Source organism: Gossypium arboreum, chromosome 4, assembly GCF_025698485.1.
Source record: "Gossypium arboreum isolate Shixiya-1 chromosome 4, ASM2569848v2, whole genome shotgun sequence".
NCBI lineage: Eukaryota > Viridiplantae > Streptophyta > Magnoliopsida > Malvales > Malvaceae > Gossypium > Gossypium arboreum.
Genome location: NC_069073.1, coordinates 99,684,921 through 99,757,009, shown reverse-complemented (window position 1 = coordinate 99,757,009; position 72,089 = coordinate 99,684,921). Strand labels below are relative to the sequence as shown.

At 33.7% G+C, this 72,089-nt stretch overlaps 1 protein-coding gene and 3 long non-coding RNA genes across 4 annotated transcripts; 1 reads left to right on the top strand and 3 right to left on the bottom strand.

The window, feature by feature from the left end:
- Positions 1-35,266: 35,266 nt before the first annotated feature.
- LOC108458295 (uncharacterized) lies at positions 35,267-36,681 on the bottom strand. The gene is made up of 3 exons (XR_008281649.1): positions 36,194-36,681; positions 35,967-36,095; positions 35,267-35,533 (listed from the first exon to the last, which is right to left on the bottom strand). It is a non-coding gene; the product is annotated as an uncharacterized LOC108458295 (long non-coding RNA).
- Positions 36,682-37,349: 668 nt separating this feature from the next.
- LOC108458250 (uncharacterized) lies at positions 37,350-40,999 on the top strand. The gene is made up of 2 exons (XR_001867264.2): positions 37,350-37,725; positions 38,200-40,999. It is a non-coding gene; the product is annotated as an uncharacterized LOC108458250 (long non-coding RNA).
- A 1,621-nt stretch (positions 41,000-42,620) lies between these two features.
- Positions 42,621-45,040, bottom strand: LOC108460849 (29 kDa ribonucleoprotein A, chloroplastic-like). The gene is made up of 5 exons (XM_017760527.2): positions 44,568-45,040; positions 44,087-44,188; positions 43,320-43,616; positions 42,999-43,100; positions 42,621-42,819 (listed from the first exon to the last, which is right to left on the bottom strand). Exons 1-4 carry the CDS (start codon positions 44,943-44,945, stop codon positions 43,038-43,040), a joined length of 840 nt encoding a protein of 279 aa, XP_017616016.1. The 5' UTR covers positions 44,946-45,040; the 3' UTR covers positions 42,621-42,819; positions 42,999-43,037.
- A 1,751-nt stretch (positions 45,041-46,791) lies between these two features.
- LOC108459923 (uncharacterized) lies at positions 46,792-51,301 on the bottom strand. Its single transcript, XR_001867435.2, has 4 exons — positions 51,086-51,301; positions 50,263-50,361; positions 47,914-48,971; positions 46,792-46,970 (listed from the first exon to the last, which is right to left on the bottom strand). It is a non-coding gene; the product is annotated as an uncharacterized LOC108459923 (long non-coding RNA).
- Between the last annotated feature and the right edge of the window lie 20,788 nt (positions 51,302-72,089).

Here is a 72,089-nt window from a genome sequence, read left to right as displayed (position 1 = left end):
ATGATATGTTTATATGATTGTGTAAAATTTTCATGAACAAATTATATGTGAGAAGTGTTTAATTTGGCTTTAAGGACTATATCGCGTAAAGTGCGAAAGTTGCATTCTAATAGCTAAATGTATTAAATAGCTATAGAATTTTTAGTGGAAGCCTTTATGTGGAAATTAGCCCATTAATAAGTTAGTGGAAGATATTTGTTTGGTATTATTGAAATTAGTTAGAAATTAAAAGGTTAAATGGGTAATTAAGTTAAAAAGGTATAATAAGACAAAAATGCAAAAAAGCTATCATCTTTTTTTTATTTCTCTTTCTTATCCACCTATTTTTAAAATGGCCGAAGCTTGAAAATTTCAGCAACTTCTAGCCCTCACAAGTAAGTGATTTTGATGGTCATTTTTGATGATTTTGTATTTTTGAAACATTTGTAGCTTGATTTAGCTAATGAGGGGACTATTTTGCAAAATGATTGAAAGTCTAAGGTTTTTCCATGAGAATATTCATGTTTTTTGCTTCATTTTTATGGAAGAAAATGAATCTTCGTTGTTAAATTAACAACTTTTGTTAAGTGATTTTCATGAAAACACCTAAAATGGACCATTTTGTAAAAGTGGTAAAATAGATGGTAAAGGTGTGAAATAATGAAATATGTGGGTTGCTGTAAGTAAGATAAATATTCGGCTAGGCTTGGGTTGGGATAAAATTGAATGAATTTTATTTTTCAAACTTAGGGACTAATTTGCAAATAAGTAAAAGTTTAGGGGAAAAATTATAAATTATCCAAAGTATGATTTTTGGGTCAATTTGAATATTGTGGGTAATAAATAAGCTATATTTGAAATGTTAGATCAAGAAAATTGAGATTTGGGCTTAAATCGAGAAAGTACGTGGTTAAGGACAAAAATGGTATAATTAGCCGTTTTTGTATTCGAGGTAAGTTCGTGTGATAATAATAATGCAATGTCTTATTTGAATTGAAATGCCTAATTTTTATTATATAATTTGTATGATTTGTTACGAACATACTCGACGAAGAATCAACAAACGAGTCGTATGATAAAATTGGTAAAACAATAATGTTATTGTGATTTGTGATTGCAATCTGAATTGATATGAAAATGCGGATGTGTTGAATTATATGTTTTTGGTACTATGTACGTGATGGTGTTATGCTTCACAAAATTATATTGTAAGCTATGTATATGCAATGACCTAAAACATATGTCTATGATGTTTGATGACATTGTAATGAATGGTAACTTGGTGTTAAAGAGTGATATTACATGGAATATGTATGACAAGATTTGTTGTAGTAAAACTCCCGGTTGAACCTTAGGAATAGATTGGATATCCATGCCAAGACATTTGGTTGATATGTGTGCTAGCATAAGACCATTTTTGGGACATGGCATCGGCCACATTATGAGAGTGTAACACCCCTTACCCGTGTTTGACGCCGGAACAGGGTACGAGGTATTACCGGAATTAATCACTAATCATCATATAAAAACCAATTCATAATTAATAACATAATCAAGACTATCTACATTAAATGACTTTATATAATAGAGACCTTCAAATAGCATAGGTCAGTATTTTAAGCCAATTCCTAGCAACTTAATAACAATTAAACGAGTCTCTATACATGCCAAAGACTTAAAATACTTTAAAACTTTTATATATCGATCAATAGTTTGATAGTGTGATTTAACCTCCGGCGACCTCCAACTCGAGCCAACATCTGCGACACTAAAGGAAAAAGGAAAGGAAGGGAGTAAGCATTATAGCTTAGTAAGTAAGTATGTAAATATTAATAAAAAATACATTATCATACTTTAAACAAAGTCGCAATATGTTCCCGGAATATTACCATCACAAACACAAATACTTTCACTATTACAATCATAAACAGGTTCAAAATAAGCTGTCTAGCAGAGTACCAGAAACTAAATTATTTATTTCTGGAGCTACATAACTCAAAATTACAAACCATTAATTTTCCTTGAAACTAGATTCACATATATTCTTACCATATAATTTTCAAAATTTTTGGTCTATCCAATTAGTACAGTTTATTCATTTAACTTACCCCTGTTTCACTGCTCAACTATTCTGACCACTCTTATCTACAAATCAATTTTATCCTCATATAGAATTCAAAGGATGTTATCGTTTATTTCATTTGAAACTAGACTCATTAAGGATTTCAATCATATAAACTATATCATTTTTATACAATTTTTAATGATTTTTTTCACGTTAGAACAGGGGATCACGTAGTCATTCTCAACCAGTCTCTCAAAAACTTAAATATCTCATAATATAGAATTCCTTTGCTTGCTCTGTTTTTGTTATATGAAAATAGACTCATTAAGCTCTAATTTGATATCTCATTCAGTCTCTGATTCAATTTCTACTATTTTTAGTAAATTTTAGATTCACGCCAACGCAACTATCCGAAACAGTTTTATTGTCAATTTTGATCTTTCACACTTCAATTGTATTCATCACTTTCCCTAACAATCTTTCCAATTTCCAATCACATATCGAGCATATTGCTCATAAGTTACACACGTATATACTTACACTTATCATCATAAAGTCATACACAATTTCATTTAATCAATTTCCCAGTTGAACGCTTCGGAATAATAACAGATACGCGATGGTATCGCATACAGCCCACCTTTCAAATCAAAGCTCTCTTGTATACATAGTGGCCTTCACTTAGCACCACTCATATGACCTAGCTTGATTGTACACATAATTTTGGCTCTCTTGTACACATGGTGAACACTTAGTACCACCCATGTGACCTAGCCAATTTATCTCGTAGCTCTCTTGTCTACATGGTGTCCTTCACCTAGAACCACGATGCGACCTAGCTACATATATCCCGTAGCTCTCTTGTCTATATGGTGTACACATAGTATCACCCATGCGACCTAGCTACATCATAATGTCTCGTAGCTCTCTTGTGCACATGATGTGTACTTAGCACCATACATGTGACCTAGCTACATACCATCTGTATCATCCAATCTTTCCGAAGGTTCAACCGGGATTTCTCTCACTTTGTAATACTTGATTCCATACTTCCAATAGTCAATTATGATTCAAAAATCAGCTACAATACATAAATTATGCTGAAATACAAAAACATAATAAAGATAATGTATTATTTACATACAAACTTACATACTTTCTCATTTCCATGTCGAATTAATATTGAACATTTAAATCATCATAATTATACTTACTTTCAACACCTCAGCAATCATAGTAAATATATCAATTTTACATTGAAACATGAATAAATTAATGCTTATTATACATATGAACTTACCTCGATACTAAAACGGTCATTTTACCAACTTTCCTGATTTTTGATTTTTTCCCATTCTAGATTCAAATCTCGTTTTTCGGGATCTAAAACATCATATTTTACTTATTTAATTAATTTAATATTCAAAACAGTCCTTAACTCAAACTTTGGGAAAATTACAATTTTGCCCCTAAACTTTTGCATATTTACACTTTTTCCCCTAGGCTCGGGAATTAAACTGCATCCCTTATTCTTATGTTTTATGACATGCTGATCATTTTTCCCTTCTATGGCAACATCAAATTCTCACTCTAACACATAGTTATGAACAATAACAACTTTTACCGATTAAGCCGTTTTACTCATTTTTGCTTAAAACTGCTTAGCAAAAGTTGTTTAACATAATTTTAGCCTTCATATTCTACCATAAAACATCAAAATAAACACATTTAACCTATGGGTATTTTTCCAAATATGAACCCTAGCTTAAATTATTGCTAGAATAAGCTTAATCAAGTTACCGGGATTCCAAAATCGTAAAGAACTTGAAAAATGGGGCTAGAACGGACTTACTATTGAGCTTGGAAAGCTTGAAAACCCTAGCCATGGCTTCCCCCATGCTAATTTTGGCCTCCATGAAAAAGATGAGTCAATTTTGGCTTTATTTTCCCTTTTTATTTCTTTTAATTACCAAATGACTAAAATGCCCTTAAGGCCTTTCTTTAAAATTTTGTCCTATTCATGCCCATTTTTGTCCAAACAAAATATAATGGTCTAATTACCATTTAAGGACATCCTATTTAAACCCCCATTTCAATCAAGTACTTATGAATTAGAACACATATTTTGTAACTTTTGCAATTTAGTCCTAAAAGTCCAATTAAGCACTTTATCAGTAAAATTACTTAACGATATTTTTACACAATATTTTAATCAATAAATAAACCTTAAAACTTAATCAGAATAAATTTTTTGACTTCGAATTCGTGGTTCTAAAACCATCGTTCCATTTAGGCCCTAAATCGGGCTGTTACAGCAACTTCTGCAAATAAGCCCTAATAGGCAAACTAAACATGCAATCTATACAATTTCTTATCAATACTCTAACACATGCATCTAATCACCCGGTAAATCATAAAAATTAATCGAAATAAAATTTTCTATCTCAGAAGTGGTTTCGCAACCACTATTCCATTTAGGCCCTATTTTGAGATGTTACAGAGAGCCAGTGTAAGACCATGTCTGGGACATGGCATCGGTGTTGATATGTGTGCTAGTGTAATACCATGTCTGGGACATGGCATCGGCCACATTATGAGATCTAATGTAAGACCATGTCTGGGACATGGCATCGGTATTGATATGTGTGCTCGTATAAGACCATGTCTGGGACATGGCATCGGCCACATTATGAGAGCCAGTGTAAGACCATGTCTGAGACATGGCATCAGCCTCAATATGCGAGCTAGTGTAAGACCATGTTTGGAACATGGCATCGACATTGTTATATGTGTCAGTGTAAGACCATTTTTGGGACATGGCATCGGTACCAATGTATGAGAGCCACTGTAAGACCATGTCCGGGACATGGCATCGACATTTTACCCTTTTGTATGAGGCTTATCGGGTATCCTTTAGTATTTCAACTGGTTCAACGGGTGATTTAAATATTGTGTCATGATTGAGAAAACTTATGATGATGTTGCTAGTGGTGCGGGTATGTGTGCAAAACTCATGAGAAATTATCTCGGTTTAGGATACACCTTTGGTAAGGATGCAAATAAGTAAGTCATGCCCATGAGAATGATTTTGTGATAACCTTGTGATTATGGTTCTATGCTTATGATGTATAAGTATGTATTTTTACCATAAAGGTTGAAATGATTTGTAAAGGTGTTATAAACTTAGTTATCATTATTTTACACTAAAACAGTTTTGGACAACAACAGTAGCTCGACTTTGAAAATCCACCAAAAATTGTGGAAATTGAGTTAGAGGTTGAATAAAATATTAAATTAAAGCTTATCGAGTTTAGTTTTACGTAGAAGAAACTATGTAAGCAATAGAATTTCATGTTATGAGAGCAATAGAATTTCATGTTATGAGATATTTCAATTTCTGTTATACAGGGCTAGCGTGATTTCGGGTTCCCTTGTCTTAACTTTGGAAAATCATTAAAATTGTATGAAAATAATTATGGGTTGGAATTCATATGAATAAATTCTTAATGAGTCTATTTTCAATAGAAATAGATGGGAACATTATCCGAATTCCTTACTGTGTGATAATTATTTTTTAGTGAACAAGGGTTGAAACTGTCAAATAGCAGAATAGGGGAGAATTTAAAGAATAAAATGTAGTTATTGGCTAGACAAAAAATTTTAAAAATTTTATGGTAAGAAGATATGTGAGTCTAGTTTCAGGAAAAATTAGTGGATCTTAATTTGGAGTTCTGTAGCTCAAGATATAAATAATTTAGTAACTGTGAGTCAAGTAGATAGCTTAAGATGAACAGGAGTAAATAGTAGAGTTTTGTGCAATTATGATTGTATTAACTTGTGAACTTGTTGTGAGAATTGTTAAAAACATGTTAATAAATTGCTTATTATTTTCATATGGACTTACTAAGCTATATAGCTTACCCCTTTCCTTTCCTTTCTCTCATAGTGTCACAGATGCTAGCTCGGGTTGGAGATCGTAGGAGATTCTATCACACTATCCAGCTATTGAAGGGTATAAATGATTTCAAGCACTTTAAGTCTATGGCATGTATAGGAACTTAGTCAATTCGATATGTGTCATTTGATTTGGCCAAATGCATTGGCTCATAATGGGAATATGATTCGTTTTGTATATGGCCATGTGATGTGGCTCATATTGGTTATTGGGTTGTAAACTTATCCATATATGCATGCATGTACTAAAAGGTTTCATAGGGTGTGGTCATGTGTGTTTGGTATGGATGAATTGTGAATGTGCCCTAGATTACTTGATGGTTTAAAAGTGACTAAATTGGTTTATGGATAGACCTTAGCATAAGTATGAAATGAAAGAATGTGTTAACGATAATTATGGCATGAAGTTGATAAATTTAAACTAGGTAAAGTATGGTGCCTTATGCATGAATAAATCGATATGAAATTGCCTCAAAAAGTGTCATTGAAGTCATGTTTAAGTAAGTGCTAGCGAGGGTGCCAAGTGGCTTGGTAAATTGTCATTTTTTGGGCTACTTGGGCAGAGACACGGCCGTGTGTCTCATCCGTGTGGAGGACACGGTCTAGCATACGGGCGTGTGACTTGGCCATGTGATCCTATATTGATGCTGACGTCATAAACAAAGAGTGACACGGTTGGAGGACACGGGCGTGTGTGATCACAGGGTTGCCCACACGGGCGTGTGTGATCACAGGGTTGCCTACACGGGCATGTGACTCTCCAAAATATGAAAATTTTCTAAGTGTTGTAAAAAGTTCATAAGTTCTCGGTTTAGTCTCAAACCACCTTCAATGTATATTTTGGGCCTCGTAAGCCCATATAAGAGACATTATGAATATGAATGAATGTTTTTAATTTGAATGAAATTTTATGGCTTGGTTTTACATAGTTGTGTACGTTTAAGTCCGGTAATGCCTCGTACCCTGTCCCGGTCTCGGATTCAGGTAAGGGGTGTTACATTTAGTGGTATTAAAATTATGGTTTAGTCGGTTCTTGGACTAACCTAGCATGTGTGAAGGTTTAGCTATACATGCCATAGATTTGTGATAGTGTGATGTCTCCCAATGCGAATGAGAACCATCTTGTTTAGACAAAGGTACTCTCCAACCGAGTTACACCCGACCATGTTGATAGTGGTACTAAGGTAATTGAGTAAATTGCAATTATGATGAGTTAAAACTCAAAAAGGTACGAATAAGAATTCATGATATATATATATGTATGTACATATATGAGACATGAGAAACATGAAATAGAATGTGTAAGCGGCATAATGAGCTTATCTACGATTGATCTATAATTCCATGATGTATAAGACTAATTTGCTCGAGTGAATGTATTTGTTCAGGTAACTTACCAAAAATATTAGTGGAATGAATGTCCATGTACACTTATTTGAATAATTATGATTGGCAAACTCATATAGTTTTAGTAAATGTGTTAAATCGATTGGATTGATTTATATGATTGTAATGATATGTATATAATGATGTGCGAGATGAAAGTTTTGATTGTGATACATTTATTCATATTTCTTGGCCCTCACATGATATTATGTGTTTGATATGTTTGATTAAGTGAATGTGATGAGAAAAGACATTCGAAATTCATAGAATGTATGCATAAGTGAACTAAATTGAATAAAATAATCAAAAAATATGTGAAATACAAATGTGAACGATAGTTTGCCTGAAATGAATGATATAATTGTGACGACATTACTTTGATGATGAAAGTTATGTCATATGTATATGTATATGAGAGACGAGTTAGGAACCTTACGACCTTACCCTTCCCCCTTACCAGAGTGGTCTTTTGTAATAGAATTTTGTGAGAAATGTATTGAATAAACTCACAAGTGTGAACCTAAAGAGTTTAGTGATAGAATAGCTATGAATATGATCAAAGATTGAGAACAGGTTGATAAGTGAAGCCAGAATTAGTAAAGTATCAGATTGTCCCGGAAAAATTTTGTGATTCACGCAATATCACAGTTGGTGAAGAAGTTAACTTCAGGTAAAAAGGTCTATTCTGATACGATGTCGAGAAATGTATTAATCAAAATTTCTTCAAAACTGATCTCTTTTAGTGAAAAGAATAATATGAAATTCGTAATGGCTGAACAGATTATGACAGTCTCTTCTGTGGTGTTCTATATGTTTATTTGTTCTCAGAAATATTTCTATGGCTATTGATCCTCTGATGAAATTCTTGTTATGTGAGGATGTTTTATAATCGTGAAATTAGACGAAAGCATTATCAGCATGACTAGTTTATAATCTATGTTGCTGTATTTCCCTCTGGCATTTTAATACATTTCATCTGTTGCGAATGGATGGGAAAATGTGTATGAAGCTATGATTCTGTTTCTTCTAAATATTGATTTATCTGATTTATATATGGGAAGGTACATTGTTATTGTTACATCTAATCCAGTGGGTCTGAGTGATGTTTTTCTAGACTTCTTTTATTTGGGGGATTATTAAAATCTTTCACACTTTCTTGTGAGCTATGTTTTCGATATTTCGATACGGTATCGCATCTTGGATTTCTTTATTTTGGAATTTTCCAACTTAGATTTCTTCCTCTTGGTTTTCATGTCATCTTTATTTCATAAATTGTCAATCTTGACTCATGTCTAAAATGTGTTCTTTGGCTTATGAAGACTATGTTGACTATGATTATGCTTTTGGTTTGATTATTGGTAATGTGGTGACCTTAGTATTTGGATTTCTCAAATTTTCGCATAAGGATTTGGCATCAACAAAGACTTCTTAATTTCAGTAATGTGTTGTTGAATGAATTGTGAAGTGTTTTAAGACCATAAGGCAACTTGATAGCTTAGAGTGTCTAAAGGTACAAAAAGATCTAAGTTTGATATAGTGAAGATGACTTGGGTATTAAAAGATGATGAGATAGTATCGAATGATCTTAGAGAAAGCAAATTGTGATTACAAGTGTTTGGATAGAAAAATCCAAAACTTATATAGAGATTTTGCAAGTAAACTCACGGAAATAGTGTGTTAGTGATCGAGTTTGGAACTCGATATTTCTGATATTTGTGTATGAGTAATTAAAATGTTGATGGAGTTAAAGCCGAACAATAGGTTTTACCAGAACTACCTCCATCAGTATTGATATTAGAATGGAAATAAGAAAGGTATCATTCTCGAGGCCATACCAAGAATTTCCCCTGTCTTGTAAAAAGGAAAAAAAATGTTATGTGGCTTGTTGATTAAATGTTTGATGAGATCTGTAAAATTTTGTCAGTATGTACAGAAAAATTTTCGCTCATCAGATTAATGGGATTTCGTGTCTCTATGATTGTTGGAATTCTTGGAGTGCTAAGTCTTCATTACTCGAATTGAAATCTGGGTTTTATATTGTGATTTCTTGAGGAAGCTAAAAGAGACTCTGAAATTTAAGAGCAACTGAGAGTTGAGTCTGCAAGCTATCGGGCCGTATTAAATTATTAAGAGTATAAGGTCGAGATGAACTAGCTAGTTTCACTATTTGAATTCGAAAAGATTCAAGTACGTGTGTATATGTGTTACGATGACATGGATCTGACCTTTGATGTGTATAAACTCATCAATAGAAGTGAGATTCAGTCGATGTGTTGTATAGTGAAAGAATCGCTCATGATTCGAGTATAAGAAAATAAGGAGATAAGTATTGAAGGTATAGCCGAGTGGGAGTTCTGTGACAATGATTATGTGAAGAGAAGTTTTTGCAAAAACCAAACCACTTTTCTGGTAAGATTTTCGGGGACGAAAATCCCTAAAGGGGGGAGAGTTGTAAAATCCCAAATTAAGGCCTAGTTAGAACAGTGGTTTTGAGACCACAAATCCAAATTATAAATAATTATTTTATAATTATTATAAGGTCTATGATATGTTTATATGATGGTGTAAAATTTTCATGAAGAAATTATATGTGAGAAGTGTTTAATTTGGCTTTAAAGACTAAATCGTGTAAAGTGCGAAAGTTGCATTCTAATAGCTAAATGTATTAAATAGCTACAGAATTTTTAGTGGAAGCCCTTATGTGGAAATTAGCCCATTAATAAGTTAGTGGAAGATATTTGTTTGGTATTATTGAAATTAGTTAGAAATTAAAATGGTAAATAGGTAATTAAGTTAAAAAGGTATAATAAGACCAAAATGCAAAAAGCTATCATCTTTTTTTATTTCTCTTTCTTCTCCACCTATTTTTACCCAAGGAAATGACCATGGAAGCTTGAAAATTTCAGCAACTTCTAACCCTTACAAGTAAGTGATTTTGATGGTCATTTCTGATAATTTTTGTATTTTTGGAACCCTTGTAGCTTAATTTAGCTAATGAGGGGACTATTTTGCAAAATTATTGAAAGTCTAGGGTTTTTCCATGAGAATATTCATGTTGTTTGCTACATTTTTATGGAAGAAAATGAATCTTCGTTTTTAAATAAACAACTTTTGTTAAATGATTTTCATGAAAACACCTAAAATGGACCATTTTGTAAAAGTTGTAAAATAGATGGTAAAGGTGTAAAATAATGAAATATGTGGGTTGTTGTAAGTAAGATAAATATTCGGCTAGGCCTGGGTTAGGATAAAATTGAATGAATTTTATTTTTCGAGCCTAGAAACTAATTTGCAAATAAATGAAAGTTTAAGGGCAAAATTGTAAATTTGCCAAAGTATGATTTTTGAGTCAATTTGAATATTGTGAGTAATAAATAAGCTATATTTGAAATGTTAGATCAAGAAAATCGAGACTCGGGCTTAAATCGAGAAAATGCGTTGTTAAGGACAAAAAGGGAATAATTAGCCATTTTTGTATTTGAGGTAAGTTCGTGTGATAATAATAATGCAATGTCTTATTTGAATTGAAATGCCTAATTTTTATTATATAATTTGTATGATTTGTTACGGACATACTCGACGAGGAATCAACAAACGAGTCGTATGATAAAACTGGTAAGACAATAATGTTACTGTGATTTGTGATTGTAATCTAAATTGATATGAAAATGCGGATTCGTTGAATTATATGTTTGTGGTATTATGTACATGATGGTGTTATGCTTCACAAAATTATATTGTAAGCTATGTATATACAATGACCTAAAACATATGTCTATGATGTTTGATGACATTGTAATGAATGGTAACTTGGTGTTAAAGAGTGATATTACATGGAATATGTATGATGAGATTTGTTATGGTAAAACTCCCGGTTGAACTTTAGAAATAGATTGGATATCCATGCCAAGACATTCAGTTGATATGTGTGCTAGTGTAAGACTATGTCTGGGACATGGCATCGGTGTTGATATATGTGCTAGTGTAAGACCATGTCTGGGACATGGCATTGGCCACTGATAGTCGCTAAACTAATTAAAAATTCAACTTAAGGCAAGCGCACCTATTGAACAGTAGTATAGTTATGGTGAGACTGGAAATATCATATCCATGAGGACTAAAAGTACTAGTAATTACTATCTTTTTATTATCTAGCCTAAAAATTTAGGGAATTTTTTATCTAAGACTAATTATCTAATTAACTAAAGTAGCGACAGAGATCAAAGTTGAAAAAGACTTTTGAAAAACCGATTGAGAAGACAATACCCAAGAAAGAATCCACCTAGACTTCACTTATTACCTTTGAATTAGATGATTTATTTACTTGACTTATTCCGTAAAAATCCCTGATTTATGTTAATATCCCTTTCGAGACTAAAAACAACTGACTCTACGTTGATTAATCGAAATCTCTTTCTAATTAAAACCCCTATTGTCGCATTAACTCTATCTATGGATTCCCTTATTAGATTTGACTCTAATCCGATAGATTTATGTCGTCCTATCTCTAGGATTGCATGCAACTCCGCTTAATTATGAATGATATACTCTTAAACAGGGACTTTTGCTCCACTGAATAAGCACATCAAAAACCTGAGTTATTATCCTGGAATATTAAAGCAAGAATTAAAACTCACAATTAAGAATAAGAACAAGTATTTATCATATAAATCAAAAAGTAATAGGATTCGTCTTAGGTTTCATCTCCCTTAGGTATTTAGGGAGTTTAGTTCATAATAATAATGGAAAACATCTCAAAGTATAGAAAACAACAAAACATAAAGAAACCTAAAGAACTTCTAGGAAATTGGATGGAAATCTTCAGTCTTGATGTAGATCCTGTTTCTGAGGTGATTCCAATGGTTGTCCTTGAGTATTTTCTACCTTAATGTTTCCTGTCCCTTTAATCCTCTTCTAGGGTGTTTATATAGACTTTGGAATGCCCAGAATAGCCCAAAATTAGCCTTTTCCAAGTAGAATTAGACTTGGGCCCGACAGGGACACGGTCGTGTGCCACGCCCGTGTGCAAGTGCTCAGGCCGTGTGCAATTCTGACTTGGAATAATGTCGACACGGCCATGACACACGGGCGTGTGGTCTACCCGTGTGTCACACACGGGCGTGTGGTCTACCCGCGTGTCACACACGGGCGTGTGGGTCACCCGTGTGGAAGTGCCTAGGCCATGTGAAACACTGATTTAGGCCCACTTTGTCATTTTTGGCCCGTTTCTTGCTTTTTCGCCATCCTAAGCTCTCCTGAGTATAAAACATGAAATTAAAGGATTAGAAGCATCAAATTCAATGAAACCAAGGAAAAATCATCCATAAATATGCCAAGCATGGGGTAAAAATATGTATATATTATGGTTTGTCAAATATCCCCACACTTAAGCATTTGTTTATCCTCAAGCAAAGTTCTCAACTTACAATTAAAATAAATTTTTCTCAACTTATAATTCTCATTAATAATGTTTCGAAGTAATCCCTAGCAATCATAGATTGAAAGCTTAACTAAAAGAACATTAAAGTATCCAACAATCTATATTGAAAATTTCAATCATAAAATTATAGGTATCCCCCTTTAGCTAAGTAATTACCTTTAATTCCAAATCGACAAGGGCTAACATTCCTTACTAAAGACTCACTCAAATCACTCAAAGTGTTTAAACTTCGATAATTAAGCACTCAATAGTCAAACATGAAAAGTTATTACCATAGGCTTGCACGAAAATCAAATCTCCACCACTATAATGAGATGATACACAAATCAAAAGGTCTTTAACAGGGTTGTAATGGGGCTTGGTTTAAAGGTGTGGATAAAGGCTGAAAACGAGGGTTGGAATTGAGATTAATTTAAATAAATTACCAAACTTAGACAAATAAAGCTAATTGCTGAATTACAAAAAAGTGCCAGACTTCGAACTATCCGAAACTAATAATGTGAGCTTTTTCTCAATAAAACAACTTTAACTTATCCAAGCTCTTTAGACAAATATGTGACTGGATGAAAATAAATATACTATTTTTTTAAGAATAAGAACAAGTATAATAATGGAACATACATAATAATAAATAACTCAGCAACTAGAATGAACGAACATAGTTAGGTAACTAATCAAATCAAATCTCGATAAAAAGGGAGTCAATGAGAAGGGAGAAATTCTTAACAAATTAAAAAGGGTTAAATTGAGGGTTGCTATTAAGGGGAAAAATCAAGAAATAATAGTTAAGGCTCAAAGGGGTTCACTAGGGGTCAATTATGTGGGTAGGCTTTTTATGGGGTAAATGGGTTAAAACCTAAGTGCCTTTATCATTTCAGTATATCAAATCAAAGGTATGGTCTCGACATGTATTATTGATGGAAGTTCTAGAATAGCAAATCAATGTTGACACACTAATAAAAAATTAGTGAGCAAGAAAGATATATGCTCTAAACGGCTCAAAATCTCACGAAAGTCATGGGTGTTTGATGTTAATCCTGTAAACTCAAAACTTTAAGATAATACCTCAATTCTGGGAAATAACCTAACAATTTTAATTCTCAAAAGTCAACTTATCATTCTTGAGCCTCTAATGTCTAAAAGTTTAAACAATCAATGCACAGTTACCTATGATTTAATTCAAAACATATCAGTAAAAATCATAAATTAATCAAATTCATTCTAATAGTAATATGAGAGATTTATTTGAGAACAAGATAAAAATTCAGGGATTTTCTGATAATCATAAATAACCTCCCCACACTTAAGATGTACATTTATTTGGTAAGGTTGCACCTTTGGTAAGGAGACAAATAAGTAAGTCATGCCCATGAGAATGATTTTGTGATGACCTTGTGATTATGGGTCTATACTTGTGATGTATAAATATGTATTTTTACCATGAATGTTGAAATGATTTGTAAAGGTGCTATAAACTTAGTTATCATTATTCTACACTAAAAGAGTTTTGGACAGCACCAGTAGTCCGACTTTGAAAATCCATAAAAACATTGTGTAAATTGAGTTAGAGATTGAATAAATTATGATATTAAATCTTATTGAGTCTAGTTTCACATAGAAGAAACGGTGTAAGCAAAAGAATTTCATGTCATGAGATTTTAAGATTTCTGTGAGATAGGGCTACAGTGATTTTGGGTTCCCTTATCTTAACTTTGGGAAATAATTAAAAATTTTAGGAAAACAATTACGAGTTAGAATTCATATGAATAAATCTTTAATGAGTCTATTTTCAATATAAATAGACAAGAACATTATCCAAATTCCTTACTGTGAGATAATTAATTTTTAGTGAAGAAGGGTTGAAACTATCAAACAGTAGAACATGGGAGACTTTAAAGAATAAAATGTATTTATTGGATGGACCACAAGTTCTAAAAATTTTATGGTAAGAATATATGTGAGTCTAGTTTCAAGATAAATTAGTGGATCTTAATTTTGAGTTCTTTAGCTCAAGATATAAATAATTTAGTAACTGTGACTTGAGTAGATAGCTTGAGATGAACATGAGTAAATAGTAGAATTTTGTGCAATTATGATTGTATTAACTTGTGAACATGTTGTGAGAATTGTTAAAAACATGTTAATAAATTGCTTATTGTTTTCAAATGGACTTACTAAGCTATATAGCTTACCCCTTTCCTTTCCTTTCTCTCATAGTGTCACAGATGCTAGCTCGGGTTGGAGATCGTCGGAGATTCTATCACACTATCCAGCTATTGAAGGGTATAAATGATTTCAAGCACTTTAAGTCTATGGAATATATAGGAACTTAGTCAATTCAATATGTGTCATTTGATTTAGCAAATGTATTGGCTCATAATAGGAATGTGATTCGTTTTGTATATGGTCATGTGATGTGGCTCATATTGGTTATTGGGTTGTAAACCTATCCATATATGCATGCAAGTGCTAAAAGGTTTCATAGGGTGTGGCCATATGTGTTTGGTATGGATGAATTGTGAATGTGCCTTAGATTACTTGATGGTTTAAAAGTGACTAAATTGGTCATGGATAGACCTTAGCATAAGTATGAAGTGTAAAAATGTGTTAACGATAATTATGGCATGAAGTTGATAAGTTTAAACTAGGTAAAGTATGGTGTTTTATGCACGAATAAATCGATATGAAATTACCTCAAAAACTGCCATTGAAGTTATGTTTAAGTAAGTGCTAACAAGGGTGCCAAGTGGCTTGGTAAATAGCCATTTTCTAGGCCACACGGGCAGAGACACAGCCGTGTGTCTCATCCATGTAAAGGACACGGTCTAGCACATGGGCGTGTGACTTGGCTGTGTGACCCTATATTGTTGCTGATGTCATAAACAAAGAGTTACACGGGTGGAGGACACGGGCGTGTGTGATCATACAGCTTGCCCACACGGGTGTGTGACTCTCCAAAATATGAAAATTTTCTAAGTATTGCAAAAAGTTCGTAAGTTCTCAGTTTAGTCCCAAACCACCCCCGATGTATGTTTTGGGCCTCGAAAGCCCATATACGGGACATTATGAATATGAATTAGTGTTTTTAATTTGAACAAAATTTTATGGCTCGATTTTACATAGCTGTGTACGTTTAAGACCGGTACTGCCTTGTACCCTATCCCGGCCTCGAATTCGGGTAAGGGGTGTTTCACTACTGATAGTAGCAGTCGTAAGGCTTTCCCTATTTCTTTTAATTTTAGGGTTTTGAGTCAAAGAAAAAAAGAAAAGCGACTGAGACGGCAGCTTTATATGCAAGACAATAGAGGAAACATTGACGAATTTAAACATTGCCGATGAAAAGAGGACCCAGTTCGTGATCAAGAAGACAAAGAGGATAGCGATGATGAATTTAATATGTGCTTGATAGGCAAGGTTCTAAAAAATAGTGCCATCCACTTCCCATCTATGAGAACTGTCCTCGCAGAACTATGGCATTCAATTGAAGGAGTTTCAATGACAGAAATCGAAGATAAAAAAAATCCTCTTTCAATTTTATAACAAGTAGGATCTAAGGAGGGTAACGGATGGTATTTTGTGGTTTTTTAACAAACATCTAATTATCTTCCATCTCTTGGAATAGAGAGGATCCAGTTCATGCTCCCTTGATCTACTTGAACTTTTGGATACAAATTCACAATCTGCCTTTTGGCTCGATGTTAGAAGGGATGGTAAGACAATTGGGAAATTTCACTGGACGCTTTCTAGAATATGACGCAACAGTAATAACAAGAGGTGTGAAGAAATATATGCGAATAAAGGTATGCTTGGATATGTAAAGTCATTTGAAAAGGAAAAAGCGCATAATTTATAGACAGGACAAATCTATCTATGCAACCTTCCAATATAAAAAGTTATCATTATTTTGTTTTTATGTGGAAGGTTAGGGCATGGAGAAAGTTTTTCCATTTACGGTTAATGATAGGGATACAAAAGTCAAATCTGAGATGGGATCTTTCTTTAAGGGTACCATTTAGAAGGACAGTGCAATTTGAGGGCAGGTGGTGGCAGGAAGAACCTAGGAACATGGTTAAAAGCGGAATAAGTATCGATGAAAGAAGGGAAGGAGAACTAATGGATAGTACATTGGACGCTCAAACATATAGAACAGGAGAGAAAGAAATAGTAACAAGGTCAAATGGAAGAGGCAGCTTCGAGGGTTACCGAAAAGAGGTCTTTGGACATGGTTTGGACATTAGGTTAGAACATAACATTCTAAAGGGGGAAGACAAAGACCACAAAGAGTATCCAATCAGCATCTTAAGAGGGAAGAAAAGGCAAATGATGATCCATCTAGGGTACACACATAACATGTATGGAAACTGATCTAGACAACAATTTATTGACAATCATTAGTAAGTAGGCCGGCCAGTCACAATGAAAACCCTAAGTCAGAATGTCCGTGGTCTGGGGCAACCGCAGACAATAAGACATCTTAAAAATCTTTTAAGACAATATCAGACATAGATTTTGTTTCTTATAGAAACAAAAGTTAACTAAAAAAGATTGGAAAAATACGGAGAAAGTGAGGCTACGAAAACGGAATAGATATAAGTACAGTGGGATCTAGGGGGCCTTTCGTTAGGGTGGAAAGAAAGCTTATCAATAAATCTAAAAAGCTTTTCTAATTCTCACATTGGTGTGGAAGTCAAAGAAGAAAGTGGAGAGGCTGAATGAAGGTTGACAGGGTTTTAAGGATCCCTAGCAGAGTATCTCAAGAGGGGCTCATAGAATAAGTTAAGGCAATTAAAGGAGGATTGCCAACTCCCATGGTTAATTATGGGTGATTTCAATGAAATAATGTTTTCATTTGATAAAATAGGGGAGATGTAATAGCCTAAATTTTGAGTGCTGTCGGAACAGTGATTCGAGATCACTAAATCCGAAAAATGAATAGAAAACATTATTAATTTAGTGAATATAAGTTAAATGTGAAGTTAGGAAAAAAATTTGAAATAGCGAATAGTGGACTAGAAATAAATATTAAAATAATTAGAATCGAAAACGAGGTATCGAGACTTTGAAAATTTTAAATCGAGCCATAAATATTTTTATAAATATTTATACAGTGTTAATAAGTTAGTATTAAAGTTTCGTCAAGAAATTTTAAAGTTTCGATAGTTAATTAAATAAAAGGGACTAAATTGTAATAAATGTAAAATTAGGGGAAATGATTAAATAGATTAAATGATAAAAGAAAGAGGGTTTAAAAGGCAAATAGACCCAAGGTCTATTTGGGGTGAAATCAGCAAGAAAATAAGGAGAAATAAGGGTAAAATTGGAATATTGTAAAATTTACTTAATAAAGCTAGGACTAAAGTGGAATTATCTAGATTTCTCTTTATTTTTTTGCATTCTCATCAGCAAAAACACCATAGAAGGGTTTTCTTAAGCTATTTTTTCTTATTTTTATTGCAAATCAAGAACCCGAAGCAAGTCGAGGAAAAGAAAAAGCAGCTGATTAGTCTCGAAACTTTCACAAATTTTGCAAATCGACCCAGGTAAGTTCATATGGTTTAAATTTAATGATTATGTGTTAATTTTATGAATGATATAATGTATGATGAGATATATTTATTAATGAATTGAGAATAAAATAACAATACAAAAACCGAATAAATGATCAAATTGAGCAGAATGTTTGATTTGAGTACTTCTGATCAGTGACAAGTGATAAGTGGTAATCTCAACTACACTTATCTGATCAGTGACAAGTGATAAGTGGTAGCTTTAGCTACACTTATCAGATAAGTGACAAGTGACAAGTGATAAGTGGTAGCTTTAGTTACACTTATCTGATCAGTGATAAGTGACAAGTGATAAATCTGATCTGTGTAAGACCGTGGCAGGGCTACGGCTTCGGAAAATGATAAGTGATCATACGTAAGACCATAGTTATATTATGGCAAAGTGGAAGAAAAGTACTCAATTTTCCGAAACCGTCCCCTAATTTGATTAAGAATGGTATGTGACCAATAAGCCCAAAAAAATTAAAGAAAATGGATAAGTGGTAGTGAGTTTATACAAGGGAATTCACCAATGATTGTGGTTGACAGGTGAAATTAATATTTGTTTATATTATATAAATGTATGAATATTTGGTAAGTATTATGTTTTATGCTTATGAACTTACTAAGCTTCTATAAGCTTACTTGAGTGTATTCAATGTCTCTTGTAGATTGACGTGGAAGTATACGGAGGATCGGATCAACACAGAGGATCACACTATCCAGATTATCTCCGGTAGCTTTTGTAAATTTTCTTTTTGATTTATATGGCATGTATAAGGTTTGATGATTATATAAATGCTAAGACTTGTTGAATGAATATGCATTAAAGTAAAGAGTGTTGAATATGTTAAATGGTATAATTATAATAGAAGTATAATTTGGTATCAAATTGGTTGAAATGGATTGGTTGGTTGGATTGATCTCAGTTTTAAAATTTGCGGGGAAGGTTAGATATTTATAAAGGGTTTATATTAAGCTTATTATTTTTTTTTTGAGATTTTATGAAAAATTCCTTATGGTTTCATTTAATTCCGATTTGGTTCCAAGTATGTTTTGGACTTTGGAAGCCCATTTAAAGGACGACATGACATGTTTCGGTAAATGAATAGTATTTAACTTGTAATAACGAAAAATTAATTTGGTAAACTTTGGTAATGCCTCGTACCCTATTCCGACAACGAATACGGGTAGAGGTGTTACATTTAGTGGTATCAGAGCCTGATTTAGTCGATTCTCGGAACATGTGTGATGTATAAAGTGTTTAGAAATACATGCCATATAAATCTATGATAGTGTGATGTGTATGATCCGATCTAATTCTTGTTATTTTTATATATTATAAAGATGTCGGGTAGATCTGAACGTGCTGAGTAGGAAGAAGCTAATAGTAGAGTACAGACTTTTGAGTAAGGAACGAGTAGTGATGTTCCAATTTCTTTGATGCGAGAACGAGAACTTAAAAATATGATTTATAGAGTTATGAATCAGTGGTATAAGGAGATGATACAAGAAAAAAGTCAGGCTCAACCACCTCTTCCCCCTACTGCAGCACCGGTGGTACCTCCGGTTGCTCCTCCACCTCCTCCGACAACTGAAACTAGTAAACGTTCTCCAATTGAAAAGCTTAAGAAGTTTGGGGCTAAAGAATTTCGAGGTAGATCGGAGGATGATTCTGTAAAAGCTGAATATTGGTTACAAAGTCTGGTAAGAATTTTTAAACAAATAGGTTGTTCTCAGGATGATTATCTGATATGTGTTGTTTCACTATTAAAAGAAGAAGTGTACAATTGGTGGGAATCTATGGAAGCGATAGTACATGAAGAAAAGCTTACTTGGGAATTTTTCCAAAACGAGTTTAAAAATAAATGTGGGGAAAAGATATCTAGATAAGAAAAAGAGAGAATTTCTTGATCTACGGCAGGGAAATAAGTCAGTGGCTGAATACAAAAGGGAATTTTTCTACCTCAACAAATATGCTCGAAACATTGTACCTACTGAAGAAGAAATGTGTATCAGATTTGAAGAAGGTTTAAATGATGAGATTAGAATGATGATTGGGGGTAATGAAATACGAGAGTTTGTTGTTCTGTCAGACCGTGCTCAAAAGCTTGAAGAAGTATATAACAGAAAAATGCAGCGGGATCAAAAAAATAAAGAGTCATTTCAAAGAGGTGCTTCTAAGTCATTTTCAGATTTTTCGGTGAAGAAATCTAGAGAAGAAATTAGTCGAACTACATCAGTGCCAGAAAGATTGGGCAGAGGTAGATCAAGACAATCTGGTTTCAGGGTATTTGATAGACCTGCAGCATGTGTGAGCAGTGTTCAGAATACTCCTCGGCCTAAGTGTCAATATTGTGGAAGACATCATTTCGGTGAATGCAGGACTAAGATGGGGGCTTTTTATAAATATGGGGCTACTGATCATCTTATTCGAGATTATCCCCAGCTGCTAAAAGATGAAGTTGAACAAAAAGAGATACAGAGAACCACTCCCCAAAGAAGTAGACGTTCGGGTCAAAGCAGTGCTATAGGCGCTATCCGTTAGGGTATGAGAGAACCAGTTAGTCAATCAGAGAATAGAGCACCAGCACGTACCTATGCCATTCGAGCAAGGGAAGAGGCTGCGGCTCCTAATGTAATTGTTGGTACTTTCTATCTTTATGATGTTACTGTTTATGCATTAATAGACCTTGGGTCTACTCATTCATATATTTGCACTATGCTAGAATCTGAAAAAAAATTATCTGTTGAGTCCACTGATTATGATATACAAGTCACTAATCCATTAGGTAAAAGTGTGATAATTAATTTGATATGTCGTAATTGTCCACTGAAAGTGAAAGGCTGTGAATTCCCCACTGATTTGATGTTGTTACCCTTTCGGGAATTTGATATTATTCTGGGGATGGATTGGTTAACAAAACATGATGCTGTAGTGAACTGTCGAGAGAAACAGATTGATTTGAAAAATCAGGTAGGAGAAGTGATTTCGACTGAGTTTGGAAATATAAAAGATAATGTCAGAATTATTTCAGCCTTTTCAGCTCAGAAGCTAATACGGAAAGGCAATGAAGCATATTTAGCTTATATTCTTCATACCCGGGATTCTGAATCAAAGTTGGAACAGTTGTCAATTGTTAATGAATTTGCTGATGTGTTTCCTGAGGAATTGTCGGGTTTATCGCCAGATCGTGAAGTTGAGTTTGTGATTGATGTGATCCCGGGAACAGCTCCAATATCTATAACACCGTACAAAATGGCACCAACGGAATTAAAAAAGTTAAAGACTCAGTTGCAAGAATTGTTAGATAAGGGGTTTATTAAACCGAGTACGTCTCCTTAGGGTGCACCTGTTTTGTTTGTGAAAAAGAAATATGGCTCGTTGAGATTGTGTATAGATTACAGACAGTTAAATAAGGTTACGATCAAGAAAAAATATCCTTTGCCCCGCATTGATGATTTGTTCGATCAATTGAAAGGTGTTGCTGTGTTTTCAAAAATAGATCTTCGATCTGGGTATTATCAGTTGAAAGTTAAAGAATGCGATGTGCCGAAAACTGCTTTCAGAACTCGGTATGGTCATTACAAGTTTCTGGTAATGCCATTTGGTTTAACTAATGCTCCTGCTGCATTTATGGACTTGATGAATCGAATTTTTCAACCTTATTTGGATAGATTCGTGGTTGTATTTATTGATGATATACTAATCTATTCGAAGACTGAGCCCGATCATGCACAACACTTGAGAATTATGTTACAGACTTTGAGAGAGAAGCAGTTGTATGCAAAGTTCAGCAAGTGTGATTTTGGCTACATAAGGTTGGATTTCTGGGTCATATTATTTTAGCTGAAGGAATTCGAGTAGAGGTGTTATAGGAGAAGTTGAGAGAAGAAAGAAAAATGGCAACATTCAAGGAAGTTTTGGAGGAATGTGAATTAAGCGATCTTGACTTCTCGAGCCAATGGTTTACCTGGAAAAGAGGACGACTAGCAGAAAAAAATATAAGAGAAAGATTCAATAGAGTAGTTGCAAACCTGGAATGGTGGGGTCACTTTCCTAGTTACTCTTTATGCCATTTAACGTATAGCTTCTCGAACCACTCTCAATACTACTGAACACATTGGGGCACCAATGTGACAAAACAATAAGGAGAGATTTTCCCTTTTGGTTTAGCGTAGAATGGGTACTTGAAAAGGACTTTGAGGAACAAGTAAAGATCACATGGAATTCAACTAATGATGAACTCCCAAGAAAACTCGCAATGTTGGGCAACTCGTTAAAAGAATGAGCCAGGATCAATAAAGGGAACCGACAAAAAAAAAGAAAAGCATTAAACCAAAGGCTCATCGAGCTTAATGAAGATGATCATGAAGAAGAACGATTAGCAAGGGCAAGCTGGCTTGGAATAGGTGATCGAAATATAGCTTTTTTCAACAATTTTGCATCCTATCGCAAAAAGAGAAACACAGTAAAGGGGCTTGAAGACGAAAGTGGTAGGTGAATGGAAAGGGATAAGGATTACTTGAGTTAGTGACAAAATATTTCAAATATCTTTTCTCCTTAAAACCCTTACAAGATTGGGAGAATTTATGGATGGAAATTCAACCCTACATATTTGGATACCTTAATTGTAACAGCCCATTTTCAGTGAGGTCGGAACAGTGGTTTCAGAACCACAAATTCGAGCCAAAAATAAAAATTTATTTTATTTTAATTTATTTTATTGTTTGCATCATGATAGAAAGGTCACATGAAAATTTTGGTACGAAAATTTTACCGATTGTGTGTTTAATTAGGGAAAGGACTAAATTGCATAAAATGCAAAAGTTAGGTTCTAGTAGCTATAGATATCAAATAGATATGGAATTCAAAACTTAGGTCCTTATATGATAATTAGACTATAGAAGATTAGTTAGTAGATATTTTAATGACTCATCCATGAAAAAATTAGAAAAGGGTAGGAACTATATTGGAAACCAATAAAATTAATAGATGATAATTAATTAAAAAGAAAAAAATCATCTAATTTAATATCATTTTCCCAATTTTTTATAGAAACCCTAAGAGAGAGGAAGAAAACTTTTCAAGCTCAATAAGGTATGAAATCAAGTCTCGTTTTTAGTAATTTCTATATTTTTGGAATCAGGATAGCCTAATCTTTCTATTTAGGGGATTTATTTGAAAAGTTATCAAGGTATGAAATTTGGGTCATGGATGAATATGCTGAAAATTAGAAATTTATGGTAGAAAATGAAAAGTTACCCATAGATAAACAACTTTTACAAAGCAATTTTTGATGAAAACTTGATTTAGGGACAAAAATGAAAAAGTGGTAAAACCCATGGAAAATTTTGAAATTTGTGAAATGTATGTGCTGTAATTGTAATATATAAATTTCAGCTAGGCTTGGAAAAAGGGTTAAATTTCAGGAATTTCATTTTCCGAGCCTAGGGGCAAAATCGAAATTTTTAAAAAAGATAGGGACAAAATGGTAATTTTGCCTAGGATGTAATAAGATGAAAATGTATATGAAATGTGATAGATTAATAGTTAAATTTAGCCATATAGATCCAGAAAGACCAACCACGGAACTAGATCGAGGAAAACAAAAGGTTTTGGATTTGTTGAAATTCAAATACGAACAATTTTCAAGGTAAGTTCATGTAACTTAAAAATGTATGTTAATATGCTTGAATTGAATTGTATGATTTTGTGTTGATATGTGTGAGATGATATATACATAATGAAATAGTCTTAAATTGTGTAAAATGGACAAATTAACTTGTTCCGGTTGAATGTTGAATTTCGATGGGTTAAGAATAATAGTGCATATGTTGCAGATAGAATTTAGCTTGGACGAGTAATTCTAATGTAATTCCTCTTGAGCTTAGGTTATAAATTGGATTTAGCCCATACGAGTAATGTAACAGTCCAGTTTTGACCCTAGTCAGAACAGTGGTTTTGAGACCACGCAGCCGATTATAAAAAAATATTTTAATATTATTTTCTGTGTCTGTGATGTGTGAATTTATATCTGTGAAGTTTCTGTGATTTAATTTGTCTGTTTCTGTGATTAATTTTGATAAATGACTAAATTGCGTAAAATGCAAAAGTTGCATGCTAATTGTTAATAGGGTTATTTGGCCTTGGCATTTAAATTAAGGGTCCTTGCATTTCAAATTTACCATTTTCTTTAATGGTGGACAAATATGGACAATAGTTGGTGGATTTTGAAATGAAATAAGGTTAAAATATTCATTTGTGTAATAATATGTTTTATAATAAAAGAAATCATAAAAATAGCCATTATCATGTTGTTCTTTCCGAAAATCAAAGAAAAAGAAGAAAGAAAAAGAGTTTTAAGTTTCAGCACTTGTTTCAGTTGATTAAGGTATGTGCTTTGGTCCGTTTTTTATAATTTTTACGTTTCTATGATCGTCGCTTTGTGTTCTTCAAAACCCATGTCTGAATTTCTGTTTTTGTTGAAGATTATGAAATGTGCCATTGATGATTATATGAGCATAGTGATATTTTTATATGGATTGTGAAAGATATATGTGAGATTATCATGCTTTGTTCTTGAATTTTTGATGGAATAGAGCTATTTGGGCTAATTTGTGAAAATGAGGTTTTGAGGGACTAAATTGTAAATTAAATATGTTAATTGGGCTTGTATGGAAGCTATGTATATTCGGCCAAGCTATAGTCTTGGTGAATTTTGCATAATTGTGATTTTGTGAAAAATAGACTAAATTGTCAAAGTGTGAAAATGTAAGGGCTAAAATGTAAAGTGCCCTAAATATGTGCTCATGGATTATTTTGAATGAGATGAATGATTGAATGGTTGAATTTGAATTGTATTAGATCAAGAACAAAGAAAATCGGACTTAGATCGAGGGAAGTCCAAAATAGTTGAATAGTCGACTCGTTCCGTCCGAAATCCGTACGAGTTATCGTAGCTACTAAAGGCTCAGGGATAGTCGAGGATTGTCATCACATTATCGAACTCATTTTGGTACTTTTGAAAGTGTAAATATTTTTTTTAGTATGGCATGTATAGGCTAGAATGTCTATGTATTAAACTTTGATATATATATATATGTTATGCCATGAGCGTTGGCTAACAAATAGTACGTTTGTGCTTAGTTTTGGTAAATGGTTTGTGATGCCAAATTGTGTATGATTGTAACAGTTATATGGCCTTATATGTGATGATCATTCTGAAATATGCCACGTTAAAGAAATGGTAAGTTTAAGCATGAGTTAAAAGGTGCCATAATTGAGTTATGAAATGAGCATTTTGGCATGTTGTTGTAATAAGATTTTTAATGTGTTTTGGTATGGATTTGAATAGGTTGTTAAATGATGATGATTTAGTTATATTGAAGCATGTTATGTGATGTCTGTGATTCTGAATTGGTCTGAAATGTTCTGTCTGTCTGGTAATACCTCGTAACCCTAATCTGATGACAGTTACGGGTTTAGGGTGTTACATTTTATTGGTATCAGAGTTATAGTTTAGTCGGTTCTAGGACTACCATAGTGTATGTGAGTGTAGCTATACATGCCATATATCTGAAACTGCCATAGTGTGATGAATCCTAACATTAAAATGTGCTTTTATATAGCAAATGGATCCCGATAGAGCTGTAGCTGACGATGTAGAAAGCAATGCGCCTGCTCCCACGCAAGGGACGGTGCAAGCTGATTCTCAACCAGCTACGAGTAGCCATAGTGGTGAGGCTAAGAAAGCCTTCTATCAGATGATGAATGATTGGTTCACTCAGTATATTAAAACCAATCCGGCTGTACAACAAATTCCACCCCCGGTTAAATCTCCTCAAACTCCTGTTATGCCACCAGTGAATCCCGTATAGATAAGTAGACCACCAGTTGATAAGATTAGAAAGTATGGGGCTGAAGAGTTTCGAGCTACAACGAATGATAATGCTGAAAGAGCCGAATTCTGGTTAGAAAATACAATACGAGTGTGTGATGAAATGTCTCTTAATCCTGAGGAATGTGTAAAATGTGTTGTTTCACTTCTGAGAGATACGGCGTATCATTAGTGGAAAACTTTAATATCTATGGTTCTGAGTGAACGGGTTACTTGGGATTTCTTCCAAGCTGAATTTCAAAAAAAATACATTAGTCAGAAATTCATCGATCAGAAACGTAAAGAGTTTCTCAAGCTTAAACAAGGCCATATGTCTGTTACTGAATATGAATGTGAATTTGTGAGATTGAGCCAATATGCTCGGGAATATTGAAGATGGATTAAACGAAGATATCCATCTGTTAGTTGGGATTTTGAAGATTAAAGAAATGGTAGTGCTCGTTGAGCGAGCTTGTAAAGCTGAAGAATTAAGCAAAGAGAAAAGAAAAGTTGATTCTGAAGCCAGAGATGTTAGAAAGAGATCTTTGGATATATCATTTTAGTCTGTGTCAAAGAAATTCTTGGATGATCATAACCGTTCAAAGGCTGATATAGGACATTTGAGTCGAGATCGAGCTAGATCGCTTTCGAATTTCAGAGCTCCTGCTACTTCTGTTGCAAGTGTTAGAACTGTCCGATCTGAGAAACTTGAATGTAAACACTGTGGTAAAAGACATTTGGAAAATTGTAGATTGAATGACCGAGCCTGTTTTTGATGTGAATCTCTGGACCATTTTGTAAGAGATTGTTCTAAACCTACTGAGCAAGAGAATGTAAAGAATCCGAGATCGAGCAACACCTCAGCTAGAGATAGACCTTCCAGAAATACAGGAAATGCAAGTGGTGGTCAAAGAGCTACTAGGGATATTGCTGTTAGATCTAAGGCCAGAGTACCTACCAGAGCCTATGCTATCCGAGCTCGTGAGGAAGCCTCGTCTCTTGACGTGATTACTGGTACTTTTACTCTTTATGATACTTCTGTGATTGCATTAATAGACCCTGGATCAACGCATTCTTATATCTGTATGAAATTAGTACACAGTAAGAGTTTGCCTGTAGAGTCTACTGAATTCGTAATTAGAGTATCAAACCCCTTTGGAAAAAATGTATTGGTTGATAAAGTCTGCAAGAATTGTCCGTTACTGATTCGAGATATCTGTTTTCCTGCGGATCTGATGCTTTTGCCTTTCGACGAATTTGATATAATTCTGGGAATGGACTAGTTAACTTTGCACAATGCTATTGTGAATTGCAAACGAAAAGTCATTGATTTAAGGTGTAAGGATGATGAGATAATTCGAATTGAGTCTAGTGATCTGAATGGACTACCAGCTGTGATATCTACAATGAAAGCATGAAAATATGTGAAGAAAGGCTGTGAAGCCTACTTAGCTTATATGTTAGACTCGAAAGTGAATGATAAGGAAGTTAAATTAGCGCCTGTTGTCTGTGAATTCTCTGATGTGTTTCCTGAAGAATTACCGGGTTTACCTCCGATTCGATAAGTCAAGTTTGGCATTGAATTAGTACCTGGTACTACTCCGATTTCGATAGCTCCGTATAGGATGGCTCCGATCGAGTTAAAGGAATTAAAATCTCAGTTGCAAGAATTAACCGATCGAGGATTTGCTAGACCGAGCTTTTCACAATGGGGTGCTCCTATTCTGTTTGTGAAAAAGAAATATGGCACAATGAGAATATGTATTGATTACCGTCAACTTAACAAAGTGACTATAAAGAACAAATATCCTCTGTCCAGAATCGATGACTTATTCGATCAATTAAAAAGTGCTACTATGTTTTCAAAGATAGATCTGAGATCGGGTTACTATCAGTTGCGAGTAAAGGACTCTGATATTCCGAAAATTACTTTCAGAACGAGGTACGAGCATTATGAATTTTTAGTTATGCCTTTTGGATTAACGAATTCACCTGTTATCTTTATGGATTTGATGAATAAAATTTCCAGACTGTATCTAGATCAGTTTGTTGTATTCATTGATGACATATTGATTTATTCACGTGATGAATCTGAGCATGCTGAACATTTGAGAATAGTGCTACAGACTCTACGAGGTAAACAGTTGTATGCAAAGTTCAGTAAATGTGAATTCTGATTGTGAGAAGTTGGTTTCTTCGGTCATATTGTATCAGCCTCTGGTATCCGAGTTGATCCGAGCAAAATTTTTGCTATTCTGGATTGGAAGCCTCCGAGAAATGTTTCTGAAATACGCAATTTTCTGGGACTTACCGGTTACTATAGAAGATTTGTAAAAGACTTTTCTGTGATAGCAACTCCGTTGACAAAGTTACTTAAAAAAGATGTGAAATTTGAGTGGTCTGAAAAGTGCCAGACCACCTTTGATCAGTTGAAAGTTTTATTGACTGAAGCTCCAGTACTGGTGCAACCTGAATCGGGTAAAGAATTCGTTATTTATAGTGATGCTTCATTGAACGAACTCGGTTGTGTTTTAATGCAAGAAGGAAAAGTTATTGCTTATGCTTTGAGACAACTAAAGCCGCATGAAAAGAACTATCCAACACATGACCTCGAGTTAGCTGCTATTGTGTTTGCCTTGAAGTTCTGGCGTCACTATCTGTTTGGTGAGAAATGTCACGTGTTTTCTGATCATAAAAGTCTGAAGTATTTAATAACGCAAAAAGATTTGAGTTTGCAACAGAGAAGATGGTTAGAACTGCTAAAAGACTATGAACTTGTGATTGATTATCAGACGGGAAAAGTAAATGTTGTTGCTAATGCTTTGAGTCGAAAATCGTTATTTGCTTTACGTGTGATGAATGCTAATTTATTTCTGTCTGATGATGGTTCAGTTTTAGCTGAATTAAAAGCGAGACCCTTATTCTTACAGCAGATTATCGAAGCTCAGAAGATTAATAATGAGATTTTAGCTAAACGAACTTAATGTGATGTAGAGACTGGTTCAGAATTTAGAATTGATAAAGATAATTGTTTAAGATTCCGTGATCGGATTTGTGTTCCGAGAAATCTAGAGTTAATTCAAATGATTTTGAGAGAAGCTCACAGTAGTTGTTTATCAATACATCCGGGTAGTACGAAAATATATAATGATCTGAAACAACACTATTGGTGGTCTAGAATGAAAAGAGATATTTCTAACTTTATTTCAAGATGTTTAATCTGTCAGCAAGTTAAAGCTGAGCATCAAGTGCCATCTGGTTTGTTACAATAGATTATGATTCCAGAGTGGAAATAGGATCGAGTGACCATGGATTTTGTTTCGGGTTTGCCCCTGTCTCTGAGAAAGAAAGACGCAATTTGGGTTGTAGTTGATCGTTTGACGAAATTAGCTCATTTTATTCCAATTCGATCTGATCACTCACTCGAAAAATTAACTAAGATATATATTTCTGATATCGTGAGATTGCACAGTGTGCCTATATCTGTAGTGCCAGATAAAGACCCGAGATTTACATCGCGATTCTGGAAGAAATTGCAAGACGCTCTAGGTACTAAATTGCATTTTAGCACTGCTTTTCATCTGCAAACAGATGGTCAATTTGAACGGATTATTCATATACTCGAGGATATTTTGAGATGTTGCATTCTTGAGTTTGAAGGTACGTGGGATCAGTATCTACTTTTAATTGAATTTGCTTATAATAACAATTTTTAGTCGAGCATTAAAATGGCACCGTACGATGCCTTATACGGTAGAAAGTGTAGAACTCCGTTATAATGGTCTGAACTTAGTGAGAATAAGATTTACGATATTGATCTAATAAAAGAAAAAGAACAGAAAGTGAAAGCAATCCGAGATAGTCTGAAAGCTGCCTCTGATCGTCAGAAATCTTATGCGAATTTAAAATGAAAAGATACATAATGTATTTCACGTATCGATGCTTCGACGGTACAGATCTGATCCGTCTCATGTGATATCCCCTTTTGAGATTGAAATTCAGTCTGATATGACTTACGAAGAAAAGCCGATCCGTATTTTAGCCCGCGAGGTTAAAGAGTTACGAAATAAGAAAATTCTATTAGTTAAGGTGATGTGGCATCGACACGGGATTGAAGAGGCTACGTGGGAGCCTGAAGATTCAATGAGACAACAATATCCGAATCTGTTTAACGATAAGATTTTTGGGGACGAAAATCCCTAAGAGGGGGGAGAATTGTAACCGTCCGATTTTGACCCTAGTCGGAACAGTGGTTTTGAGACTACGCAACCGATTCTGAAAAATATTTTAATATTATTTTCTGTGTCTGTGATGTGTGAATTTATATTTGCGAAGTTTCTGTGATTTAATTTGTCTGTTTCTTTGATTAATTTTGATAAAGGACTAAATCGCGTAAAATGCAAAAGTTGCATGCTAATTGTTAATGGGGTTATTTGGCCTTGGCTTTTAAAATAAGGGTCATTGCATGTCAAATTTACCATTTGTTTTAATGGTGGACAAATGTGGACAATAGTTGATGGATTTTAAAATGAAATAGGTAAGGTTAAAATAGTCATTTGTGTAATAATATGTTTAATAATAAAACAAAACATAAAAATAGCCATTATCATGTTGTTCTTGCCGAAAATCAAAGAAAAAGAAGAAAGAAAAGAGCTTTAAGTTTCGGCACTTGTTTCAGTTGATTAAGGTATGTACTTTGGTCCGTTTTTGATAATTTCTACGTTTCTATGATCATTGCTTTGTGTTCTTTAAAACCCATATCTGAATTTCTGTTTCTGTTGAAGATTATGAAATGTGTCATTGATGATTATATGAGCATAGTGATATTTTTATATGGATTATGAAAGATATATGTGAGATTATCATGCTTTGTTCTTGAATTTTTGATGGAATAAAGCTATTTGGGCTAACTTATGAAAATGAGGTTTTGAGGGACTAAATTGTGAATTAAATATGTTAATTGGGCTTGTATGGAAGCTATGTATATTCGGCCAAGCTATAGTCTTGGTGAATTTTGCATAATTTTGATTTTGTGAAAAATGGACTAAATTGTCAAAGTGTGAAAATGTAAGGACTAAAATGTAAAGTGCCCTAAATATGTGTTCATGGATTATTTTGAATGAAATGAATGATTGAATGGCTAAATTTGAATTGTATTAGATCAAGAACAAAGAAAATCGAACTTAAATCGAGGGAAGTCCAAAATAGTTGAATAGTTGACTCGTTCCGTCCGAAATCTGTACGAGTTATCGTAGCTACTGAAGGCTCGAGGATAGTCGAGGATTGTCATCACATTATCAAACTCATTTTGGTACTTTTGAAAGTGTAAATATTTTTTTTTAGTATAACATGTATAGGCTAGAATGTCTATGTATTAAACTTTGATATGTATATATGTTATGCCATGAGAGTTGGCTAACAAATAGTACGTTTGTGCTTAGTTTTGGTAAATGGTTTGTGATGCCAAATTATGTATGATTGTAACGGTTATATGGCCTTATACGTGATGATCATTATGAAATATGCCAAGTTAAAGAAATGGTAAGTTTAAGCATGAGTTAGAAGGTGCCATAATTGAGCTATGAAATGAACATTTTGGCATGTTGTTGTAATAAGATTTTTAATGTGTTTTGGTATGGATTTGAATAGGTTGTTAAATAATGACGATTTAGTTATATTGAAGCATGTTATGTGATGTCTGTGATTCTGAATTGGTCTGAAATGTTCTGTCTGTCTGGTAATACCTCGTAATCCTAATCCGATGATGGTTATGGGTTTAGGGTGTTACAGGTAATCCATATTAAGCTCCCTAGAGCATATGCTACGGATAGGATTTAGGCTAAACCGGTAATCTTACTATAAAATGTACGGCTCAAGAGTGTGCCTTTTTATTATGTACCTTAATGGGTACTTTTGCACATGTGTATTTTACCCGAACATCCATCGAAAGTTCAATAGTTCGACGGAAAAGACTTTTGAAGTATGGAAAAGTGAAATTAATAGAAGCTTGTAATGTGATGAGCTCATCTATGTTGATATTTATATGTGGTTATGTGATTAACTTGTTTGATTAAGTGTTTGTGTTTAAGTAAACTCATCCAAAATTTATGGAAAGTATGACTATGTATGCTTGTATTGATAAATATGAATGGTAAGTTTATTTTCCGTTTACGATCTTACTAAGCATAAAATGCTTACTCCGTTTAATTTTCCCTATTTTATAGTGCTCAAAGCTTGCGAAGGTTGTAAGTCGGTCGAAGCAGTCATCACACTATCCACTATCTCATTTTGGTATAAATATAAATTTCATTTTGGTATAATTGCATGTATAAGCTTATTTAGCCAATGATGGCTTGTAATTGTTGTTCTGTAATCTAGCCATTGGAGTAGCTAGTGGTGGTCTAAGTTTAGCTATTTTTGAAGTAACATTTTGGTAATCACATAAGTGCTTATTATATGTTAGCTTGTTGGAATTATGTTAGCATATAAGTGTATGATAAGAGTAAGTTTATATCCTTTGATGCATGAGATAATACCACATGGTTGATGGCTAAATTTATGTGAATATGATATTGGATTAGTGGATATATGTTTTTGAGTTTTGGTGCAGGAAAATGGTAAGTTTTGGGTGACAAATAAGGCTAGGAAATGGCTTTATTTTGTCTACATGGGCAGACACACGAGCGTGTGTCCTGGCCGTGTGTGACACGCGGCTTGTCCCATTAGCATTTGGTCCAGCCGTATGTCCCCTGCACCTTAAAAATGAGAAACTGAATGCTCAAAATTGGGCACACGGGCAGAGACATGGGCGTGTGTCTCAGCCGTGTGGTTGACACAGCCTTGAACACGGGCTTGTTACATGGCCGTGTAAAACTGCACCTAAATTTCGAAAATAAAATTTGCCACACAGCCTAGCACACGGGCGTGTGATTTGGCCGTGTGACTTCAATTTATTCATGCCTTAAAAGTCAGAGAGTTACATGGGTTAGGGACACAGGCGTGTGAGCCCTGCACCTTGAAAATTTTTTGAAATGTCGCAAAAAATTTTATGAGTTTTCGGTTAAGTCCCGACTTGATTCTAATGCTCGTATTGGGCCTCGAGGGTCCAATTAATGAATGTTTTTAATGATCTCGGTAGATGAATAGTAATTTACAGGAATTATCTGAAAAATATTTTGAATGTTTTGGTAATACTCTGAAACCCTGTTCTGACAACGAATACGAGTTTGGGGTGTTACATTAATGAGGAACTTTTAGCTAGTTTTAAAGAAGAAGAATTATGTGATGCGTTAAAGTCAATGGCTCCTCTAAAGGCTTCAAGTAAAGATGGCTTCCTTACTCTCTTTTTTCAAAAATATTGTAAAATTGTAGGAAAGGATGTGACTAGCTTCTATTTAGAAATTTTGAACAACCAGAAAGAATTAGGCGTTATAAACAGAACCAATATTGTCCTAATCCCTAAAGTATTAACGCAAAAAAATATGGGTCAATTTAGACCGATTAGCCTTTGCAATGTAGTATACAAAATAATTTCGAAAGCTATAGTTAACAGATTCAGAAAAGCCCTTAGCTATTGCATTAAGGAAACACAAGGAGCATTTGTGCCAGACAAACAGATTATTGATAACATTTTAATGGCATATGAATTATTACATTCTTTCAAGAAAATAAGATATGGGCCAGGTTCTTTTCCCTTAAAATTAAACATCAGCAAAGCATATGATAGGGTGAATGGAATTTTATTGAAAAAATGATAAGAAATCTTAGATTCAGTGACAAGTGGGTATCACTGATCCTGCAATATATCAAGAGTGTTTCATACTCACTTGTTTTCAATGGAAGAAAAGGAGTTGAGTTCAATCCCACTAGAGGAATAAGGCAAGGAGATCCCTTAAGCCCATATCTATTTATCATTTGTTTCAGAAGGATTCTCAGGACTTCTCAATATTGCAAAAAGGGATGGAAAAATTGAAGGGCGAAAGTGGGGAGAGGTGGGTTGTCAATAACCTATTTATTCTTCGCTGATGATAGTATCTTATTTGGAAAAGCAACAAAGGAAAGGCCGACTAATTAATGAAAATGAAAAGATTTCAGGACAACTGGTAAATTTTGATAAATCTTTGATTTATTTCAGTAACAATATAAGCAAGTGGTAAATTTTGATAAATCTTTGATTTATTTCAGTAACAATATAAGCAAGGAAGTCAAGCATCAAATAGGGAGCGATCTAGGAGTTCGTATCGCCAATAATCCTGAAAAATACCTTGGATTATCAATGATGGTGGAAAGGAAAAAGAAAAACTCTTTAGTAGAAATTAAAGAGAAATTTTTGTCAAATGTGAAAAATTGGAGTATTCGTAATCTTTCTATGGGAGGATTCAGAAATTTTTGTTGAATCAGTATTACAAGCCATTCCAATTTATGCTATGCTGTCCTTCAGATTATCGATTTCATTATGTCGAGATCTAGAGAATATTATGTGTAAGTTCTGGTGAAAAAATTTAAAAACAAATAAAGGTATTCATTGGTGTAGTTGAACGTCATTGTGTACCCTCAAGGCGCAAGGGGGATTAGTTTCAGAGAATTATTGAAGTTTAATAAAGCCTTGTTGGAAAAGTAAGGATGGAAACTAATTATCAATTCTACTAGTTTACTCGCTCAGGTTATGAAAGCTAAATACTACCCACGGAGCAATTTTATGAATGTTGAGTTAAGATCTTACCCTTCGTTTACGAGATACGCAGTGGTTGGAGGAATAGAGATGGAAAATCAGTAAATATTTAGAATGATGTGTGGCTTCCAGATCGTGGATATGGAAAATTACAGTTTCAAAATATAAATTGGAGGTACTCTTTGGTTGCGGAACTAATTGACCATGACTCAATTACCTGGAAGGAAGACATCTTAAGGAGGCTATTCATCAAAGAACAAACCAATAAGATTGGTTCCATCCCCATGGGGAATTCTTTGCAACTAGACACCATGGTCTGGAGGGGAGACGAGTAGGGGGAATATATAGTTAAAAGTGGTTACAAGTGGTGTATTACAGAGGAACAAAACATGCTAGGATATGAAAATACAATACATCCAGATCTACAAAAAAAAAAAAATATTCAAAATTATAGAGCCTAAAAGTTTCCAACAAGGTACGAATCAGCTTATGGAGAATTACAAACAATTATTTGCCTACATTAAGTAACCTAAAGGCCCGTAAGTTGAGGCTTGATGCTCTATGTCCACTATGCGATGAAGAAGACGAATCGGTCAACCATATCTTCCAATACTGTAATCTTGCAAGACAAGTTCTCCAACAGATGGAAGTGATATTCGCACCCATAAATGAAAATCAAGAATGGAAACACTAGTTAGCTGAGACTTTTAACTGAGACTTTTAACATCAATAACACGTATCAATGTATATGTCTAGCAGTTTCATTCTGGGCAATATGGCATAATAGGAACAAATTTTTCCATGAAGGTATTCAGCAGAGGATATGTGACATGGTAGGCTTTATCAAAGCATATATTATAGAACTAAGCATATTAGACTAAATACTAGAAAGCAAGCACAATAGAAAGGAAGCCCATTGGGAACCCCCAATAGAGGAACAAGTCAAGGTAGATTTTATATCACTTTTCAACAACAAAACAACAAAGCAGTCTCTGGAATAATTATCGGAAACAACAAGGTACTTGTAATGGTTTCGTGTGTTTACCCGGTCAAAAACGTTCGAGATCCGACAACTGCAAAAGCATATGCATGTCTCCAAGGGGTTGTCTTTGCAGAAGAAATGGGATTTGGTGAAGTAATAGTCGAAGGGGATTCAATGACTATCATTAAAAAACTACAAAGTCCAAAAAATGATAGATCACTTATTGGAGTCATCATAAACGAAATAAAAGAAAAAAAACCAGAAGATTTAGGAGCATTGAGTTTCGTTACATATCACGTGGAGCAAACAAAGTGGCGCACGCGGTGGCTACATTGGGGAAAGGATGCTACTCCCTGACCTTATGGATGGAAGAAACTCCGCCGGAGGTTGAACCCATCGTTTTGAAGGACCAAAGGGGAAGAAGTTAGAGGAGGCGGAGACAATGTTTTGATAGGTTGAGTCTAGAGAAGAAATAGGATTTCTTACAAAATCTCCGAGGAACTCAGAGATTAGAGGAACTGGGGGAAGAAAATGACCCACGCACACTGCCTGAGGAATACTAGTTCCCTCGCAAATGGACATTCGGCTTGCAATAACAAAGAAGAATGGTAAGGGAAAGTTATGAATTTAGGGTTTCATTGAAAAATGTCTATTTGTTTCTTCTACAGGGTTTAGGTGCTTGTTTTCAGGCCCTAGGAAATTGCAATACCGAGGCATCGCCCACGGGGAGCAATGGTTTAGTAATAGATGGTAGGATTAGGAGGCACAGTGGTTTTTTAGGAATTTGTATTTTTTTAACTTTAACTAATTAATACATAGGCGAATTTGTGTAAAAAAAACTAAAAGTATATTTATTATAATTTTGATCACTTAACCTTTTTTAAAGCTGTGTTTTAATTGCAAAATTTTAAAATTTATAATTTAATCATCAATTTTTACGTGTATCAAAACTTATTAATATCTAGTCTTTATTAACAATATTTCACTGTTGACATAACTTCCATAACGATTTAATTAACAATATTTTTAAATTCATGTTTTTTTATTTTGTTATCTATATTAACATATATTAAGATAATACTTAAATAAGCATTCAAATTTTATAAAATTAATAAATGCGTCTTCGTTATTTATTATGAAATAAAAGATATATTAAAAAATTTTATTGTAATTATACCCTTTAAATTTTTTTGAAAAATAATTTAGTCTTTTAAGACAATTTATTTAATACATTTAAAAGTACTTACCATAGACTATATCAACCAATCAAAACTTATAACCGAATATGAAAAATAAAATGTCAAGATAAAATATTAATTATTTTATAAATGTTAGTGATTAAATTTCAAATTTTTATAATTTAGATGAATTAAATGAAATTTTAAAAAATTAAGCATCCAAAAATAAAATAAATTTTTAAAAATATTTATAATGCCATGTGAATAGATCTAATCATAGGCCGCCCATCTGACCAAGACCCAAAAAGAGAAAGAGTTTAAGTAAAAATACACGTCTAAAAAATAAACTTGGACAAAAAACCAGGTGCATTTTCAAAATAGGCAGACCTAAGGTCTTTTGGCTCGAGCCAAGCTTAACAAGTCTACTCTATACCCTTTCTTTTATTTTCATGATTTCCTCAAGCAACCCTCCCCCCAAATTTCTATTTGTAATCCTTAACAGTAACAACTCTAAATCCAGTCTCCACTCCACCACCCATCAGCCACCACCATCATCGTTCACCACTCCAGTCACCACCGTTCCACTACATACCCACTAGTTCGTCATCGTTCACCATTGTTGTAGCAAGACTGAGAACCCAAAGGTAACTTAGATTAGGAATTTCCCTTCCCCTCTCAGTTTCCCACTGGTTTAGTTTCCTCCATTGCTCTGGTCAATTTTCTCTTCCCTTTTCTCAATTTTTCTTTTGCTTATGCGTTTTTATTTTAGACCCCCAAAGACTTTGACTCGACCAACATTCTCCCTAAAGCATTCTAAACCTAAAAAAACCCTCACCATAAATAAAACAACTTTTTGGGTTCAGTAGAAGGGAGTCAAAAATGTTAGGAAAAACTTGGAAACCTATTGCTATTAAGAACTAAAATCTTATCCCTCCATCGGCTCTTATTTGGTTATTTCTTCTACCTTAAAAATTGTTGTTGGAATAATTTTGTGGGTCTCCTCTGTTTATATTGTTGTCAAAGTTCTCTTATTCCAATTTGATTTGTTTGGTTTTGTATTTAGTTTCATTGATTGCTTTTGGAATGAAATAGTTTATTAATTGCTTTGTGTTTTCTAGACGATTCTGTATGCGGAGGATTAGGTCCTTGGGGTCTAAAAATTGTACGCAAGTATAAGACCAATTAGGAAGGAAAGTTCTATAAGGTAAAGGTTGGTTTTATTCCTTTAATTTTAAGTTAACATGATGTTTTTCACTTCTTTCCAATACCATAATCTAGGTGGAATGAAACAAGTTGTTGCTTTTCAGATGAAAAAGTTGAACTGGGCAATATGAATTTTCATTTCTTGTTGTTATCCTTCCTAATTCACTTGTATCTTCATGATTTTTTTTAATTCAATTAATTGCACATATATCATCCAATATTTGACCAACCTTGGTTATTCTTATTTTAAAAAATTCTGCTCGAGTTTTCTTGGTTCATTTCATGTTTGTCAATTTGCTGTGTAAGTATTGATGGCTTTACCATTTAGTAGAAAACACCAAAATGGATAGCAAAGAATTTCAAGTAACACACACTAAAGTAGTGGGATGATATGCTTCTTTTTTTCTTTTTAAGTATGTGTACAGCTTATGTATAAGTAAATAATAGAGATATAACAACTACTTTTCCCTTCTTCATGGTTAAAGATTATGCATACCATATTTTCGCTGCGAAAGCAAGTGGAGAGTTATGCTTAAAATATATATTCTCTTTTGGAGCATTGCCTTGGGTGCCCCTTCTAAAAAGGACTTGACTTTTTACTAATTGAGTTTTTCCGCAGCCAACCATATATGTCTTTAAATTTTAATTCTATTTTTTTATTTTTTTTCCTATATATTAATTAAGTTTTTACGATTTCAAGACTTGAGTTTTTATGACAATGGCTAATTCGAACACTCCAATACTTGTGGACAATGAGTTTAATGAATATGAAAGTGCTCTCAAACGTCAAAAGTCTACTACTTCAAAGGTAGGGGAACAAAGATGAATTGAAGGCATAATGTAATCACTGTAAGAGTACCTTCTTTGCTAAATCCTCTGATGGAACCTCCCATTTAAGACATCATCTAAATAGTTGTATGAAAAAATTTAATAAGGTATAACAAAGATGAATTGATGGCATAATGTAATCAATGTAAGAGTACCTTCTTTGCTAAATCTTCTAATGGAATCTCCCATTTAAGACATTATCTAAATAGTTGTTTGAAAATTTTTAATAAGATATCACTCAATACACCATAGTCACTCAACCATCCTCAAGAGGTGGTCCATATATAAAAACCTACAAGTTTGATGTTGATGAGTGTCATCGAGTTGTCCTAATGTATTATGCAAAAGAGAGAGACCATGTCAAGATTGGAAGTTACAAAAGTTAATCATAAGGTTTAGAGTCCATATAATGGTTTGAACATAGTGGATGAACTTATTTTTATGTTTATCCCAATGGGATACAGACAATAAAATTTTTAGCATCACTTTGGATAATGCTTTTTATAATGATGATATGGTTTCCTCTCTTAAAAATTGTTTTCGTGCGAACCAGGCTCTTTTGTGTGATGGTGCTTTTTTTTTTTTTTCAAATTAGATATTGTGCACATATATTGAATCCTATAATTAAAGCTAGTTTGGAATTTACTGATGATGTTGTTGGTAAGATTTGAAATAGAATTAAGTACATAAAAAATCGAGAATTCGTAGGAAAATATTTTATGATGTGGTCGACAAAAGATTTCATTTGAATGTAACCAAAAAGTTTTGTCAAGATTTGTGTGTGAGATAGAATTCTACTTATTTGATGTTTAAATATGCTTTTTACTATAAAAGTATGTTAGATTATTGGGGCCAACGAGATAAATATTATCAAATATTTATACTTTTTGATGAGGAGTGGAGAAATATTGTTATTCTTTGCAATTTTTTGAACATTTGTTAGGATGTGACGTATTTTTTTTTTTGTTCTTATTATCCAACGAGTAATCTTTATTTTAGAGGGGTTTGGAAGGTTCACTAGATCTTGCTTGATACAGTTAAAGGTTCTCATTTTTTTAAACTCCAATGGTTAAGTAAATGTAAGAGAAATTTAATAAATATTGGATTGAGTATTCTTTGATATTGTCATGTGCTACAATTTTAGATCCTCATTACAAATTAAATTATGTGCAGTATTGTTTTACTACAATCTATGATACTTATGCTTGAGGATTTTGTGCAAACCATTCTTAGCAATCTTAAACTCTTATTTGATAAGTATGTTAAGAACTCTAAATCCACTTCTTCTTCTTTGGTCGAGAGTTCCAATGTTTCGAATAATAATTTAGTTTATTCTAGTTTTCATCAACTTAATGTTAATAAGGCTTATTTGGGATGATATTATGATTTGAGTGATGATTATAAATGACACTTAAGTGAATCTAGTAGTAAGAGTGAAAAGTCATAGTTGGACATTTATTTGGAAGTATTAGAGCTTGAGTTGAATAGCCAAATAAATGTATTGGAGCAAAAGTTCAATTCGATATCATGAGTTTTCATTATTGGCTAGTGATCTTTTGGCAATTCTAATATTGATTATAGCTTCCGTGTCGGCTTTTAGCACGGGGAAGAAAGTTATCACAACTTTGAGGAGTTCACTTAAACTAAAAATGGTTCAAGCCATTGTTTGCTTTGATGATTGGATGCGAGCTAAGGGATTTTCAACAAGTAATTATTATTCTTGTTTTCTTGTTATAAATTTATAACATTTTATCAATTTGATTATCTAACTATTTATTTTTATTTCATTTTAGAAATTAATTGCAAGAATGATGACCACGATGATTTTTCGATTCCTTTCTAAGTATACAATTTAGCTTACAATTTATAGTTTGTTATAAAATCAAATATGTTAATTGCTTAATATATAGATATTTTAGTTGGTTGATTACATTTTGTAGATTATTTTTGTGCTGTTTTATGTGCTATTTCATTGTTATTTCGCTGCCATTTTCAATATTGTTCTGTTTTCGCTTTAATATTGTTTGAATATTATAGAATCTTTGTTTTGTTATTAGTTTTGTTACTATTTTAGTTACAATTATTTTTAATTTTTATATAAGAATAATAATTTAAAAAATTTAAATCGCCTGGGCAAGGCCCAAATTTAACATCCATGGGTTAAATTTAGACAAAAATTCTAACCCATTTTTTAGATTAGGATCGAGTCTATTAGTCATACCTAAAAACTTGCTTACCAACCCATGATGACCTCTACATGTCATCAATGTTATTTGAATAATTGATAGATTCTATATTGCGAATAGTGAATAATGAATAACAAATTGACTATTGACTTTAATACCTAAATTGGTATTTTGAACATCAAATAGTGGAGTGACCGTATCTGAATTTTATCTTTTGCTATCAATAGTTTACTACTACTATTATTTTGCAAATTTTAATCTTTAATTAAGAAAATTACCATTAATATTTACTCTTTTATAAAAATTTGAATCAATAATTTTATTTTTAAAAGGTTTTCAATTTTAGAAACATGCAAATTAATGATCTATGCTTGTGAGGTAACTTGATTTAAAATAAAATAAAAATGACTACATTTGAAAATGCATACAACTTTTTATTCTTGTTAAGAGCTTAAGTAAATTTTGAAATTTTAATGATGGATTTTATAATTATTGTCTAGTCTATAATAATTTATTACTTTTTTATGGTTTCATTATTTACTACAATATTATTAATATATCACTACAACAATTTTAATTATTTGTTAATAAGCTTTATTTTTTTAAGTTGATTTAAATTTTAATAACTAAATTGTAGGTTAACAAACTATATTTTAATTAAACAAAATTATTTTATTTTAACATACCTAAATTGAGAAATTTTATTCAATTTGAAGTAAATTTTATTTGCATTCTATTTTTGGATTTAAGTTTAAATAATATAATAAAATTAGATAACATATTTTTAATAATTTTAAAATTTCAAAAGAGATTTTATACGAGACCATAACAAAAGATATTTAATGATAACGCTTAAAACCTAAACATGATAGCCAGTGGGAACAATTTGACAACTACATGAGCAAATATAGATATTTGTTATTTTAGTTATAAAATTAGATATTTATGGTATATTGAGAAAATTATTTTACAAAAAAAAATTATGATATCTTTTGATTTTATAAGATATAGATAGTAATTTAAATTAATATTATCAGATAAGATTGTTAATATACTAATTAATTTATGAATTATTAAACATTCACATTTCAACTGAAACTTAGAAAACTAATTGTCCTTGTTCTTATAGTGAGCTCCCTTCTTTCCATTGCAGTATGGTGTGTGAAGAAGGGAGGCTACTAAATGAATTATAGGTGATTAAAAGGGAAGAGTTTGTCAGCTCCCTTCTTGATATATTATCCAATTCATGGATGTATATCCCCATGGCTTTTAGATAAAAAGAAGCACAAATTCACACCCTCTCTAGAAACTGCTAAAAGAAATGCTAACTGGAAATCCCACACTTGAATAAACAAAATTAAGGCGCATGTCAGTCACTGAATCATGATACTTTTGGAACATATGACCAAAATATTTCAATTGATATTATCATCTCGTCATCGGCTCTTTCTAATCTAATCTAAGCACAGATTGCGAATACCATCCAAATGCAGCTGCTACAATTTGCATGTTTGTAGATTCCTAGGAACATAAAGAGTTGTTCTCAGTGTGTGTGATAAAAATGCAATCCAATAAAAAACATATAAGCAACACATACCAGAATAAATATTAAGCTTTGAAAACTGAACATCTATAACCCATGGATGAAATATAAAAAAAAAGGAAAGACCAATTAAGTGCCCAAAGATTTAGACTCATACCCAAAGAACTTTAGCAGTACCGGTAGATACCAGTTGCACTCAAAATTGACGCCTTGGCCTAGACTCGGCCACTGAGACTCGAATTGGTCTGCCATCCAACTCCTGCATCAAACAAATTTTTTTAAGCAATTCACAGTCATTAATGAAGTTATTAGATTTCTGTAAGTAGCAGTTTTGTACAAAATCAAGTATATTAAAGTCAATAATGATACTGAAAAAGTATATAGCAGCCAAATGACCTATCTTATCCAGCATCTACTAATTGACTCTAAATTGCTATAAACATTCATGGATTAGAACTCAAGGTAACGATTAACTTACAACACCATTAAATGTTTTGACAGCACCATCCACCTCTTCACTAGAATTGTAAGTTACAAAGCCGAAACCCCTTGATCTACCACTTTCCCTGTCATAAACAACTTTTGCTTCCACAACCTTGCCTTGCTCACTGAACAAGGTCTCCAGTGCTAAATCATCAACGCCCCACGAAAGGTTACCAACATAGACACGATTTGAAGCACCCATGGTTGAACCACCTCTCGCCCTAGGAGAAAATTCTTCCCTACGAGGAGGAGGTGGTCCAGAGTTTACCCTCAACGCTCTCCCTTCAAGTTCCTGCAATCAGCAAGTGTAAACACAAGAAAATTTTATGATAACCTCGATTCAAACTTCTGATAGAAACTATAACCTTATACCAAAACTGATAACGTCACAGGGGTATTAGATATTAATACAGTCAAAAACTTAAGCATACTCGATATTGCGAAACACCCTTTTTCCATCCACTATGCTGGAAAAGAGAAAGTTGAGGAAACTAGAACAAATAAAAATGGAAGTTTTTTATATTCAGATGCTGAAAAAATTCATTTGCCGCAGTGGGTTCCAAGGCCAGAACATAAATGTCAATCCTCAAATTGTTCTAAAGATGACAAATATGCAAATCTTCATCCATGCGTACTCTAAACCGAAAGAGGATAACCATATTTGTTTAAGTAGCATGTAAACGAAGCAATTAAATTATTAAATGTGCAAAATACTCTTTAAGTTCGCATATCTGCATATGAACACCCCAAAAGATGACTTACATAGCCATTGAACTGTTGAGCAGCAGCTTCCACTTCCTCAGTAGTAGACATGGTTACAAAACCAAATCCCCTACTTCTCCCAGTTACCTTGTCATAAATCACCTGTCAAAAGCAATAATTTCAACACATCAAAACGGAGTGTACATCTAGTTTGTTAACTTCCCAAATGATTGGAGTGAAGCAACAAGGTCCATATTTCAATGGATGCTCAATTAAATCACTAAATGTATATCATGACCCTTCAATTGGCTAAATGTCTTTTTAATTATTCAATTTTCATCTCGAAATTAAAAGTTTCTTCCATACTATAATTCAACATATCAGAAATAAAGGTTCATACTATGCTTGAATTCAAACTAAAGGGCAAGCCTCTGTGTGAAAACAGAACATGATGAAAACAAAGCAAGTCATTCATAAACATAAACATAAACATGGTGAATTACAGGTAAAAGCAAAGGGGGAAAAAGAAAAAAAAATTTACCTCAACCATCTGAACATTTCCAGCACTTCCAAACAAGCCGGCAAGCTGAGCACTATCCACACTAAAAGGAAGATTGCCCACAAAAAGTTTCAAGTCAGGGGAGAACCTAGTAGCCTCTTCATCATCACTACCAAATAAACCCTCTTCCTGACCGTACTCAGATGAAACGGAAACGTTTCTAACAAAATTAGAAGGAAAAGAAGAAGACTTTTTTGTTAAAAGCGTGAAACTTTGAAGAGAGGAAGAAAAGAGAGGCTTTGCATGGAGGCGGTGGGAAAGAGAGAAGGGGGACAGTGAAATGGGAGTTGGGTTTGGTAAAGATATGGTTTTGGGTTTGAGAGATGGGAGGATGAGAGATGAAGCAGATGTTGCAGACATTTTAGCCTTTGTTTCTGCTTTAGCCAAAGAGAAGATAAGGTTTTTGAAATGGGAGAGAGGGTTTAAGAAGAGCAGCTTACATTATAGATAGTTTTATAGGAGGAGAAGTTGCCTGCTTGTCTATCTTGCCGCCGGTACTTCGGATTACATATCGTGAAATCGGGGCCGTTAGATTTTTGTTGATAAGATATTAGATTGCGATAGATTTTAGATATTTTGCTGAGGGAAAAGGCTTTGGGTTTGAGCGACATTTGCATAGGGCCACAGCCCCTCAAACCCAAATGAAAATGGACTAATTAGAACTGTATTTTATGTTTCTAAATTACAACCTCCATCAAAAAATTAATTTTTTTTTTAATTTTAAGTTAATCGAATTGAGTTATTCGAATTATTCAAGTTAAATCAAATAGGTAATTCAATTTTTGAATTCGAATCGAGTTAAATTTTACAATTTGAATAACTTGAATAATTCAAATAACATATTGGTATAAATACCCTTTTAGTTCTTATTGAGTTTGAAAATGAGCAAATTAGTCTTTCTCCCAACAAAAATTACAAAATAATTCAAAATAATTTTTAAAAATAAAAATATTTATAAAAATTCAAAAATTATAAAAATTTCAAAAAAATATAAAGAAAGTTAAAAATAAAAAAATTCTAGAATAATAATTTTGGGATTTAAATAAGTTAATTAATTATTTTTTATTAATTTACTTTGAAAAAGTTTTCAAATATATGTGGTTTCAAATTTATGTGTTGTAACATAAAATTAGTTATATTGATTTTAATTTGACGTGTTTAAATTTTTAATTTAACTCGAACAGTTCACTCGATTCGATTTGACTCGAATTTCATTTCACTCGACTTGATTCGAAAAAATCTTAAATTGATTTAGATGATAAAATATGACTTGTCAACATAATTAACTCGATTCGATCGAACACTCACATGGGTGTATTCACTTCGATTTAATTTTTAACAAAAATTGAATTAAAATTTTTCATTTTCTTTTTAACTTTTGAAATCAAAATTGTATTGAATAAAAATGGAAATACCCAAAACCAATAATAGCGGTTTGATTTTAAAATTTTGAGTTTTGTCAAAAAAGAATCATCTTCTTTTGAACCCCAAAGTTCTAATATATATATATTTTTATTTCATAATAATCATAATGCATGCTCTTAATTCATTTATACATTTACGAGGTAAATTAAATAATTACATTAATATTATAATCATTCATAAAACCATTTAAAAATCATTTTAAGTTAAGTTATTAAGTTAATAAATCATTTAAAGTTGTTAAAAGAAAAGTTAATACATAAATTATTGATATATCTAATGTTTTACTTACCATTCTTTTAATTAATTATAATCGAATCATTACAATATGCCATATACTTTTTAAATTTATAACTATCAAATATATATTCAACAACTTGTGTATAATTGTTTCTTTTATAAATAAAATATTTATAAAGTTTAATGAACTATTTTTTAAAATTAGAATTATGCTTATAATTATGATTATTATTTTAAGAAATGATTTAGTTGCTGTGAAATATTTTAACTTTTTGTATAAAATGGTTCCAAGAGGAGAAACTGAACTTAAACTGAATTGTGCAATTTGAGTAATAACATTAACATGAAACTGAACCGAACATTATAAAACCTGAACCGAATAATATAAAACCTAAACCAAATTGAATATATCAGATCAAATTGGTTTTTAGATTCTTTTAGTTTCTTTGCTCAATCCTACGGCCAACAATTGGAGACTTCTCTAAATATTTGGATCGAGTTCAAATATTAAATTTATCATTATTAGGAAATTTTTATCTAAATATTATTTTTACCCAAATAAAATTAATCTTAGACGGTAAAACAAATGAAAATAGTTGTGGATTTATAAAAAAAGTTCCAAAGCTAAGTTTGAAGTGGAAACTATAGAGAAAAGATGAACACCAACAACAGCCCCGCTAAACATCACCGTATTTTTTATTTCCTCAACGTTGTTGCATTTATCTGCAAATAATGTCGTGCATATTAAAAAAAAAAAATGAAACTGATTACGTTAAAATTATGTGCATTACGCGGATTGAATGAAATGTCAAAGGACTTCTTGGACAACTCCTACTCTACTCTACTCTAGATTACATCATATGAATGATTGGACACTTGAAATTTTCACTAGTTTCTTGACAGCAAGCAACGCCAAACATCACTAGTTCCTTGCAACTAAAGTGGTCCATGGCCGTTCAGGCCAGGCTACTTAAAAATTTTAGGTGTGGATTCCACTCAAAAATATATTTAAAATTTTATTTAAATTTAGATTAGATAAAATTGTTAAAATTGAGTTTATTTTATCCGTATTAAAATTTTTGTATAAAAATTTAAAAATATAATCAAATATACTGAAAATATTAAAATAAATGTTTCTTAATAATTTTTTAAAAATATAGTAAAATTAAAAAATTAAAAATAAAAATACATTAAATGCACTAAGATAAGTGCAACTTAGAAATCAAATACATCTAAAATAATAACAAAATTAATAATAAAACAAGAATTATAAAATATTCAAACAATAATAAAAAATAATTTCAATTTAATAGCGAAATGATAGCAAATAATAAAAAACAGTGGCAAAACAATAAAAAAAATAGAAGAACTTTTTTTGCAAATTCAAGTCAGACTAAGTTTAGGCCAAAAAATTTTGCCCAAGGCCCGTCTCGTTTTTTAAATGGATTTTATTTTTTTATTCAAATACATTTTTCGAGCCTATATATTTACTCAAACTCTTTCACTTTTCGAGTAAGCTTTCGCATTGGACCAGGTGGGACAAGACTATTTGTAAAAAAAAAAAAAAAAGAGTTGGTATAATTTGCACAAACATATCGTCACTATGTGTATAAAAAGAATAATCATATTCCCATATAATAAAGAAAGGAAAAGATCTGAACTTCACCATATAAATCTCTTGCTATAATTTGATTCTTCTCAAGGCAGTTCCCATCATATACCAATGCATATCACACCATACTTCTCGTTGATGTGTCCATTGAAAATTACATCATAAGATTGATATCTACATGCCCCAGTGATTCCTAGAAAAAGACCACAGGAAGATCAGAGACTGCATATTTCATTACAAGTAGGAGAAAAAAATTCTCTCAATATTTAGAGGATTGTACCCTCGTACCCACGTTCAAATATGTATCAAACACAACATAATAATATAAGATACACATATTTTTTAAAAAAATAAAAAAATTGAAGTTACAAAAAAAGAAAGTGACATGATATCTAAACTTTCTGTCGAAAGTGATTAAAATATAATCGATATAGATCATATTTTTTAAAAGTGTCTCTTCTAACATAAATTAAAATTTTTCGTTTCAATATGAATTTTTTATTTTCTTGATCAGTTAAATGAAAAACGTAACATAATATAAGCGTGGATAACGAATTAAATTATAAGCTGAATGCTAAAAAGTTTATAGGAAATGAAAAGATTTGTTTTTCAACAATATTATGATTGCTACAACAGGGTATAATGCCCCATATTCCCATGTCCATGTAAAACAGTAAAAAGGAATTTGGCAATTAATGCTTTGAGATAAAATGTCAAAAAAGGGAACTAGATTTTCACTTTGGTTTTCTTCTTTTTTCTTTGAAAATAATCAAAGCATAAGGGTTGTGATGATACTTTCCTTCAACATCTTCAGCTCTTTGAATCATAACAGAAAGAAAACGGGCTCCACAAATGGACCCATCAGGTATGGGTAGCCTACTGACATCACTTTCGTTACTTGCATATCTTTCTAAAGGACCACTAAATCTTTCATTATCCTCTTTGAAAGGATTAAATGTCATCTGCACCACTAGCTATCCTCTTCGCTTCTTGTTTTGAGAGTCATTAGGGTTTGTGTTCTTGACTAAATTAAATGACGATTCTTGTGTTTTATGAGGAGTGAGCAATCTTAGTGGAACTATTTGCATTCCCAACTTGTCATGTGTTCCAACCTGTTAAACCAGCGACAAAATCATTACCCTTGATCCAAACTCAGTTATTATTAACAAAGAAAAATGAGATTGGTCTGAACTGAATATCAATCCCATTTTATAGTCTAAACTTAGAAGATCTTCAAGGGACCCATTTAATACATGTTCAAATAAGAGAAAGAAACTTATCCTGTTTGATAACATGTGCATGTTTGGTCATATTAGTGTAATAGGATTAGACTTTTAATCTCGCAATTCTTGCGGTCTTAAACAATTCTCTTGTTCCAAATGCACCTAATTAACTTAACTCCTACAAAGTGAGGATTCTCGCAAAATTCCTCCAAGACCAATTTATATAGCAGAAGTAAACTCAAGCCAAAAGAATGTTCAAAAGAATAGAATAGTAACAAAAAAAAAAAAAACAATGCACGAGAGATGTTTGGGTAAACACTCTCAATTTAGTATTCACTCTCAAAGAATACGAAACAATGAATGATTTACAGCTTAGTGGAGGCTTTCTATTTGTAGTTGAGCTCTTCCAAAATCGATAGTATACATCGAATTACGTCGATGGATGAGATCGAAACATATTTACAATTAAAGGATTTACATAATTTCCTAAATTATAAAATCAAATCTTATCAGAGCAGGTATCTTTTAAGATTACTTTCCTTATTTATCAAGGTAGCCTAATTTTTCATATTTATTTTATTAGGCCACCTAGACTTCAAATAGACAGACTTCTCCATCAATTCTTTGAATCGGGTCAGTTCCCGTAGGTCAAATTAATCCCATCTAATTGATAGACTTACATGATACGCATTTTGTGTAATGGTCATAGGCCTTAACCCGTGACACCAGGATAAACATAAGAGAAAAGCATATAACTCCGAGCCTCCGACTCCCTGTTCTCTTAACGTATTCGTGTCCAACGCATAGACATTAAGGGGGTGGACATATACCAATATAAGGCACTTCCAAATATGAGCTCCACCATGCTTCTTATAATACCGCTAAGTGCCTAAGAGTGAGCCTATACAAAATTTTATGTTAATAGTTAATGATAAATTCAATTCCAGAACTTGAATGACATTGCCTCTTATTATCTGACAAATTACAATGTTGTCAAGGAAAGAAGATGTGTTGCTGGAGCAAATCACCTTATTGAGGAAACGCTAAATGTCGGAGATAAAACTATTCAACTAGTCAATCCACTTTTATACAAGGATTGAATTAATAAAGGAAACCAAGAAATTAACCATAAGAAGAAACAAATGGCAAAGCATGGAGCAAAACTGATATTGGAACTCACTCGATCATAATCAGGATGCTTCGTCCATAAAGGAATCTCAGGCAAAATATCAAGCAGAGAGATGGTATCCAAATCATGAAGTGGTCAGATTATTGGATCCTGCAAATTTATGCTTAGAATTAGTTAGAAACATTGCTCCTAAGGAATATCTTGATTGACATTTCCAAACTAGAAGGTGTTATGCCATCATTGTAGCATCCTAACATCATATCTTTGGCAAAAATTAGTTAGTAACATGAGTGATATGACGAGGGCTTTGTCAACTGAACTACAGATAAAAGGGTAAAGCACTTCGGTTCAAGTCTTCAGTTGACATCAGTCTTGGGTTTGATCTTTGGACAACTACTACCCATTACCCTTACCAAAAATATATATATAATGAGAGCTTTGGTTGGGATTCTAAGCTTCACTTGAATTGCTCTAATGTTCTTATCGAATACCAAATAATGAAATTAACATATGCAAGAGCAGAGAAAGTGTAAGTTTAAGTGAAAGAAAATACTACTGATTATAAGCAGAGGGCAAAAGAAAACGGGAAAATGTGATCATGTACTTTGACCAAGAAAAATACAGAAAAAAGTTCGTTGACTTTTCTGTTAATCATTTGATTGGACAATTGATAATCAGTGAAAGCAGTGTTTAACCAACATGTAAACATAAACCAAACTCAATATAAAAGCAAGAAATAAATAAATAAAATTTAATAACTCTACAATAAAAGCTTAAAACCCAACAAGAAAAAGACATCAAACCCAGCATTTTAGACTGGAATATTGAATCATGATTGAAAGTTAGAAAGGCTTATTTCAAAGAAGTATGTTACCTTTACGTCTGCAGGCTCGTTGTAAATGAATAAGAGAAAGCCAACGAACAAACCAATGAGAACTCCAATACCGAAGCCAATGGTTCCTAGTAAACAACCCACCAAACCCATAGTCTCATTACCTTTTAGATGAATCCCTTTGATCACATCGTTTTAAAAAGGAGAGATTAAAGGGGACAAAAGTTACATTTAACAGTTGACTGTTCAAAGAGATTGTGATGAAATTTAATGAAAAAAGGTTGAAGAAAAGCAAAGAAAATGAAATCGGAAACTAACGGATGTTGGTCTTGTAGGAACCGCCAAAACAGCATTTCGTTGTTGAGTACACGCGTCAAATGGAGCCATTTTACTCAATACGCTATTTCTAAAATAAGTTCAAAGTTTTTGAAGTTAAAAGAGTATGTTATATGATAGACTCAGAAGAAGAAAAAAATTATCTTTATCAAAGTTTTTAAGATTTTTAAAATGAAATTATGTATTTGAGTTTTTATGTTTTTTTTATCACGCTCTACCTTCATTCATTAAAATCACGGCATGTGTTCATTTTGTCAAGTGTTTATTTTGTCAAGTCTTTTTGTCTTGCTAATAGTAGAAACATTTCCATGTTTCATCCAAGGTGAGTTGATCTTTCATCTTGCAAACGCGTTACCAAATAATAAGTGACAAAAAATAAATTTAAAAACATGTGTTGACAGGATTATATAACTTACCGCATGAGTGCTTAAAGGATGACATTTATTTAGAGGTATTTACATATAGGCTCTACTTACTAGGAAGGAGGACTTCACTTTTATACCCCAATATCTCGGCATAATTATACTATGTGAACCTCATTTCTTTCTCAAGTTACATCATTTTCCTTCTTTCACTCACCTACTCTTTCAATCAACATCAACAATTAATGTAGTGATTATCCATTACAATTACATCAAGCATCTTTTCGTACTCAACAATGGCTTAAATCAAATTATTCCTCCTTACCTTATACTCTAAATCATATCCTTGCACTTTCACTTTATAACTCTTTTTCCCGTTACCAAAGCATATACCCCATCACATACACTTACCTACTTGTATACACATATGTTGTTTCCTTCTTTTGCCAAAGTCCAAGATTAAGGCTCATATCAATCCACACTTACCTCATAATTATACAACTTATACTCTATATCAGATATCTACCTTAGCCACACTTTGGTTTCATATTCATCATTTCCATAATTGACCAACCTTCATTGGTTGTTCAAATTCTTACTCAAGTTCCATCTATACATGTTGAAGGTCGTTTCGAATCTCACATCACACTGATAAGGGAGGGAGACAGAGCGGAAGAATATTGTATTTAAGTTGCTCAACTTGAGAAAGAATGATTCGAATCTGACCTGGAAAGAAGAAATCAAACAGATTTAGAAATACAAGAAAAATAAAGAAAATAACTAAAATAAGAAATTTAAGAATAACAAATAAATATTCAAAATAATAATTAAATAAAGAAAAGATAGAGTAAAAAGTGGAAGATGAATTGAATGAACCGATAGATATGATAGGTAGATGAATAAGTGCCCAATTGAATCCTTTGAGGTGTAAATCCCGCAAACTCAATTAATGACTTTAATTAACCCTCTAAGAAATAAAACTCTCAACTATATTAAACTCTAATTAATCTAAACATGTAATTTTAAACTAAACTTTCTTGTTAACTAATAAACATATAAATCCTAAATAACTTAAAATACTTAAAAAACATATCCAAAATTCGGAATAAATAAATAATAAAATAATAACACCTAATAAATAAAATATTTGGCTCATATATAATAAAAATTAAGCCTAAATATTGAACCCAATACGATTTAAACTCAAGTTAAAAGCCCAAAACTATAATTTCCATAATAATCCACCAAAATCTTTTGTTTGCATAGTCTTCACTAAAACAATCATAACTTGAGTTCCCAAACTCGAAATCAAGTGATTCAAAATGAGTGTCGAAGCTAAGAGATAGATCTTTTAACACTTTAAAGACATCTCAACCCAAAAATCTTAGATCCCTTCAAAAAATGCATCAAAAATCATCTAATTGTAACATGGCTGGGTGAGTAGGCTTGATTAGGGTCTTTGAAGTGTAACACCTAAGCTTGTTAACATTTTTCACATGGGCTTGTCATCATGGATTGAGTCCATGAATAAAATTGATCCCTCCTAATTCATCCTATCTCCTAACCGCTTTCGCCACTGACGTGCAAACACTGGGGCAGAGAATCAACACTAAACATACTGCAAGTGTGACAGGTCAATTGTAATATTTATAGTGCCAATGGAACACCCTAGTATTCCAAGGATCGAACCCAAGAGAGTCGAGGACAAATTGGTTTCTAAATGAAAAGCATGCAAATAGGAAGTTTAGCTAACTACTTACTAATTTTTATATTACGACAATACATAATTTGGGGGTTAATTAATCTAATTAACTACTTAGCAATGAAAAGAACTACATTGCAAAACAGGCAAAATTAAGCAAATATGAATTAAATGACAAGTAATGATTGGTTGAGTTCCATGTTGCTAATTAACCTTTGGATTAGGGATCTAAATCCCTAAACTCTTAAATTGGTTTAATCACCAAACTAATTGGGATTATAAAATTGGTGCTAAATAATATCTCCTCTCAGTCTCACTTATCTAAATTTTCCCTTAGGGTCGTCAATCTTAAGTTTCGATGTCTATTCGATTTAGTCCAGTTTTTACGATTTAATCTTAGTACCAAAAACTAACTAAACAACACTTCCATCAACCAACAACCTAAGATTTAGCCACTCATCCTCATTTCTGAACAAACAATAATAAAATAAACACCCAAAACATGCATTAAATTAAGTGCAAGAGATAGGGTTAAGATTAGGGTTTTCTTGAAAGATGCTTGAAGTATATGACAATGGCAATAAAGATAATGCATAAGAACACTAAAGGTCAAACTTTTATCAAAGAAATTTAAAATAGGACTAAGCAATATTAAAAGCTTGGGATGAAAATGAAAATACAATACAAAGTCTAAGTACTTAAAGGTAAATAACACTTAGATATAACAAAAATAACTAACTAACAAATAACACCTTAAAGCTATATCTAAAACCCCCAAAAATGAGTAAGACAACTCTAAACCTAATCTAAAAAAATGAAAGAAAAATAAAGAAGCCCCTTTTAGTTCTCAACTAAAAGTGGTTTTTAACATCTAATTACAAACCAAAATTGTGGACCAAAATGCCCCAAACATTGTATTTTGATTGGTGTTGGAGTTGGACAAAAACTACACCTTCTGTCATTTTTCTTCTTGTCAGGCATCAATATCGTGATACCTAGGCTCTAATATCATGATGCCCTAGGCAGTATTAAACTTGGGAGTATTAGGGGTCTCGGTATTGTGATACCTATCCTTGGTATCGCAATATCACTAGAAATGACATTAATTTCCTTCTCTTCAGCACTGTTAGGGGTATCATGACTTTCATGACTCAGTATTGGGGTACCCCTTTTGAGAGGTGATTTCTTCAATTTTGGGCCATCCTCGACTCCCTACACCACTCAATCATATCTTTAGTTCCCTTTGGCATGTTTTGCTTATTTGGGTATTAAAAATGGATAAAACTAACAAAAACCATTTATTAATTCTTGGAATTAAAAATCAATAAAAACATATAAAAGACACTTATATCGCTCGAGAATAAGCTCTTAAAGTGTATTGGAGAGCCTAATTTGATGTATCAAATTACGACAGAACAACTTTGTATTGAACTCCAAAATCTATTGTCTTGAAACTTCAACTATTCTTCTCGAAATTTTTTCGTGATAAAGTCTTGGACGAATAAGTTGAGTTTTGACTTCAACTGCTTGGATTTAGGTCTCGTGATTGGGACTTGAGGGAAACTAATGTCATCTCTATCATAGAATTTGAATTGGGTTAGGTCGCTCGTATCATTCCTTCTTCCTCAGAAAGATTTGTCCTTGAATCTGCAATATTAAAGGGATAAAGGTCAACAACAGTAAAAGTGGCACTAACATTATACTCATTGGGAAGAACATTTGATATGCATTATCATTGATGCGCTTGAGTAATTGAAAGGGCCCATCACCACATGGGTCCAATTTTGTCTTGCATTTAGTCAGAAATCATTTTTTTCTCATGTGGACCCAAACCCAACCGTCGGGTTAAAAGACCACATGTTTGTGCCCTTTTTTGACTTTATTTGCTTTGGTTTGGCTTGTCTTGTTTATTTATTTTCTCACTTTTTCGTGTATAGACTTAACCATATCTACCTTCTTTTCTCCATCTAAGCTTGTAATAGAATCAATAGGTAAAGGAACACAATCAAGTACAATTAAGGTGTTAAAACCATAAACAATCTCAAAAGAGGAAATGTAACACCCTCAATCCGATCCAATTCGTCGGATTTAGATCTTTAGTGTTACTGGGCAATGCAAAACATTTAATAAACAATTTATGAATTTTTTCATTATTTAAATCTGTTATTTAAAGTCTTAAGGAAAAACTTATCATTTAAAAATTTGAAATGAATCACTTGTTAAGCAACTTATTACAATGCATTTGGTACAAATCTCTACAAGTTAGAAATTTATTTGAACAGACTCAAAAGGTAAATTTTAAAGACCACACCACACATCCTCTGTATGCATAATAACCCAATTCGCAATCAACTTGGAGTACTCTTGGCATTTTCCTTCTAGGCAAAGCCTATCTCAACAGACCTAAAAAGAAATAACAACATTGTAAGTACGAAAGTACATAGTGAGCTCATTAACCATAGCTTGATGGAGTTTTCGCATTATTCCAAATCTTTCTATGAGTTGACTTTTACTCTGCATCAACCACTAAGGTTGATACTATATGATCTTATCACTTTCTTATACACCAATTATTATACCCTTATCATGCGTAATCTGTAACACCCCTTACCAGTGTGCGACACCAGAACAAGGTACGAGGCATTACTTGAACTTAATCGTTCACAAGCATGCAAAAATTTGGTTACAAAATTTCGTTCAAATCAAAACTTTTCATACACATGCATAATGTCCCATACACGGGCCTATGAAGCTCTAAACATGCATTGAAAGTAGTTAGGGACTAAACCAAGAACCTTTGAAAGTTTTGGGAAAACTAAGAAAATTTTTCCATGAAACAGGGTCACACGCCCGTGTGGACATAGGGACACGCCTGTGTCCTCAGATCGTGTAACTCTCTGTTTATGACGTCAGCATGCAAATCAAACCACACGAACAGGCCACATGCCCTTGTCTCCAGGACGTGTCATTCACACGGTTGAGACACACGGTCGTGTCTCAACCCGGTGGCCAACATTTAGGCTATTTTCCAAGTCTTCATGTTACCCATAATCCCTTACAGCCTTACGCACATCAAAATCACAAATCATGGCATGATTTTAGTGATTAAACACCCTTTATTAAGACACATTCATAACATTGATATGTCCTCTTACATGTAATGCACCTACTCATAAAATACCAAGTCTAGATTCATTAATTGACGTTCATAAGACCCATCATTTTGATGACCACTTTTACCATTATGCTAAATTACCAACTTATCCCCCGAGCACTCATATTCAACCATCGTCATGTTGTTTTTATAACATACAATTGGCTATAATCACCTCAAATGGTCATAGAGCATATAACCAACATGCATGTCATATTACCAACCATGCATGGCAAACAAACATAATCATATCATAAATATTAGACATGGCATGAATAGCTAGGTTTACAAGCCATAATCAATATGAGCCACATCTCATGGCCATATACATATAACTTAATATAAGCCAATACATTTGGCCAAAGCATAATAACACATGTCATAAAACTAGATCCCTAGACATGCCACTCACTTGTAATTTCTAATATATGCCTCATTATTCCAAAGGTAGTGACTTGATAGTGTAACACTGCCTCCGACGATCTCTAACCCTGAGCTAACCTGGCAAGCTAAAAGAAATAGAAAGGAGGGAGTAAGCTTTACGCTTAGTAAGTCCATATGAAAATAATAAGTAGTTTATCAATATGCTTCCACCAATTCTTACAACATGATCTCAAGGTAATATATCATAATTGCCTTTTTACCTATGTTCAGGTCAAGCTGTTTTCTCGAGTCACAGTCACTAAATTATTTATATCTGGAGTTACAGAACTCAAAATTAAGATCCACTAATTTTCCTAGAAACTAAACTCACATATATTTTTACCATAAAATTTTCAGAATTTTTGGTTTAGCCAATTAGTACAGTTTATTCTTCAAAGTCACCCCTATCCTGCTGTTTTACAACTTCAACCTTTCTTTACTAAAAATTAATTATCTCCTCACACAGGATTCGAATGATGTTCCCATTTGTTTATTTTGAAAATAGACTTATTGAGGATTCTAATAATATAAATTATAACCCATAATTATTTTTGTACAATTTTTAATATTTTCCCAAATCAGGACAGGAGATTTCGAAATCATTCTAACTCTGTCTCACAACAATTTAAATATCTCATTATATGAACTTTTGCTTACACCGTTTCCTCTATATGAAACTAGACTCATTAATATTTAATTTCATATTTTATTCAGCCTCTAATTTGATTTCCAAAATTTTTGGTGGATTTTCAAATTCGGACTGCTGTTGCTACCCAAAACTGTTTTAGTATAAATTAATGATACTAAGTTTATCACAACTTATTAATTCATTTTCACCACATTGGTAAAGATAAATATTTATACATCATAATTAAAGACCTATAATCACAAGGTCATCACAAAATCATTCTCACAGGCATGAATTACCTATTTACATCTCCACCAAATGTGTATCATAAACCAAAATCATTTCTCATGAGCTTGGCATACATACCTGTGTTACTCAACATGCTCATATTCATTCCTTACTGATCATACAACATGAATTGAGTTCACATCTCATTAATTTCATGTAAGTATCTGTACCATTCACAACATAGCCATAAGCTCAATCATTGCGACTTAAACCTTAAATTTCCCGTTGAACCATTTGGAATACCAACAGATAATCACTAAGCCTCAAACATAGGGTACGATGCCGATGCCATGTTCCAAACATGGTCTTACACTGGCTCACATATCTAAGTCGATGCCATATCCCAGACAGGTCTTACACTGACACATGTCAAGCCGATGCCATGTCCTAGACAGGTCTTACACTAGCTTGCATATCTCGAGGCCGATGTATGTCCCAAACATGTCTTACACTAGCTCTCATCTTAATGCCGATGCCATGTCCCAAACATGGTCTTACACTAGCTCTCATAATGTGGCCAATGCATGTCCCAGGCATGTCTTACACTAGCACAATCCATATCACCCAAATGTCATGGCAAGGATATCCGATCTATTCCTAAGGTTCAACCAGGAGTTTTTACCGCATTAAATCTCACTATATATTACTCATAGATACATTCAAGCATTCTATACATAATCAAATATTCAATGCATCAATACGACTAAGTTGCATTATTTATGTACAACTTACTCGTTTCTATGGGATATCATATTCCATCGAATTTCTAATGTATTCTACCATCACATGAATGTTATTAACTTTTGGCATCACTTTCATCATACTCAATATCATCAACATATAATTCAATATAACCAAAGAAAGATAGATTTCAAGTATATTAACAATATCATGGGTAACATGCTTATTTAGTCACATGGACTTACCTCGAATGCAATTTCAACTAATTACGCTATTTTAGTCCATAACCTTGTACTTTCCGATTTAAGCCCAAATCTCGATTTTCTTGATCTAACATGATGAAATTCACTCATTTAATCATTAAATTAATTAAAACATTCTATAATTCACAATTTGGCAAAATGATCGTTTTGCCCTTAGACTTTATAAAAATTACGATTTTGTCCTTAGGCTCGTAAATTAATTTTTATCAAATTTCCTCCTTTACCAAGCCTAGCTAAATTCTTTTTATAACTATAGCAATTCACCATTTCAATTATTTTACACATTTACAACTTATTTTACAACTTTACGAAATAGCCATTTTTAGGCATTTTCATGCAAACTTCTTTCACAAAAGTTGTTTATTACAGAACCATGACTCATTTTATTCCATAAAAATTCAGCAAACAACATAAATATTCACATGGCAAAACCCTAGACATTCAACCATTTTGCAAAATAGTCCCCTCATTAGTTAGCTCATGCTACAAGGGTCCTAAAAATGCAAAAGTCATCAAGAAAAGCTATCTAAAGTCCTCTCCTTGCTGCCATTTTCGGTGGATGAAGAAGAAAGATGAAAAGATGACAACTTTTTCTTTTTTTTTGTTTTATTTTAATACCAAATAAGTCACCTAATACCCACCAATTTTGACTTTTCAATTTCTTTGTCCCCTATAGCCAGCCATCCCATTTTTAAGGGTCTAATTTCTTTTTAAAGACCCCTAATTATGGTTCTCTAGCTATTTAACACATTTGGGTAGTAAAAAAAAACTTTTGCCCTTTATGCGATTTAGTCCTTTTTCGTAATTAAGCTCACAATCGCTAAAATTAATTCACCAAAATTTTCATGCACTCATATAATCATGCTATAGCACCCAAAATAATATCAAAATAATTTCTTGACCTCGGATTTGTGGTTCCGAAATCACTGTTTCGACTAAGCCCTAATTGGGGATGTTATATAATCTTTAATATCTTGTTAATTGAGAAATCCTTCCAATCAATTCATGAATCTCTTATTTCAAACAACTACTCACGAACATAATTTTGGGTGGATAGATGTACATGGAAAATACTTATACAAAATTTCATAACAGTGGTGCACACTTAGACCTACCTTGATATAATTTGTACACATATCAATATGAAAGTTCACTACGTATAACATCCAGAAGAACTCTATATTATGCTATAATAGAATCTCATAATTCAAAACAACATTGACTTATATTTAGAATAAATTTGGAAAAAGATGTGATGCCCCTTACTTTTCATACTTATAGATCATCATAACAGACACCCTTCTTAACATACACATATACATCTATTTTTTCATGGAAATCCCTTAAGACTTTATTCAACTCTTATTCCAGAACATATAAATACCTTATCTTGGTTATACATATTACAGAACTACTAGAACTTACTCATATATTTCCACAGAGACAAACATTCAGATTTGTAGCTTACTAGGTGACAGTTCACGCCAATAGACTTAGCAAAGGACACCATACAGGTAGTCAGATAGAACACACCACTAAGGCGATCCATTCAAAGTTCGACAAAAAGGCTATTCTTTCATATCATGCCAGAAAGGCCTTTTTTTCATATTACGCCAAAAATGATTTTCTTTCATGATGTGTTTACGATATGGATTTGCCTAAGCTCATGGTATTTGAGGTTTACCCATCATTGTTCTAGGACACGTAGAGAACCCCATTGGGTAATCACCGTCTTTTTGTTCTTTTTGAAAGGGGCCATGGCCATGGGCTTTTCTTTTAAGATTTATATCAAAGATCATGTTTTTAGTCTCGATGGACCCCTTTAGACTCCACCACGGTGAACAGACATATACTCACTTGACAGACTCTTCATACGCTAACATCATTTGAGACTCAATGTAACACCCCTTACCCGTACGCTAGACCCGGACAAGGTACGAGGTGTTACTAGAGATATACTCGGACACTTTCGAAAAATACGGGTTATAAAATTTCATTTTAATTTAAAACCAATCAAACAATGTCATAGTATCCCTATTATAGGCCTACGAGCCCAAAACATACATTAGAAATGATCCGGGACTAAACTGAGAGCTATAAAAAATTTTAGTAAAATTTCTAGGGTTATGCCTCACACGCCTGTGTGGAGGCAAAGCACACACTCGTACGCTTAGGGACACGCCTGTGTGTCCCACTCGTGTTGAATTATTTGGATTTATTTTTCACTTTGAACCTACAGGGGTTTTCACACAGCCAAGTACACGCTCGTGTCCTTGACCCGTGTCCCTCACACGGTCTAGACACACCCGTGTCTTCACCCGTGTCTAAAAACCTGGACACTCTGTTTATGATGTCATCATTCATTTTAAGGCACACGGCCAAGGCACACGGCCAAGGCACACGGCCAAGGCACATGCCCGTGTACTAGGCCGTGTTCTCCACACAGTTGAGACACACGGCTGTGTCTCTGCCCGTGTGTTTACTACCATGCAAACTGACCTAAAATTTTAGGTGCAGGGGACACACGGCCAAGCAACACGCCAATGGGGCTATCCGTGTGTCACACACGGCCTAGACACATGCCCATGTGTCTACCCGTGTGGACCTTTTTAGGGCTATTTTCCAAGCCTTTGGTCACCTTCTATCATTCATACACACTTAGAGATTTCAATGGTATGTAACATGGCCTAATTACACTCTTGAAGAACCTTGACATGACTCATTGCATGCTAACCTCATCTTATCGGATTAGTGCATGCTAAATTATTCTTTTCGCATTAGGGATTAACATAGCACATTTTATACTTAGGCCATATTATAGCCATATATCATTGTATACTATGTCCACTCTCAAATTATTAGGTTCCATATCAAGCACTCATTCATGATAAACCTCATCATCATATCTCATAAAACATTTAAACATAAACATGCATCAATAGTAGGTTTACAACCTACATCAATATAAGCCATATCTTATGGCTGTATAAAAAGAATAAGTATACCATTTAGCCCCTTACATTGGCTAGCCTAATGACATATATAACAAAATAACCAAAAACCCTATACATGCCATTAAACAAAATAAAAGTATCTATATACCAAAGTAGGACAAGTTGATAGTGTGTTGATTCTCCAACCGTCTTCTAATCTTCACAAGTCCTCGAGCTCCGTAAGACAAGGAAAAGAGAAGGGGGTAAGCATTTATATGCTTAGTAAGTTCGAATAACTGGAAAGTAAACTTACCGGTTAATTAGCATTCAACCATATTAAGCAATAATTCCAACAAGTATGAAATAGTCCCTATCACATGCACTCAATCATCAAGTTAGTCTCATAAAAATACATCACGTCATTAGTCTTAGATGAACTCATCAATTCAATATTCCCATTCTTTATTTTAGCATGTTAATTCCCATTGAATTTCTAGGAAATCTAGATGGATAACCATTTACCGTCAAATTATTCAAGTAATCATCTCAAGTATGCACTCCCGGGAACCATACATCTTATGGCAGGATTACCAGTCCATGATAAATCCCCCTTAGTAATAACTCATAGAGCAATGTCGGGATTACCAGTCCAGGCTAAATCTCGTTTTAACGACAATTGCTCCTATAAGCTCGGATCTGAATTGCCAGTCTAGGCTAAATTCAATCCTCAATCAGATTACCCGTCTGGGCTAAATCATTTTCTGCAACACATGCAGGATCTCGTATCATGCAAGCCATAATTTATCCATCGGATTTTCCCTTTTTATTTCAACCAGGACATTTATCATCTTTCGTTTACACAAGCCCATTTCATGAATTATCATGCAATGAATATCTAAATTTTCATAAATTCAAGAACATACATGTTTAAGTATATTAAGAGTTTACTTCGGGTTATACGAACTTACCTGGTAATTGTTTCGGTTTCGTGTCTCGGTTATTCTGGAACCTTTCATTTTTCACGGTCGACCTTTCGAAATTTGTTCCTCGGGGTCTAAATCAATAAAATTAGATTATTAATACATCACATTATTATATTTAGGCCTAAAACTCACCCCAGGAAAAATGACCATTTTGCCCCTAATCTTTCACAATATTTACAATTTAGTCTTAGGGCTCGTATAATGAAATGCATGTAATTCCTTGGCTAACTAAGCCTAGCTGAATATTATATAGTAGCCCGTGTTTTTCCTTCATTCTATATTTTCCTACCCATTTCCACAACTTTTACAATCTAGTCCTTTAAGCCATTTCCATGAAAAACCACTTAGTAAAAGTTGTTCACCATCTTTTAAACTCTCAAGTCCGTCCACATGGGTAAATTTTTTAACATGAACCCTAGCTTGAAATATGGGTAGAAATAGAGAGAGCATGTTACGAGGATCTCAAAAATACGAAGAACGTTAAAAACGTGGCTAGGGAGCACTTACTATTGAGCTTGAAAATGTTGAAAACCCTAGCTATGGAGACCCTTGGAATTTTGGCATCATGGAGAACAAAATGAGCTGATTTTAACTTGATTTTTCCCTTTTTATTCTTTAATTAACCAAATGACCAAAATGCCCTTCATTACTAAACTTCCAAAATTTTCCATGCATGCCCATTTTTGTCCAAAAATTTAAAAATTGGGAAAATTACACTTTAAGGGCCCCTAAGTAACATTCCAAAGTAATTTCATACAAATTGCTTCTAGAATCCAAGTTTTGCAATTTATTCAATTTGGTCCCTAATTTCCAATAGGACACCTTACACATAGAATTTCTTCATGAAACTTTAACACCTACTCATTTTCATATCGTAGACCTCATAATGATCATAAAATAATTATTTTAACGTCAGATTAATGGTCTTAAAACCACTATTCTGACTAGGCCTTCATTCTGGATGTTACATTTCTCCCTCCTTAGGGACTTTCGTCCTCGAAAGTCTTACCAATAAACAGGTTTGGATATTGACTTCTCATGGTTTCTTCTGGCTCCCATGTAGCCTCTTCCACTCCGTGTCGTTTCCATAAAACTTTCACCAAGGCTATATTTTTATTCCTCAATTATTTGACTTTTTGAGCCATAATCTTGACTGGTTCTTCCCCATAAGTCATGTCCTATCTAATTTCAACTTCCGTAGGTGAAATCACATGGGAGGGGTCTGATCGATATTGTCGCAACATGGATACATGGAATACATCATGAATCTTTTCCAATTCGGGTGGTAATGCTAAACGGTAGGCCAACGCTCCAACTTTCTTAGTAATCTCGTAGGGTCCAACGAACCTTGGACTCAGTTTGCCTTTTTGACCAAATATCAAGACCTTTTTCGATAGAGATACCTCAAGAACACTTTTTCTCCAACTTGAAATTCAATCTCTTTTCTTTTCAAATCAGCATATGACTTTTGCCTATCTGATGCCGCTTTCAAACAATCACGTATCACTTTAACCTTTTCCTTAGTTTCCTTAATCAAATCAACTTCATGAATCTGGTGCTCCTTGAGTTCTGTCTAGTACAATGGTGTCTGAAACTTTTGGGCATACAATTCCTCGTAAGGTGCCATTTTTAAACTCGTTTGGAAACTGTTGTTATAGGCGAATTCAACCAAAGGTAAGTATTTTTCCCAACTACCTTGAAATTCAAGGACGCAGCACTGTAAGATGTCCTCAAGAATTTGAATCATCCGCTTAGACTGACCATCAGTCTGCGGGTGGAATGCCATACTAAAACTCAACTTTGTACCCAAGGCTTCTTGCAGCTTCTTCCAAAATCTCGAAGTGAATCTTGTGTCCCTATCCGAAATAATCGATAATGGTACCTCATGTAATATCACAATCTTGGATAAGTACAAGTCGGCCAATCTGTTAAGAGAGAAATCTATCCACAAAGTAATAAATGAGTCGACTTCGTGAGTTTATCAACTATAACCCAAATGACATTTTTCTTCTTCGGTGTTAATGGCAATCCTGTAACAAAATCTATAGTAATCTTGTCCGATTTCCATTCGGGAACCATAACGGGCTGTAATAAACCTGAAGGTACTTGGTGTTCAGCCTTGACTTGTTGACATATCAAGCATTTCGATACAAATTCGGAGATATCTCTTTTCATGCCATTCCACCAATATATTTTCTTTAGATCGTTGTACATCTTGTTACTTCCTGGATGAATAGAAAAATGGCTATCATGTGCTTCTTGCTAAATTTTCTGAATAAGTTCGTCGTATCTCGGTACACAGATTTTGTTTCTGAACATCAAACAATCCTCGAGACCAATCCAGAAATCTAATTCGGTGCCTGTCTCGTATTGAGTTCTCTTGGCTTGTAAATCGCTATCATTGATCTGAACTGCACAAATTTTTTGTAGAAACATTGGTCTAGCTCTTAACTCTGCAAAAACCTAACCACATCTAACAAGGCCCACTACGTGTTCAAGGCTTTCAAAGCAAATAAGGATTTTCTGCTTAGTGGATTTGCGACCACATTCGCCTTTCCCGGGTGGTAGTCAATGATCAGTTCATAATCTTTAATCAGCTCTAACCATCTCCGTTGTCTCAGATTCAATTCTTTTTGAGTCATCAAATATTTCAAACTCTTGTGATCTGTGAATATACGACAAATTTCGTCATACAGATGGTGCCTCCAAATCATTAAGGAAAATAGAATGGCAGCTAGCTCCAAGTCGTATGTTGGATAATTTTTCTCGTGCGACTTTAGTTGCCTCGTAGCATATACTATTACTTTGCCTTCTTGCATAAGCACGCAATTTAGTCCATTTAAGGAAGCGTCACTATAGACTATGAATTCTTTTCCCGGCTCTGGTTGCACTAAAACTGGAGCTTCAGTTAGCAATGTCTTCAGGTTCTCGAAACTCTGCTGGCACTTCTCTGACCATTCAAATTTAACATCCTTTTGTAGCAACCTTGTTAAAAGAATTGCAATTATCGAAAATCCTTTTATGAAGCGTCGATAGTAACTGGCTAAGCCCAAAAAGCTTCTAACCTCGATTACGTTCTTCGGCAGCTTCTACTCAAAATAGCAAATATCTTATTTGGATCAACTCAGATGCCATCACCCGACATAATGTGACTAAGGAATCCAACCTCTCAGAGCTAAAACTCACTCTTGCTAAATTTAGCATACAACTGTTTGTCCTGTAAGATATGTAAAACAGTTCTCAAATGTTTCACATGCTCAATCTCATCCTTGGAATAAATTAGGATATCATCAATAAACACAACAACAAACTTGTCTAAGTACGACCAAAAAACACGATTCATTAAGTCCATAAACGCAGCTGGGGCGTTCGTTAGACAAAAGGCATGACCAGGAACTCAAAATGACCATACCTCGTCCTGAAAGCAGTCTTAGGTGCATCTGACTCTTTTATTCGCAACTGATAGTAGCTAGATCTCAGATCTATTTTAGAAAACACAGTGGCTCCCTTTAATTGATCAAACAAGTCATCGATTCTTAGCAACAAATACTTGTTCTTGATGGTTACCTTATTGAGCTGTCAGTAGTCTATGCATAGCCTCATAGATCCATCTTTCTTCTTTACTAATAATACTGGAGCACTACAAGGTGAAAAATTTGGTCTTTTAAAACCTTTATCCGTCAGTTCTTGCAACTGTGCTTTTAACTCTTTCAGCTCGGTTGGTGCCATCCTATATGGAGCAATAGAAATGGGAGCTGTCCCAGGCACCAATTCAATACCAAACTATACTTCTCTAACGGGAGGTAATCCGGATAGCTCTTCTGGAAATACATCCGGATACTCACATACTATTGGTATTGATTCCAACTTTAACTCAAATTCCTTAGTATTCAACACGAAAGCAAGGTAGGCTTCATATCCTTTTCTCATGTACCTTTGAGCCATTATTGAGGTAATCACAACCGGTGGAGTATCCAACTCACTTGAATCAATCCAGAGAATCTCACCATCCAAGCATTTCAATTCAATATACTTGCTACCACAATTTACAATACATCATGCACCGTTAGCCAATCCATGCCAAGTATTACATCAAACTCATCGAATGGCAATAACATAAGGTTAGCCAGGAAACAATGACCTTGAATCGTCAAAGGACAATTCTTACAGACTTTATCAACTAGAATTGACTTGCCTAGAGGGTTTGACACCTTAATCATAAATTTCGTAGGCTCTATAGACATGTCCATGCTAGACACCAATTTCATGCAAATGTATGAAAGGGTTGATCTTGGATCAATTAAGGCAATGACACGAGTATTATAAATAAAAAATGTACCCATGATACCATCCAGAGTAGAGGCCTCTTCTCGAGTGCGTATTGCATAAGTCCTTGCCGAGGCTCGGGCATCTAATTTTGCAGTAGCATCCTTGACAACAGTTCGACTGCCACTTGCACTTTCGGGATGTTTCGGAGGTCTACCTCGAGAAATAGGAGCAATTGACTGCGGAGCTAATTCAACCTCTTTATTAGCTCACTCCGGGCAGTCTCTAAGAAATTGGTCAAGAGACCCACATCTGAAACACGCACCACTCTTCATTCGGCACTCTCCGAAGTGAAATTTGTTGCAGCTTTTACACTTCGACTTTTGATTATCTATGCTTCCCACACTAGCTACCATAGGGGAAGAAGACTTCAGGTTATGTCGCTTAGAGCTTCTTACTCTACCCGAATATCCTACTGATGAAGTGGAACGTTCTTGATGACTTCTTGATTTCTTTACGGGAAAGGAGTGTGCTCTATCGCTAGACCTCTTACTAGAAACTCAAGCTTCTCTCTTAGCTTGCTTTCTTTCATTATTTAGCTCTTCAGCCTTCTTGGCCTGTTCAGCTAATGCGGTAAATTCTCGTATCTCAAGGATTCCGATCACTAATTTCCTCATTCAAGCTTTCCTCAAAGCACTTACACATTTCTATCTTTGATTGGACCCACTCCGTTTGATACTGACTTAGCCTTACGAATTCCCTTTTGTACTTTGAAACAGTCTTATTTCCTTGTTTGAGTTCCAGGAACTCCTTCCGCTTCGAGTTTAAAAATCTGTGACTGATGTATTTCTTTTTAAATTCAGCTTGGAAGAACTCCCATGTAATGTCTTCCTTCGATACCACTGAGGATACTATCTTCCACCAATGGTATGCAGTATCTTTTAGAAGAGATACAACACACTTTAAACATTCCTCTGGTGTACATGACAATTCATCCAAAACTCGCACAGTGTTTTTGAGCCAAAACTAGGCTCGTTCAGCATTATCATCAACTTTAGCTCTAAACTCTTCAGCCCTGTATTTCCTAAGTTTATCTACTGGGGCCTTACCAATTCTCACGGTACCATACCTTGTGGCATTTCTCCTTTAGGCCGAGTAGGGGGCGGAGGAGGTCGTGGTATGTTGAGACGGTTTCTCAAAAAATCCCTAAAAAATTCATCCATCATCTCGAAGAAGGCAACTCTTGCCTCTTCTCGGCCTTTAGACATAGGTTTTCTACTATTACTAGCAGTAGCTGGCTGAACGGAAGTTGGAGCATGGCTCTCGGCTCCCTCAAACTCATCTTGTGCTTGATTGGAAGATATTTACTATATTCAAATACAATTAAAAATGGTTAGGAGATGTCACACTATCATACCTTGTATAATGGCATGTATAGCTATACTCAATACATGCTACGTTAGTCATAGAACTGACTAAATTGTAGCTCTGATACCACTAAATGTAACACCCCTTACCCGTACCCTAGACCGGGACAAGGTACGAGGCGTTACCAAACATATACTTAGACACTTTCGAAAAATACGGGTTATAAAATTTCATTTTAATTTAAAACCAATCAAGCAACGTCATAGTGTCCCTATGATAGGCCTACGAGGCCCAAAACATACATTTGAAGCGATCCGAGACTAAACTGAGAACTATAGAAAATTTTAGTAAAATTTCTGGGGTTATGCCTCACACGCCCGTATGTAGGCAAAGCACACGCCCGTGTGCTTAGGGACATGCCCGTGTGTCCCACCCGTGTTAAGTTATTTGGATTTATTTTTCACTTCAAACCTATAGGGGTTTTCACATGGCCAAGCACACGCTTGTGTCCCTGACCCGTGCCCCTCACACGGCCTAGACACGCCCGTGTCTTCGCCCGTGTCCAAAAACCCAGACATTCTATTTATGACATCATCATTCATTTTAAGGAATACGACCAAGGCACATGCCCGTGTACTAGGCTGTTTTCTCTACACGGTTGAGACACACGGCCGTGTCTTTGCCCGTGTGTTTACTATTGTGCAAATTGACCTAAAATTTTTAGGTGCAGGGGACACACGGGCAAGCAACACGCCCATATGTATATCTGTGTGTCACACATGGCCTAGACACATGCCCATGTGTCTACCCATATGGACCTTTTTAGGGCTATTTTCCAAGCCTTTGGTCACCTTCTATCATCGCCTTTGGTCACCTTCTATCATCCATACACATTTAGAGATTTCAATGGTATGTAACATGGCCTAATTATACTCTTGAACAACCTTGACATGACTCATTGCATGCTAACCTCATCTCATCGGATTAGTGCATGCTAAATTATCTTTTTCACATTAGGGATTAACATAGCACACTTTATACTTAGACCATATTATAGCCATATATCATTGTATACTACGTCCACTCTAAAATTATTAGGTTCCATATCAAGCATCCATTCATGATAAACCTCATCATCATATCTCATAAAACGTTTAAACATAAACATGCATCAATAGTAGGTTTACAACCTACATCAATATGAGCCATATCTCATAGCCGTATACAAAAGAATAAGTATACCATTTAGGCCCTTACATTGGCTAGCCTAATGACACATATAACAAAATAACCAAAAACCCTATACATTAAATAAAATAAAAGTATCTATATACCAAAGCCGGACAAGTCAATAGTGTGTTGATTCTCCAACCGTCTTGTAACACCCCGTACCCGAGACCATTGCCGGAGTTGAACACGAGGTGCTAACGGACTTAATTCCTTACTTAAACAGCTCATACAATTCATTTTTTTATTGTTTTTTTTAAATTTCCAGACGAGCTGGCTAACTGCATCACAGTCACTCAAAAATCATATCTCGAGTTCCAAAACTCAAAATCCAATTCCGTAAATTTTTCCTGAAACTAGAATCATGCATATATTTACTAATTTATTTCTAGAATTTTTTATCAGGCCAATTAGTACAGTTTATTACTTAAAGTCTCCCCTATTTCAGGGTTTGACTACTCTGACCTTTATGCATTATGACTTAGATATCTCCCTGTACAGGGCTTCAATACTTATGCCGTTTGTTTCTAATGAAACTAGACTCAAAAATGAATCTGTACATATAAAGCATTACTTCTAATTATCTCTGGTTAATTTATGGTGAATTTCCAAAGTCAGAAAAGGGGATCCAGAAATCGTTCTGGCCCTGTTTCACGAAAACTTAAACGTCTCATAAAATATGGCTCAAATGGTCGTTTCGTTTCTTTCATATGAAATTAGACTCATCAAAATTCGATTACATAATTTATTTATTATTTAATTCCATTTATACTATTTTTAGTGATTTTTCAAATTCACATCACTGCTGCTGTCAGCATCTATTTTAAGGTAAATTTTTTTTACCTATTTCATAGTTTTCCATGAATCAACTAGTAATTTGACATACATTATTTCCAAGTATAATCACGATTAGCCATGACATACGTAGCACCAATAGGACCATGATTGGCCATTCCAATGGCTAATCATTACCGTTTACTTCCACACCACTTAATAACCATATCATAAGACCATATATACAAAATGATCATAATGTTATACTCAAAATATACAAGCCATTTTCGCATGGCTATACGAATATACATTACCAAAAGATACTTAATCAACAAGGGTCAGCCCTATACATGCCATTATCAAGTTCAACTGAAGAGTACCAAAAAGGGGCTTAGATAGTGTGGATGACTTCGACTTTGACGCTTTCGAGTCTGATAGCTGACGAACAAAATCTATAAAACAGAGAATTAAAGCAAAAGAATAAGCATTTCGATGCTTAGTAAGTTTTAAATAATGAAATCATTTAAAAGGATGGCATAATAATATCTGAGTTTGTTTGTTTCATCCTTTGGCCGAATAGAAAATAACTAAGGTACTACTTTTATCATTCATATCACAAAGGTGGAAGCAATATATATATCCAACTAAATTCATTCTATAGCCGAATACGTTCCTCTCACATTTCCGTGTCAATCTCATGCATATACACCTACATCTCACATTTGTGAAGTTGAACTCTCTAATTCGAAACTCATACATCATAATCAGATCATAAACGTTCGAATGACTTTAAACAATGGTCTGAGCATCCCTACCAATTTCAAAGTCATAATTTATCATAATCATATTCTCAATGAGAGTAAATTACTTACCTAGTTATCTTACTGTAAGTAGCACATTTGTTTAAAATTGTTTCAACATGTATTATATGATTTCTCGTACGAATATTTACGAGTTTTCAACTCAATATTATGCCGTCACAGACGCCCTTCGGAACCAAGCCCGATTCTTAGCGCTGACTTAAAAAGCCCTTCGAGACCAAGCTCGGATTATGACATTGGCCCGAAGGCCCTTCGAAACTAGGTTCGGTTATGACACTGGCTTAAAAGCCTTCGAGACCAAGCTCGGATTATGACACTGGCTCAAAAGCCCTTCGAGACCAAGCTCGAATTTAAACCCCGATTAACATTCACACATATATGCATATATATATAATTGCTTTATCAAATCATAAGCTAAGTTCAATTACTTAAAGACTTACCTCGGATGTTGTCGAACGATTTCAACAGCTATTCGATTTCTTTTTCCTTTCCCTTATCCAACTTTGATCCTCTAAGCTCTTGAGCTAAATCAAACAATTTACTTCCCAATCAAACACAATCATACGACATCCATATACAGTTTAGAACCAATTCATTTGAATCAATTTACCACTTAAGTCTATCACCATTTCGCTTTCAAATTTGTGTACTTGGTAAGTCACATTAAACAACTACAAATATAACTTTAATACATATTTATTTTCGAATGTCCCCATGACACAAGATGTATACATAAGGCACTAACATACATATAAGTATATATATACTTATGAAATTTTCATATTTTAGTCTATTACTTAAGTTATGCACAATCACGTATTTATATACACTCTCATA

Coding starts and splice junctions, on each gene's coding strand:
- LOC108460849 (XM_017760527.2), bottom strand. CDS start 44,945: ATGTCTGCAACATCTGCTTCATCTCTCATCCTCCCATCTCTCAAACCC. Junction 44,189..44,567: donor GAAATGTTCAGATGGTTGAG/GTAAATTTTTTT, acceptor TGCTTTTGACAG/GTGATTTATGACAAGGTAAC. Junction 43,617..44,086: donor CTCAACAGTTCAATGGCTAT/GTAAGTCATCTT, acceptor TGCTGATTGCAG/GAACTTGAAGGGAGAGCGTT.